At 44.8% G+C, this 72,089-nt stretch overlaps 2 non-coding genes across 2 annotated transcripts; one reads left to right on the forward strand and one right to left on the reverse strand.

Moving 5' to 3' along the window:
- Window positions 1-14,217: 14,217 nt before the first annotated feature.
- Trnas-cga (transfer RNA serine (anticodon CGA)) lies at window positions 14,218-14,292 on the reverse strand. The gene has a single exon. It is a non-coding gene; the product is annotated as a tRNA-Ser (tRNA).
- A 287-nt stretch (window positions 14,293-14,579) lies between these two features.
- Window positions 14,580-14,654, forward strand: Trnas-cga (transfer RNA serine (anticodon CGA)). The gene has a single exon. It is a non-coding gene; the product is annotated as a tRNA-Ser (tRNA).
- Window positions 14,655-72,089: the final 57,435 nt, after the last annotated feature.

A 72,089-nucleotide genomic window follows, 5' to 3' on the forward strand; every position in this document is an offset into this window, starting at 1 on the left:
CGCTATGAGGGAGTAATGAAACCTTAAGAGAGCTGTATGATGAAACTATTTTATCATGATTGGGATTCCAAACATTAGTATTGTAGGGTGGTCATGTCATTTTGGTTTTTGTGTGTTATCGATGTGCATTTCAGAGAGAGAAAGCAAGTAACGTTACTGTTAAACAATCTTTGGTCTTGTCGTGGCACAGTCTTTTTCTCTGTGCAGTCTGATACGTTTTCAGTTGAAATGTGGCAGGTGATGGATATATTTAATAGTGCTGTGTTGACTTGTAATTGTATCTGTTAGCTGAAGAAAGGTTGATTGTAAAGGATAACAAGGATTAATGAAGTGTATATACTAGAAAGTGAAGAGAGTATAAATTTTGGACAATGTTATTATTTTTGGAGAGAAGAAGTTTGATGTAAGACCGTAGCACAGCGCACCTAATACGTAGAAATGATTATTAGGAGCTAGTTAACTTGGTTCACTTCCTCAGCGCTGAAAGAAAGACCACCCAACTTCCTTGAATCATACATTATTATTTCAATTGATTAAGCTGTTTGATTTTCATAGAAATTCTCTGTTAACATTGTACCCTTTTTAAATCATTGTTGACTTTGTTTAGCATAGTATAGTCAGATCTATGTTGTGTGTGAAGATCACACGGAGTTTGATTTTGTCTTTTTGAACACATACTTCTTTCTAAAATCGTTGTCTTGGAATATCATTTAATAGGAATAATTATTCTCCCCACCCCACTTTTTATCATTACGCGTTACCACAAGTGTACGGAACAGTTGAAGATTTTATTTAGAAATAGAAATCTGGCTTAGCCGCTGCCTGCTTGCTGTATGCTGTTGTGCATTCGAGAAATCTGCAACAATGTTTCCAGAATGAGATTTTAACTCTGCAGCGGAGTGTGCGCTGATATAAAACTTCCTGGCAGATTAAAACTGTGTGCCCGACCGAGACTCGAACTCGGGACCTTTGCCTTTCGCAGGCAAGTGCTCTACCATCTGAGCTACCGAAGCACGACTCACGCCCGCTCCTCACAGCTGTACTTCTGCCAGTATCTCGTCTCCTACCTTCCAAACTTTACAGAAGCTCTCCTGCGAACCTTGCAGAACTAGCACTCCTGAAAGAAAGGACATTGTGGAGACATGGCTTAGCCACAGCCTAGGGGAATGTTGTCAAGACGTGAGATAATTGGAAATTTTGATTAGGGCTAGATAATTACTTCAGCTGCGCATTCAGTATAAAGGCAAGTTGTATTCAGACCAGTTACAGTTCATTTCAAATGGGCTCTGTTTAGTCAAAGGTTAGCATGCGAGTTTAAGTTGGATAACAGTTTGTAAGTACATGGTTTTGCTAATACGTAGACTTTTATAGAGTGGGAGGTAAATTTGGGCTAAATTTCATATAGAAACAAGTTTAATGGGGAGGTTATAGTACGTCGTCAGTATAAATAACGCAGAATATTATGAAAATACATATATTAGACAATAGCGTAAAATTTGTCGAAAGCCTGGGTTGGATATTTTCTATATCAATATAATAATGCTCTAATCCATTCAACATGAAGGCGTTCGATATGGTGCAGTTGATAAGCCAGTTCAGAGAAAGCACACGATTTTCTTCAAACGACTATGCAGTGGTTCACACAGTGAAATGTTTAGCAGATGTTTCTTATAGCAGCTGCTATGGTACGTAACTGGAAGTTCAGTAACAAAGAAGATGTAATTCAAGGCGGCAACGTGGTAGCGTCCGTCTTTCTAGTGGCCATTAGTCTATTCCTGAAGTAAATGAAAATGTTTTTCGGAGTTGTACAGAAGATCTGGTAACATCTCGCAACGACGGCCGCTAAAGCTCACTCTTTCGCTGGTGAGCGCCAAGTAAATGGCCTACTGCACTAAAGTTCTCTCTTGCAGAATGTTGTGTCAGCCTATGACTGATCTGCATCTGTAATCAGGGTCAGAAGGCGTCTTCGTCAAAGTAACTAGTATGGTAGAAAAAATTGTAATGGGTCTGCCACTCTTCCGTATGTTCACAGCATAATTTTTTTAATTGGATGTGAAGCTGACATGCCTTTTGCGGCTGGTGGATCTTCTCATAGAGAATAGGCTTTCTTTCGGCCAGTCACATCCGATAAGCTTTGAGCTAAAGAGAACCAGAAAGTTATTAGCGTCCACCAGACGGGAGTAACGTAAAGAGTGAAAGTGTGTTCCTCAGCCTAACTTTCAAAATATGTTGAGCTATATGTACAGGATTTCGATCTAAGTGAGACGTAGTACTTACTGGAATTAAGGAAAACGTGGAAGGGAGGACCCACCAATATAACTTTCTTTTCATACCACTTGTTTATTTAACAATATACAACCATAACTTTTTTTAATTACAAAATGAACAATATGGCAAAATCTACAAGACGGCTGGACCAAACAGCGGTGTTTACTATCGCGCTGCACATAGTCTCTCTTATTAAATGCCTTTCTGCAACACATAAAAACTATATAAATATCATTGATGACAAGAGTGATACAATTACTCAAAACAGATGACGTAACTTTTAATTTGAAAGCTGTATGTCGAAAGATTCGGGGTTAAGATGCGCACCTGTGCGTAAAGATTAAACAGATTAGGAAACAATCTGACAATGATAAGGCTTACTTCAAAGCAACCAACTTCTTAATTTCAATCGACAACCAAGGTACGATTGGATCCCAACCCGTTCCTTTTGACAATCTTATTTTGACTAAAGTCCTGGTGACAGTTGGCTGTTAGTGTTATCAAAGTTATACTGATTGTCAGTTATTAAGACCACTCTGAAGGAACGTCTTAAAACATTACTTGCGAACACTTATTACAAGAGAACTCGCTCGGCGGAATCACAGGATCCAGCTAAAATAGACCAGTAATGACCCGGTCTTTCAAACACTGCAACGCACAGCTTAGTACAACTGGTTGTTCATATTATAACTAATGACTGAAAAATGTAATTACAATCAAAGAATTGAACCGGTTAACATCTAAATCTAACCACAAGGTCCCTCTTTTGTTTAACGGCAACCTGTGGCTTAGTTCAATTGTTCCGGCTGTATTTACGACCAGAAGATGATTCATTAGAACACTAATGATCGGATACAAACCAGAAAATAATAAGTAAAGGCAACATAATAGCCGGACAAATTTTTAAAAGACAACTAGTAACTTAGTACAATACTACGGCCTATATTTACGACCAAAGAGCCTACCGAGTAAAACTCTGAGGGTCGGGTACAAACCAGAAAATAATAAGAAGGGCAGGTAGACAGTGACACAAATCACCACGAGGATTACAGAATGTTACTCCCCTTTATCAGCAAGCAGTTCCATGGATCCACGGTGCGTCTCAGCAGTTGCTGAGTGGTGCCGATGAAAGCCAGGTAGAAGAGGGCAGCCAGACCACGAGCGGTCGTCCGACATGAATGTTGCCAACCAACCGACGGGACGTCTGCTTACTGCTTGTCGTCGACGCTGACCACGTTGAATTACTCCGGTATCTTCGCTCTGCGCAGGCCCTCCTTGCGCAGCTCGTGGCTTCGGCCACTCCGGACCTCGTGACCACCTCTTGTCGCCGTCTACCGCCAATCCCCAAACATCGTGCCTTCTCTCTTGGGCCAGCGAACCTCGCATTATACACTCCTGGAAATGGAAAAAAGAACACATTGACACCGGTGTGTCAGACCCACCATACTTGCTCCGGACACTGCGAGAGGGCTGTACAAGCAATGATCACACGCACGGCACAGCGGACACACCAGGAACCGCGGTGTTGGCCGTCGAATGGCGCTAGCTGCGCAGCATTTGTGCACCGCCGCCGTCAGTGTCAGCCAGTTTGCCGTGGCATACGGAAGTCCATCACAGTCTTTAACACTGGTAGCATGCCGCGACAGCGTGGACGTGAACCGTATGTGCAGTTAACGGACTTTGAGCGAGGGCGTATAGTGGGCATGCGGGAGGCCGGGTGGACGTACCGCCGAATTGCTCAACACGTGGGGCGTGAGGTCTCCACAGTACATCGATGTTGTCGCCAGTGGTCGGCGGAAGGTGCACGTGCCCGTCGACCTGGGACCGGACCGCAGCGACGCACGGATGCACGCCAAGACCGTAGGATCCTACGCAGTGCCGTAGGGGACCGCACCGCCACTTCCCAGCAAATTAGGGACACTGTTGCTCCTGGGGTATCGGCGAGGACCATTCGCAACCGTCTCCATGAAGCTGGGCTACGGTCCCGCACACCGTTTGGCCGTCTTCCGCTCACGCCCCAACATCGTGCAGCCCGCCTCCAGTGGTGTCGCGACAGGCGTGAATGGAGGGACGAATGGAGACGTGTCGTCTTCAGCGATGAGAGTCGCTTCTGCCTTGGTGCCAATGATGGTCGTATGCGTGTTTGGCGCCGTGCAGGTGAGCGCCACAATCAGGACTGCATACGACCGAGGCACACAGGGCCAACACCCGGCATCATGGTGTGGGGAGCGATCTCCTACACTGGCCGTACACCACTGGTGATCGTCGAGGGGACACTGAATAGTGCACGGTACATCCAAACCGTCATCGAACCCATCGTTCTACCATTCCTAGACCGGCAAGGGAACGTGCTTTTCCAACAGGACAATGCACGTCCGCATGTATCCCGTGCCACCCAACGTGCTCTAGAAGGTGTAAGTCAACTACCCTGGCCAGCAAGATCTCCGGATCTGTCCCCCATTGAGCATGTTTGGGACTGGATGAAGCGTCGTCTCACGCGGTCTGCACGTCCAGCACGAACGCTGGTCCAACTGAGGCGCCAGGTGGAAATGGCATGGCAAGCCGTTCCACAGGACTACATCCAGCATCTCTACGATCGTCTCCATGGGAGAATAGCAGCCTGCATTGCTGCGAAAGGTGGATATACACTGTACTAGTGCCGACATTGTGCATGCTCTGTTGCCTGTGTCTATGTGCCTGTGGTTCTGTCAGTGTGATCATGTGATGTATCTGATGATGTATCTGACCCCAGGAATGTGTCAATAAAGTTTCCCCTTCCTGGGACAATGAATTCACGGTGTTCTTATTTCAATTTCCAGGAGTGTATATCGGCAAGGACAAAATCCATAGATACCAACTCTTCCTCATAGATATTGGCAGTGGGGCTGCAAGAGGCATAGTCCTGAGCCAGTGGCGCCAGACAGAACAGTCTACTAAGTCAACGTCGCCACGGCTCAGTAAGTAACATGTATTTTACGGTGGCTCATTATCTAGTAATTGTAATTCTCAGAAGATCTCAGTGGAGTTACTGGTCTGTGTAATGAAGAGCATAATTTACTTATCTCACATAGAAGGTCCAAGGGATATGTTTGCTAAGATTATATACGTACGTGGCGCAGTTTCGCTTGTACTTCCAACTCTGCTGACGCTGCGCTCTCCTGTCGTGCTCGCTTTTCAACATCTCAAAAATATGTTAACATACACAGGAACATATGCCACTGAGCTAATTATGAAGTATGAAAATTAAAATAAATCGACCTACTGCTGAAGCACAGTCTTCGCTACTTGTTACTCTGTGCCGAGGCTCAAATACTTGTTAACTTTATCAAAATGTATCCTTACAACCATTGCTCGATGCATTGCAGTCAGTAATAACTGTTCGTAAACAAAAGAAAGCAATATCGGGAAAACCACTCCGACAGATTTTTGAATCCATGCGCCAGTTTTAGTGTGCAATACTCATCATAAAATAATATCTTCCGTGTCCCTCATCAGTGAACTCTTCGATTTGTGCCGTGACGTAGGCCTACTGTATCTCCATTCCCCACGTGTTTTTCTTACAGCTTGCAATCTCTCTTTGGAGAGTGTTCTGCATAAGCCGTGGGCTTACTGTCTCTGTGAAGAAAAATATCTCGCGGCAGCCAGGAGAAGCAGCGAGACAATGGCAACGACACAGAAGTCTGGGGAAAAATGGCCTTGCGAAATGTTTCGTGAGGTTTGACAGAGTATCTGTTTTTTCAAATCACAGACAACTGCTAATTGTTTTATTTCCGACTTACAATTTCATGCTGTCCTTAATGGGATGAATTCGCTATCGTTACAGTTCTGGATTACTTTCACCACATCTCGTGATTCTGAGTTTGCACTGTCTTAATTGAAGCTATGATTTCGTTATTTAGTATCCTCCTCAGCTACGCAGGTATGTGATGATATTCCGTATCTGCAGTCCCGTAGTAGAAGTGCGATGGTAAGTGACAGATAACCTTAGCCCGTGTTAGAAACAAAGAATGAGAGGTCAAGTAGATATAATTTTCTATATGAACGAATATGCAAAATTTTCCGTTAAAATATTTTCTTTCTTAGTGGGTGTATCCTCGAAGTTCGAGGTTTATCCAGTGAATACGTTTTGTCGAAAATTTTCTACTGATACAATTACTTTTTACTTTAACTCAGTTGTGATATAGTGGACACAAACTTTCTGTCGTAACAGTTTCCCTAAGAAGGTCTGCTTGGTATCATCGATGATTTAGTGGCATGAATCCGTCTTCTTGCTCTCGATGATACGGTTCACTCTTAGTTCCAGCCAATCCTCGTTAATCGTCTAAATTTTTGTAGAAAATTCTTTCCCGGTACTTTAAGATGTTTTTCTTCTCCGTCGTATATTGTCTGTTTGATCAGATTATCTGCAATTTTGTTCACTCGTGTTCTACAATTACCTCTGATTATACAGGGTGTTACAAAAAGGTACGGCCAAAATTTCAGGAAACATTCCTCACACAAATAAAGAAAAGATGTTATGTGGACATGTGTCCGGAAACGCTTAATTTCCATGTTAGAGCTCATTTTAGTTTCGTCAGTATGTACTTTACTTCCTCGATTCACCGCCAGTTGGCCCAATTGATGGAAGGTAATGTTGACTTCGGTGCTTGTGTTGACATGCGACTCATTGCTCTACAGTACTAGCATCAAGCACATCAGTACGTAGCATCAACAGGTCAGTGTTCATCACGAACGTGGTTTTGCAGTCAGTGCAATGTTTACAAATGCGGAGTTGGCAGATGCCCATTTGATGTATGGATTAGCACGGGGCAATAGCCGTGGCGCGGTACGTTTGTATCGAGACAGATTTCCAGAATGAAGGTGTCCCGACAGGAAGACGTTCGAAGCAATTGACCGGCGTCTTAGGGAGCACGGAACATTCCAGCCTATGACTCGCGACTGGGGAAGACCTAGAACGACGAGGACACCTGCAATGGACGAAGCAATTCTTCGTGCAGTTGACGATAACCCTAATGTTAGCGTCAGAGAAGTTGCTGCTGTGCAAGGTAACGTTGACCACGTCACTGTATGGAGAGTGCTACGGGAGAACCAGTTGTTTCCGTACCATGTAGAGCGTGTGCAGGCACTATCAGCAGGTGATTGGCCTCCACGGGTACACTTCTGCGAATGGTTCATCCAACAATGTGTCAATCCTCATTTCAGTGCAAATGTTCTCTTTACGGATGAGGCTTCATTCCAACGTGATCAAATTGTAAATTTTCACAATCAACATGTGTGGGCTGACGAGAATCCGCACGCAGTTGTGCAATCACGTCATCAACACAGATTTTCTGTGAACGTTTGGGCAGGCATTGTTGGTGATGTCTTGATTGGGCCCCATGTTCTTCCACCTACGCTCAATGGAGCACGTTATCATGATTTCATACGGGGTACTCTGCCTGTGCTGCTAGAACATGTGCCTTTACAAGTACGACACAACATGTGGTTCATGCACAATGGAGCTCCTGCACATTTCAGTCGAAGTGTTCGTACGCTTCTCAACAACAGATTCAGTGACCGATGGATTGGTAGAGGCGGACCAATTCCATGGCCTCCACTCTCTCCTGACCTCAACCCTCTTGACTTTCATTTATGGGGGCATTTGAAAGCTCTTGTCTACGCAACCCCGGTACCAAATGTAGAGACTCTTCGTGCTCGTATTGTGGACGGCTGTGATACAATACGCCATTCTCCAGGGCTGCATCAGCGCATCAGGGATTCTATGCGACGGAGGGTGGATGCATGTATCCTCGCTAACGGAGGACATTTTGAACATTTCCTGTAACAAAGTGTATGAAGTCACGCTGGTACGTTCTGTTGCTGTGTGTTTCCATTCCATGATTAATGTGATTTGAAGAGAAGTAATAAAATGAGCTCTAACATGGAAAGCAAGCGTTTCCGGTCAATGTCCACATAACATATTTTCTTTCTTTGTGTGTGAGGAGCCGGCCGGAGTGGCCAAGCGGTTAAAGGCGCTACAGTCTGGAACCGCGCGACTGCTACGGTCGCAGGTTCGAATCCTGCCTCGGGCATGGATGTGTGTGGTGTCCTTAGGTTAGTTAGGTTTAAGTAGTTCAAAGTTCTAGGGGACTGATGACCTTAGAAGTTAAGTCCCATAGTGCTCAGAGCCATTTGAACCATTTTTGTGTGTGAGGAATGTTTCCTGAAAGTTTGGCCGTACCTTTTTGTATCACCCTGTATACATTTTGACTTGCCGTTTACTATCTTTATTTTTTCTCAAACATCGACTATTCTGTAAGCTCTAGGATGACTCATTTTTCCGGCATTGTTATTCTTCAGCAAGGCAAGTACTGGCTTAGAATCCTACAGAACGATCTTACTGCTTTCGGCAGCATATTGAACAGAATTAAGACCACCCTGCTTTGCGATTAATTCCGCCATCAAAGTCGTGTTGCCCTTTGTAAGTACAATTTCTTTTATCATATTTCTTTGAAATAATCTAGATGCTTGAAAGTCACTAACAGGTGTTATATGTGACGCGAATCGGATCTGCTCCAGTTTATTGGCTTCCACTGTTAACCGGTATAATGCCCCCTGATCTACGCAGATGTACTGCCTTTATGAGAGAATTCCACAAGATCTCCAGGAATTCTAACCTACCGGTGCATAGCAGCCTGCCACTTTTAAATCGTAAGAGACTGAAATCACACCATCCAACTCTGTGCGATGCTGCTGACATAGTTGCTAAGGATTTCAATCCCCTTGAAGAATGGAAAGGTCGGTGGGAAGCAGTGACAGATGTGCGCCTGCATAACATCTTCTCAGGTGCTAAACTTCCAAGTGGATTCGACCTACCACGCAAGACTTGGACTACCTCAACAGAATCCGTACCGGCCATGGACGATGCAGGGATGCTCTCTTTAAGTGGAAGAAGCTGCCTGATCCAGCCTGACTGCGGGGCCCCATACCAGACTGTTCATCACATTGCGAGTGAATGCAGGATTACAGCCTATCGCGGTGCTGAAGAGGAGTTCCTGTTAGCATCTCCAGATGCAGTGCGCTGGATTGAAGGACTGGATATTCAGTTGTAAAGACAAGATTAAGCGTCTTGTGTGTCAATATTTACAGATGTATATGTAATATAATTTTATGATATGTCTATATTAGCCTTACGCTAAATAAATAATGTGACGCGAAAATGCTTCTTAAGTCAAATGAATTTATATGAAAGAGCGATAAGACCAAATCTAACGTACGGTTCAGAATATTGGGCCATGCACAAATTAGGCGAATGGGAAGCTCCACTTTGCACAGACAAGGATGCTACGCAGGTCTGGAGGAGCGAACCCAAAAGAGAGAGTAAGAAACGACCACATTCAAGGCTCATGTAAGGTAGGAAACATAGCGTATAAGCCTCAAGAGAATCGCCTACGCTAGAATGGGCATGTCACCTGCTGTCAAAATAACAAAAGACGCGAACAGTATTTGAGATAGAACACAAGAAAGATCCTGGACGCCCTTCGAGTACATTGATTCGGACCCTAAAAAACGACGTGAAAATGATAGGACTGCATCTTAAAATGACACCGATACGTTGAGAATGTCTTAACAAGCTTCATTCTTGGATCCATCTGAATATATACTGACGGAAAAAAATCACAACACCAGGTAGGATTTGTGCGACAGAAACGAAGGTTAGTAGGCGTGTTTCTGCAGCTGAAAGACTATGTCTATTCATACTACGCACCGGGCACATAAGAGTGGCGCTAGTAGTGTCAGTATTGCGATTGTGATAAGGTTTGCTTTAAATACATGCTGCAACTGTCGTAGGTGTTAGTTAGCTTTGAGACTGGACATTGTGAGTTGATGTTAGTCAAGGATACTTTGAGGCAACAAAGACACCACTATCAACACCTCACTGAGTTTGAACGAAGTTATGTAATAGGACTACGAGAAGCTGGACGTTTCTGCTGTGACATTGCAGAAAGACTTGGCAAGCATGTAGCCATTGTACGTGATTTGGTGGTAGCGGTGGTCACGAGAATGTACGGTCGCAAGAAGATTAGGGTCCGGCAAACAACGTGGCATTAGCAAGAGCATCACTTTCGGCGTATGGCTCTGGTGCGTCGTGAGGTATCTGCATTTGGCACCACAGTGACACAATGAAATGTTACAAATTGGTTACTTCAAGTACCGCTCTAACCAGACGCCCTGTAGCGTGCGTTCCACTGACTCCAAATCACCGCCATTTGCGACTTCAGTGATGTCAAGCGACAGCTGATGAAGGCTGGTTCTGCCTCGGTGCCAGTAATGGCCGATTGTTGGTAAGAAGGAGGTCAGTGAATGGTCTGCAACCAGCCTGTCGGCGTGCTAGAAAAATTGGACCTTCGCCTGGAGTTGTGGTCTGAGGTGCGATTTCCTGTGACAGCACGAGCCCTCTCGTTGTTAGACCACGCACACTAACTGCAAACTTGTACGTCAGTCTGGTGATTCGACCTGTCGTGCTGCCATTCATGAACAGCATACCAGCGGTTTTGTCCTACAGGATAATGCTCGCCTGCATACAGCTGTTGTAACCCAAATTGCTCTACAGAGAATCGACATGTTGCCTTGGCCTGCTCGATTACCAGATCTTGTCCCTAATCGAGCACATACGGGACATCATCGGACAAGTCCAGTGTCATCCGCAAACAGCTTTAACCGTTCCTGTATTGATCGACCACGTGCAACAGGCATGGAACACCATCCCATAAGCTGTTACCCGACGCCTATAGAACAAAATGCATGCACGTTTGTACGCTTACATTCGACATTCTGGAGTTTATACCAGTTATTAATGTACCAGAATGTCACATTTGCAATGGTTTATCTCGAGCTTACATTAACCTGTGATACTGCAATAGTAATCACTTGCATATGTTACCTAGACAAATGTATTCCCGAAATTTCATTACTGTGCATTTTTTTCTGTAGTGTTGCGATTATTTCCGTCAGCATATAATGGTCGCATTATGGAAATCAGTGAAAGTTCTTGTATTTCGAGAATATTTGTGTTCTGCTTATCGGTGCTGGGACCAAAGAAACGTCTGGTTCTAAAACGGAAATTTTGTTGAGGGCATTGCTTTTCTGATATCTGTCTCATTGTATACAGACGCACCGAGCAGCATGTCCTTGTTGATCCAAAATTTTTCGTCAGACATCTTAGTGTGAAGTCGTATGAGCCTTTCAAGAGTTTGCCTTGTGAAAATTGCGGACGTTCCATAATAAGCTTTTCAGTAGAGTGTTTCCTTCTCGAAGTGTTATGGAAGTTCGTTCGCTTTGACTAGAAGTGTGTCAGTTAATGTATGAGGGCTATTCGGAAAGTGAGAAAGTATCGGTCGTGAAATGGAAACCACTGTGAAAATCAGACGAGGCTTTTCACAGACGTTTTGGGCAGTGTCTCTAGTAAGCCCCTCGATCGCATGAAGACGCTCTTTTCAGTTGTGAGCGCACAGTGAGCGAGTAAAGGTGCCTAGAACAATGTCTCCCGCCAAGTAGGAGGGCCCGCTGAGAAGCTTCGCCTTAATGAATGCAGCCCACGTAACACAACTGCTACGCACTTCCTTCTTCACGGCGATCGTCAGCTGCACTCTGCAGGGGCAGTGAAGACGCTCCTGCAGCCTTTTCGATGGGAAATGTTCGATCACCCACAACACAGCCGTAAATGGCTCGTCCTGAGAATAATCTCTGTTCACATGAAACGCTGGATACAAAGACAACGCTTGGGCGCAGGATGCGAGCTATAGACCATCGTAGAGAATTATCGGAAAGCACAGGCGGCTCCCTTATATGACGATGGTGTTGGAAATTTGGTATAACGCTCCGACAGATCTCTAAGTCGTAGCAGCAACTACGTAGAGAAGTACCTGGAAGGTGTAGCTAAATGTGCAAAGAAAACAGTTTTGATTTTCGCTGTGGTTTCCATTTCGCGACCGATCGTTCCTTACTTTGCGAACAACCGTCGTAGATACCATCATGCCACTGCAAATTGTAATAGTTTTATGTTGGTACTTATTTAGATCTTTTAATACTCTGTTGCGCATGAGTAACATGGGGTTTCTTAACCTAAGTGGAGGCGTACCAATGCATGATGTATGTTCAGACGTGTATTTTTATCTGTGTCCCATTTAACGCCAGTATTACATTGATCGTTTGCTCGAATCTATTGACTATGTGACTGTTAGAGCCCAACTTAGCCTACAGTCAATTAAGAGGCTCAGATGTCTTGCCAAGTTTGTCTTAGGAAACCTGCAAGAGACGAGTTTTAGCTATGCGTCTGCTGTTTTTTGTATCTCTTGGAAACAAAGACATAGGACTTGCTCAGTGATACATGCAAACGTTTACTGTTAGACAGTAGCCGAAATTATTTAATGCTGTGCCCGTTTTCGTTTTCTTTTTGGCTAGGTCGTCGCTGATTGTACAAATGCTTAGCTCTTTGGAGTATTGTAGTTTCTTAATATGTATGGTAAAAACACCGCCGTGTTTTTACCATACATATTAAGAAACTACAATACTGTATCTATCGTAAATACATTAAAGACAGCCGGCCGAAGTGGCCGTGCGGTTAAAGGCGCTGCAGTCTGGAACCGCAAGACCGCTACGGTCGCAGGTTCGAATCCTGCCTCGGGCATGGATGTTTGTGATGTCCTTAGGTTAGTTAGGTTTAACTAGTTCTAAGTTCTAGGGGACTAATGACCTCAGCAGTTGAGTCCCATAGTGCTCAGAGCCATTTGAACCATTTTTTTACATTAAAGACAGTGGAAGACAATATTTACCCGCGAGGTAGACCTTTGCTTGTTCGTCTGGGACCAATCGTGTTACTTTTAACTTTCACTAACAGCTGTCTATCCGCAAACAGGGCATGTAAGATTACTATAAACGAATCAGACACCTTAATATTTCTCATCTTCTCCTACAGCAGAGATGGACTGCATCATCGTAATCATATTCTGCATCCATACATACAGCTAAGGGATATTTAGTTTTGCTGAAGCGTAACAGGACATCTGTTATCAATTTCAGTTAAAGTTGCAGATGTGGCGCAACCTTTTCTGGACTCCGTTTGCGAACTTGGAAATATCATTCCCTATTCACACTACCTTTCCAGTTTGTGTTTTACCATCCTTGCAAGTGATTTAGGGGTACATGATGAAAGGATTGTACGTCTCAGAAAGATTACTCTGGTTACCTACTGAAATAACCCTTTTTCACTTCAGTTTTTCTGTATATTTTCGCTTCTGATAAAAAATCCATTTGAGTTTTACACAGTAATTACCTGTCTTTGCAGACCACAGCGCTCAATTTAATTCTTCAATGGAAAATTCAGCATTCAAAAAGTGATCTTGTTCGTCTTCTGTGTCGTGTAATGGTGTTCCCACTGATTGAAGGTCAGTATGTTTAAGAAACCTCACGCTGATGTCTTCGGGGAGTATAGATGAATAGTAATGTTGAAACTGTTATTGCTTAGTCATCTTAACCTTTCCCACACCACTGAATACAGTGTCCGTTTATGGAGGCCTACCAACCACCATTTCCTTTCTGTTTCAATATACTCTTTGCTTTCACTTGCATATGTCTAAGATTTATGTAATTATCTTTTGTGGATATCCTTTCAGAGAATTTCAGTGCTTCACTATGCTTATTTCTCAGCAATGCACATTCCTCGTTCCACCATGCAGGCAAAGTTTTATTATTGATGTGAAAGGCTTATTCCAAGGGATCGCATTTGTTGCGCTCTTTCAATGTATGAGACTACATTATTATATTTCTCGGCCGCATTGCCAATTTCCACAATTTTTTGTAATTGTACCGCCAGAATACTTCTGTCACCCAGTAAACTTTGTTAATTTTCCATTTATTACCCGAGTAAACTACTATATTTGATGAAACTTCCTGGCAGATTAAAAATATGTGCCGGGCCGAGACTCGAACTCGGGACCTTTGCCTTTCGCGGGCAAGTGCTCTACCAACTGAGCTACCCAAGCACGACTCGCGCCCCGTCCTCACAGCTTTACTTCTGCCAATACCTCGTCTCCTACCTTCCAAACCTTACAGAAGCTGTCCTGCGAGTTTTATATCAGCGCACACTCCGCTGCGGAGTGAAAATCTCATTCTGGAAACATCCCCTACGCTGTGGCTAAGCCATGTCTGCGCAATATCCTTTCTTTCAGGAGTGCTAGTTCTGCAAGGTTCGCAGGAGAGCTTCTGTAAGGTTTGGAAGGTAGGAGACGAGGTACTGGCAGAAGTAAAGCCGTGAGGACGGGCGTGAGTCGTGCTTGGGTAGCTCAGTTGGTAGAGCACTTGCCCGCGAAAGGCAAAGGTCCCGAGTTCGAGTCTCGGCCCGGCACACAGTTTTAATCTGCCAGGAAGTTTCATATCAGCCCACACTCCGCTGCAGAGTGAAAATCTCATTCTGGATACTATATTTGATACTTGAGCCACCTGACATATCATCAAAATAGAGAGATGATGTGAAACGAATGGTTCTCGTACGACTTACAGCGTAAATTGCGAGACAGGGTTAGATGATGAAAACTATACATGATATCCACTGCAATGCAACTTTGGTCAAATCTGTTGATCCATGTAGCGTGACCAGGCTTTTTTCCCTAAGATTATCCTCAAACAGTCTTTGTGTGTGTTGTCCCGAACAAGTAGTAGGCTTTATCATCTTTCATTATCAATTTAGGTTGATTAACTGTATTTATTAAACTACGGAGTTGCCTTTTTGTAATTGGTCGTTTGACAATCTATACAGGATGTTTCTGTAAGAGCATGCCAAAATTTAATAGGTCTTAGAGGATGTTACACTGAGTAATTTGAGGTTGCGTGCCTGGGGACGAAGGAGGCAGCTTAAGGAGATAATAGGAGTAAAATCACATTATTGTGTACTTTTTTATTTACATTAGTTACAGTTAACTGCAAATACCATCACTGACACAATGAACGTACCATTTGTACTGTATCTTACAAAATGTGCAGAAACTGACGGACATCAGCCTCAATGAATGCATGACAGCGAACAAGATTGTGATGCAACCTGACAAATATCCTGGTGTGTTTCGAATCATATCAGATGTAAGGTTATGGTTATATGGTTCCTTATTCTATGACTGAACACAACTGTGTAAGCACCAGTGACGTTGTATAATATTGCGATTTTGTCACGGAAATACACGCTTTTACGCAGTTTACAATGTGATAATGTAAGGCAGCTGTCAAAATGACACCTCTCGACCTCTGAAAGTGAACTAATCCTAAACACAACAGTATAAACTATAACACTCAGAAAGTTAAATAATCCTAAACACAACAATATTAAATTTTAACTAGAAGTTTATTTACAAAATTATTCCTACAATTACATTATGATGTTGGCCAATACTATGATAAATCATCCGATTCCGGTTCAAAGTTCGGTACTATTTTTAGGATGACAATCGAGTCTACGGAAGATGGTTAGTTATGTGACAAGTTGAGCAAAAGATTACCCACGGTCGCTCGAATTTACAGTGGACTCAAGCTGGTGAACCAACAAGTTTACGCCACTGCACGTGGTGTTTACCTTAGCTATGATGAGTTGTCGTCTGCCTAGCTGCTCTCACCCTCTGAAATTCCTATAAAACTAATTAAACCTTTGCTGAATTTTCCAGCGAAACTCTCCCTATGTTTCTCGGTATGCGAGGAAGTGTGAACTCATCCCTAGTTTCAGACTATGGCAATATACACACGCATGGCTGGAGCAGCATGCATATTATAATGCCCTCTCAGATCTCACAAGAACAGTTAACTACCTGGCTGGTTCGTTTATCCACAGTTGGAGCTCAACGATGCTACAGCTAATTTCTAGCTGGAGGTCAACCGTTGTGAATGCAGTGTTCACACAAATTTCTCCTCTGCATCGTACAGAGCATTATGTGCTCCATTCTGCACTTGATCCCATTTCAGAGAAGAGTCCTCCAAAATTTCGATCTCGTCTTTCTCGTAGCCGAACTCTCTCCCCACCTTGGTTCTTTCGTTCTCCACGTCAAGGCTTTTTTCAACCAATATGGAGCATTCCTGTTATTTTGTGGAAACCCTCTCTACCAATCGCAAGGGTCCTACCATTAAACTGCATCGACATCTCGCCACTTTTCTCCTTCCCGATACATTTCCGCCAATCGGACGTTTTGTGCCTGCTCCAGACGCCTAAAAAGTTACATATGTTTATCACGTGTGTACCACTTGCAGTTCACGTGATCGAATGCTCCATTGGTTTTGTTCGTATCCATTTGGAATGCCGAAATGTAGTTTTCTAAAGCTTCTTTCTGTCCTACTTCTGGTGGTCTGTTACTCGCCCTGCAGTATGCGTCACCTGTCGAGTCGCTGACTCTCACTGCAGGGTGCGCCCCCTTAAGAGCTTTCTGCAGTGCCTCCTGGGCTGTAGCCTCTGTATCTGCCCATTCTGGCTTCCACACAAAACGTTTCCTCTCACTGCTTGTTTCGCCTTCTGCTCATTGACATGCATTATATAGGAGTGGTGTGTTAATACCGTCGATTGAGTGTCATCCCTTTTGCATTACATACTTATAGGCAAATCTGCTCATTACCGTCGAATTAAGTTATGTGTCATATTCACCTTCCGGTTACTATGTACAAAACTCTTATGTAAGGTGCGAAGTTGACCTTCATTTATTCTGCCACCTTACACACATGAAGCTACAATTCTGGCAACTAATTCCGCCTCCGTATCCACTAGGGTCTCGTAGACGACCCAAAGGAAATAATCAAGGGGTGTCAGTACAGGAGACCTCGCAAGCCATGTAACAGGACCATCACTTCCAATCCAGTGACCAGAAAATACGGCATTGAGAATATTGCACACACCCACACTGAAGTGAGGTGGTGCACCGTCATGTTGTATCCACATTCTCTCACGAACAGCCAAGGGTACGTTCTCCAACAACTAGAACTCTTTGTATGAACCTCAAGTAGAGGTGGCCATTCAGATGGCCTACTGCATCATGACTTTCTAGCAATCAGGTTTAAATGGTTCAAATGGCTCTGAGCACTATGGGACTCAACTGCTGAGGTCATTAGTCCCCTAGAACTTAGAACTAGTTAAACCTAAGTAACCTAAGGACATCACAAACATCCATGCTCGAGGCAGGATGCGAACCTGCGACCGTAGCGGTCTTGCGGTTCCAGACTGCAGCGCCTTTAACCGCACGGCCACTTCGGCCGGCTTCTAGCAATCAGGGTTGTACTCCTTCTTTCCCTGCAGGAAATAAAGAATGTACATGTCAATAAACAGCACAGTATGCGTAAACCTGTACACATGTTAGTTGAAAATAAGCTGGAAAACAGTAACTCTTGACAAAACGGTAGACAAGTTTACTTTCATACCTCCTTAAGTTGGCTTCTCCGACCTCAGGTTCAGCATTCTCTATGTCCTGTTACGTTTTTTGCCGCCCTTACGGAAACACCCTGTACGTGGGTACGATTTTATTTCGCCGTATTGAGTCGACATAATGGCTGCTGAAGCGTTCAAGGTCCAGGTCAACTGGTTTAAAGTCTATACCTCTCTTTTCAATTAGTACACTGTACCCCATATCCTACTTTCCCACCACATCATCTTATTTCATATCCTTTGAAATTAAACTTCTTTGATCGCTATAACCAAGTCTCGGTAGATGTGAATACCAATATCTGATGTACACTTGTGAATTTAGTGACGCTTCCTCTGTCAGAAGCTACTGACGGTGCGATGTATAAAAAAATCTTTTACTTTTACCTGACTTCTTTTTTCTATTGCGAGATTTCGCTTACGGGCAATTTGAGAACAAAACTTACATCAGCATGGTACACATTAGACCAGGGTGGGCAAATAGCGGCCTGTGGGCCACATGCGGCCCGCTAAAGATTTTCGTTCTGCCCGTAAAGACAGAAAAACCCGTCTTGAACAAATCTCTCCGCGCGCGATGGAAGATTTCCACTAGGCGGCCGCTTCGAGACGCATGCGCAACGTAAATTCTATTCTCGCTAACCAAGTGGCTCACGGGAGCGGCCGTAAAGGCATTTTCCTGTAAGGGTTGTTCCCATCAGTCATCGCGCCGTTTGTCGCCATGGTTTGCGCGAATAGTACGATGCGCAGTGCTTTTCTGGTTAATGTGGTTTACTTCCATGTCGTCTGTGCAACAGTAAATTTAACAGACAAAGGAAACACCTGGTAGGAATATCAGCAATGTAGGAAAAGACAGAGTATCCCGTTACGGTAAGAAGCAATCTGTGTTTTCCTACATCGTCAACAGTAAATTTATAAATTTCCACTTTTAGTCAAACCATGACCCCACCGAAAAAGTATAAAATCAGTGATGAATGCCGTGTGTGTATTGAAAAATGGAGAAACACTTTTTTATTAATGCAGGAAATAAAGCAGTGTGTTTATTGTGTCATGAAAGAAGTACAATCTGAAGAGACACTACGAAACACAACATAGCGAATTTGACTGCAAACCTTCCAAGGTAGAAAGCAAAATGAAAACTACGGAGTGTGTGAAAAAAGCTCTGAAGAAGCAACAAACATTTACAAAGCAATCAACAGTTTAAAATAGTGCTGCAGAAGCAAATTTCATAGTAGCCAGTAACCTTGCTTAACACACCAAGCTTTTTCTGGATGGCGAGTTTATTAAACATTGTATAGTAGTGTATGCAAGCGTAAGGGTGTATTGATCATAGACGCAAATTTTAAAGCATTTCACTCATAAAAAGGACTATAGTACTTCCAATTGACACAGTGACGAACTCACACAACAGCTGAAGACTGCGAGAAAAATTTCCCTTGGTTTCCTCTGACAATAGATGGGAACACAGTTCACGAATACATTGCACAATTACTCATCTTTATCCCTGGAATTAATGAAAATTTCGTTATCACAGAGGAAGCAACTGGCCTAGAATCATTGAAAGATACAACAGCTGGTCAGGACGTGCTTGTTTTGAGTTCATTGGCCGACGTTCGATAGATGATTTTTCTGACGTTTCGTCTGCAGGAATGACTAGCATTGTCACAGCTTCACACTCCAGTGCTGGCGGTGGACTGGGGTGCAGAAAAGTGGCTTGTCCTGGAACAAAACGGCAAGCATTACAAGAGAGGGAACCAGAGATGTCAGTGGGGAAAATGTAGGCACGGTTAAGCTTTTAAAGGATAATTACAAGTACAAAACACAGACAGTGAAATACTGTTTCTCATTGTGTTTTACGTCAGAAGAGCCTTCGTAAAACTGCACTGTGGTATATCCTATTGTTGCTGTGGTGAACACAAGAATAGCAAGGGCACTCTTCCATATACAGTTCAAATCTTTTCTTATGAACGCAGAGTATGAAGACGTAATTTACCACAACAGTGAGACGTGGTTGAGCTTGGGAAAAGTTTTAAAATGACTTTGGGCATTACAGAATGAAGTCCTCTTTTTCTGGACACAAAGGAGATTTCGTGATTTTGTTAAAAAAATTGTATGTAAGGAGTGGAGATATAAGATGATACAAAATTATTACGCTTTCGTGACCACTTGCTGACAAATTTCCTGTTGGCTTCTGTTTGGAGTTCTTTGACCGACGTTCGATAGATGATTTTTCTGACGTTTCGCCTGCAGGAATGACTAACATTGTCACAGCTTCACACACCAGTGGTGGCGGTGGACTCGGGTTGAGCTCGCTGCCGCAGATTACATGTACGTGCCACGCCAATATCCAAGGTATTTTCCGTGGTCATTACCTCAGCGGTCCTTCCCTTGCTGCCTGCAGCGGCCGCTCGTTGCAGGATGGGAATCCAAGATCCGTTCACCATGAGGTGTTCTTCTTTCTTGTTGAAGCTGCCGTCATATTTGTGTATTTTTATAGCTTCCCTGAATAAACGTGTGCCATAGTTGTTCTCTACAGCAAGGACTTCCGTGTCGGCGAATTGAACTATGTGGTCGGTCTCACAAAGCGAATTTGACGGATCAAAGCGATTACACGTACACACATGCAGGAAAGTGAGTGTTTCACAGAAACAGATGATAAGAGCCAATCAGAAAGCCGATTGCAAGGATCCATGTCATGGCTACAGAGAGAAACAGCTGGTCTCACACTCTACCATTTCTGAAAGAATTCCTCCTAGCGTCTTGAATAATACTGTTTTGTAGCAGACTGCTGGTTCTATGGGTTTCCCAGTGTACGGAGGTGGAACAAACCGAATTCGGATGTGCCCTACCTGCTCTTATGGACAGCTTTCAGCTCTGAACAAATTTATGACTCTCTCTGGTCCTCTTAAGTAAGCTCCCATCGTTGCAAGCCAGCTATGAAAATCTCCCAAGACTGCAGAAAATGGGAGGCTCTTCACCATAATAAAAGGAAGGGAAGGAAAGAAGTAAATTAGTTGGGCTGTCAGTGGTAGTATTGAATTTCGTCTGCAGTTATTATGCCAGGTTAAACGGTCAACTACATTAACCAGAGGGTTGTGCATATAACATTATGAAACATGTTGTGTGGCAATTTGGGAAGAAGTTGCTTCATAACAGTAATTCCTCTTAGCGAATAATATGGATGCCGATGAAATTTCGTTGAGTTTCATCGGTAGCACAAGTTCATCAAGGACATTTTGATTGGAGTTTGGGTATTATTTTTGTTTTTCTTTGCACACTTTTTGTCTGATGTGTATCATGCCATGGCTGAAAAGAGTAAACATGGTGACAAGGTACACAATACGAAAATACACATGCACACTATGCACAACCCAGTCCACATTCATTCACCTGTATGGGTGCATGGGTCTATTTATTTGTGGAAATGTAACAAGAAAGAGAAACCGCAGCTATTACGATGTTACACACATATACACTAAATGTTCTTGCAATGGTCATGAATGAAATCAGTGCCTTGATAGACTCATGTATACATGGATGGCTTGTTGTCAAGATGCACACATACTAAAATCAGTCTACAATTAGTTACTCCATCAACACTTATTACATTACAACATCTAATCACTCATTCGATTATAACCATAGCCTAATATATGTGAATAAGATAGATATTTATATAAATCCATTTACAGTATAGCACACCAGAGAAAAGGAATGATATTTATGGAAACACATGATCATGACAAACAGAACACAAGAAAAGCAAATCTCACTACACTTGCATTGTTGTATGATTTTGTAGCAGTGCAAAATTGTACATTCTCAAAGACATATAATCTCTTCCAATCTTCTTCTTCTCTTTTATCTTCAGGTGTTAAATATTTGTCTGTGACGCCCTCTTTGCCGGCTGGGATGGTCGCGCGGTTCTAGGCGCTACAGTCTGGAACCGCGCGACCGCTACGGTCGCCGGTTCGAATCCTGCCTCGGGCATGGATGTGTATGATGTCCTTGGGTTAGTTAGATGAAAGTAGTTCTAAGTTCTAGCGGACTGATGATCTCAGAAGTTAAGTCGCATAGTGCTCAGAGCCATTTGCACCATTTGAACGCCCTCTTTTTCCAAAGCCTCAATTGTTGGTGGTCAGCTATAGTGCGTTTCACAATGTTTTGACAACTTCAGATTTGAATAACACACAAATTAGTCGCGAAACAAATTTCAGTATCCTACACAAGATACAACATTTATTCAGGTTTACTTATGAAATACTACATTAGACAAATGACGGCCATTTATGGCTACACAGAACTCGAGGCTTTTCATCCAGTGTTTGAACACGTATTTCGTAAATGCAAGAGGAATTCTGGAAATACCATCGGGAATTCGACCTTTTAACTGTTGCAAGCTTCTCGGCCAGTCGGAGTTCACTCTCGCCTTCAAATTACCACAAAGGTAAAATCCTGGCACGAGGTTCGATCTGTTTTCCAAAGGCCGGTTGACTTTCGATTTGATACATTGACAGTTACACGGAAGTTTCCTACCCATTTCGTTATTATTCCACTAGTAGGAATTGGATATCATGGCTGAATTTGAAATGCTAACGAAAGGCACGTTGCACGCACTCGACAGATTCGCCATAGCGAAAATAGCACTCCATCGAGAACGCATTATGATGCTTCGATCAGTACGACATGTATGTGGGATGACACTTGACATTCCTCACTACCAATAGACGGCTCCACCGTCGCTGTATCGTGTTTTTAGCACGCGTTATTCAAATCTGAAACTGTCAAAACACTGCAAAATACCCTGTAATATTTGATATCTGCACCTCTCTCTTAGGCGGTAATTGGGCGGTAATTCATTACTATTTTAGGCATTTTTTTACATTCATTCTTATGACCTGGACTCTCTGTTTTTCTATATATTCCTTGATCTTTCAATTATGCTTTTAAGTCTTAGTTCTTGTCTGACTGTTATATTCCAAATTATTTATATCCGAAATTGTGTGGTATCCATTCGGAATTCCACTGCTATTCATTTTCGGTTTCAGCTAGCTTTTTGTTCCAAATAAGTGTTAATACCGTCACTCTCGCTGTGGCCTTCAGTCTGAAGAGTGGTTTGGTGCAGCTCTCCACACTAGGCTATCCAGTGCATAACTTTTGAAACCTACATCCACTTGAAACTGTTTACTAGAATCAATGCATACTCTCCTTCTACAAAATTTGCTATCCACACTTCCCTCATTACCAAATTAACTAATCCTTGATACCTCTTGTGATGTATCAGCACATACATTCTTTTAGACACATTGAGTAATAATTTTTTTCTCCCGAATTAGATTCATTAACTCTTCATTAGGTATCCTATTTACCCATCGAATCTTCAGAATTCTTCTGCAGCACCACATTTAAAAATCGCCAACGTTTAATTTCCACATAATGCTACACTCCAGGCACATATTTTCTAAAACGGCTTCCTAACACTTAAATCTATATTCGATGTTAATATACTACTTTTATCCAGAAAAGCCAGTCTGTACTTATATCCGCTATACTTGTGCTATTGTCAGTTGCTTTGCTACTCAAATAGTAAAACTCTTCTATTACTTTTAGTGACTCATTCCATATTTGTAACTCTCCCATCATCTGATCTTATTCGATTTCACTCGGTTACCCCTATTTTATATTTGCTGAAATTCATCTTGTAACCTCTTTCCAAGATTACCATTATTAAATGAGTTTCCTAGCATTAGGTTTACCGTTCTTTTATTTGACCTGCAAGGATATGAATTTCCCTTTATAATAAACACAAGTAGGCCGGCCGAAGTGGCCGTGCGGTTAAAGGCGCTGCTGTCTGGAACCGCAAGACCGCTACGGTCGCAGGTTCGAATCCTGCCTCGGGCATGGCTGTTTGTGATGTCCTTAGGTTAGTTAGGTTTAACTAGTTCTAAGTTCTAGGGGACTAATGACCGCAGCAGTTGAGTCCCATAGTGCTCAGAGCCATTTGAACCATTAGCCAATAAACACAAGTAAACCGCCCTTGGTTCTGTACAGTATACGTAATTGCTCATTGACCTTACAGAGGAGTTTTTGTTAACTGATAGATCCTCTTTCATATCCCACGCGTACTCTTCTACCAGCTTCTTGTGTGTAGTGCACGCCTGCCCTCCAGAAAAATCCCACGTATATCCATTCGATAGTGCAGTTTAAGAAATTTTCACTCTGGGTTATCACATGATCGATGACGCCTTTGATATAAGCTTCTTATTTGGCTGCAAACTAGAGGACCTCCGTGGTGCCTGAGCAAAACAAGCTGTGAAGTGAAACTTACTGACTACACTCCTACTGTGAACAGAACGAGATTTTTTCTACGTCATGTCAGATTATCAACGTTGATGTTTTTTTTTTTCCTCTCAATAAATTCTTCTAATGTCTTGGTATCGTACAGAATCTCGTCGCAATTAATTTCTGTCTACACAGTCGATTTTTTCTTAATTAATGCTTGACTTGCGATGCAGTGGATCTAAAGTTGGAGGAACTGTAGCAAAATGTCCAGATCAGAGAACATACTACCTCTACCCCAAATTCAAGAGACATTCGAGGTGCAATGCACGTCAGTATTATATCCTACGGGTGTGCGCGTGCTCTTCTACCAGCTTCTTGTGTGTGTGCTCGCCTGTCCACCAGAAAGATCCCACATATATCCATTCGATAGTGCAGTTCAAGAAATATTACGAAGGTTAGAAAACTTTATCGCATTTCTCCAGTGCGTCGGCCACATCAAAATCCTTGGAGTTGCGAGATTCTCAGTGAATGGGATAAGGTAATCGTAAATAGAACATGCGGTAGCGTATATCGTCTCATACAGGATGTTTTGATGCCACGTCCGAATGAAAAAGATTTGGCTTTCGAAACAGTCTTCCTCCCTGGAGATGTCTGCTGAGATATCTCCATGATGCAAAGCACGGAATTCCGAGAGAAACCGCAGTAAATATTTTCTACTTGGATTTGATAATCATAGAGGCATTTGTCCTCATGACAGTGCAGTGTTTCTACGTAAAACACGAAAGTAAGAGTTTTAAGTTCTCTATATTAATCAAGAGATGATTTAAATATTTGTGGAAAATAAGATGTTACTGTACTTGTACAGAAGAATTTGTTGCGTTCTTGATTACGGAAACAATCTAACATTATAATGAATAGAGAAACGAAAAAAATTAAGATTCTTCGTTAAACCACCGCCGTAAACAGGAATAGTTTTATCACACATATTATATTAAGGGTTTTAGAATTTTACCAGTCCCTTGTTATTTGTGCAGTTACTGAGATTTCCGCGGGCACTTCTTGACATATTACCTGGAGACGTCTGCTTCGGATTCCTCACCCACCACCAACAATGGAGGATAATAGTCTGACAAAACCAGCCACTCGTTCCGGTGGAATGTCAGATTATGTCAAGTAGACATGGGCCGAAAAATACGAAATAAGGGTTTTCAGGCGATATGCCTTTTGTGTGCAATTGTTCGTTGATTCAACGCGTGACGTGGTAAAACGCAAGACATATATCGGAAAAACTGGTAGGTCTTTTAACGTAAGATGTAAGGAACACTTGCAAGAGAAGAAAGGTACTAATGTTCATAATTCTAGTTTCGTAAAGCTTTTATTATTATCGTGGCGCAATCCAAAAGGAGCAGACGAAATAACGATTCTACATAGAGAGAAGAAAGGGAGGAAACTTGATGTCTTGGAAGAACTTAAGATATTTGGATATATGGTTTGTATCGATGACTTCATTTTAAACGAAGAATTACAATTACGAAACAAAAGCTTCTTTAACGCCTTTAAACCACTGCTCACAACTAAATGGTGCTTTGGATCATGTTTCAGCTCGCTTATACATTTCGGAAACGTTGTTTCTCTCTTTCTTTTATGGATACTTCTGTACTTACATATTGATTGTACGGCAGACGGCATTGCATTCCACATTCTGTTTTGAATATTTCATGTAAACCATATTTCCAACAGAAGGAGATTTTCACTCTGCAGCGGAGTGTGCGCTGATATGAAACTTCCTGGCAGATTAAAACTGTGTGCCCGACCGAGACTCGAACTCGGGGCCTTTGCCTTTCGCGGGCAAGTGCTCTACCATCTGAGCTACCGAAGCACGACTCACGCCCGGTCTCACAGCTTTACTTCTGCCCGTATCGCGTCTCCTACATTCCAAACTTTACAGAAGCTCTCCTGCGAACCTTGCAGAACTAGCACTCCTGAAAGAAAGGATACTGCGGAGACATGGCTTAGCCACAGCCTGGGGGATGTTTCCAGAATGAGATTTTCACTCTGCAGCGGAGTGTGCGCTGATATGAAACGTCCTGGCAGATTGAAACTGTGTGCCCGACCGAGACTCGAACTCGGGACCTTTGCCTTTCGCGGGCAAGTGCTCTACCAACTGAGCTACCCAAGCACGACTCACGCCCCGTCCTCACAGCTTTACTTCTGCCAGTACCTTGTCTCCTACCTTCCAAACTTTACAGGCTTTACATCCCCCAGGCTGTGGCTAAGCCAGGTCTCCGCAGTATCCTTTCTTTCAGGAGTGCTAGTCCTGCAAGGTTCGCAGGAGAGCTTCTGTAAAGTTTGGAAGGTACGAGACGAGGTACTGGCAGAAGTAATGCCGTGAGGACAGGGCATGAGTCGTGCATGGGTGGCTCAGTTGGTAGAGCACTTGCCCGCGAAAGGCAAAGGTCTCGAGTTCGAGTCTCGGTCGGGCAAACAGTTTTAATCTGCCAGGAAGTTTCATATTTCCACCCTTTTTGCTTGTTGTAACATCTTGATAAAATACTGATGCAGTACGTTCTTTATTTTTAGCACGTATTTGTACTAAAACATTTATTAATTTTTGCTGCTTATTGTCGTAGTCATTTTTATAAAAATTATGTTATTCCTTTTCTATCTTTTATACATCCTATTTTTTATATCACATACAATTTACCATGGACCTTGCCGTTGGTGGGGAGGCTTGCGTGCCTCAGCGATACAGATAGCCGTACCGTAGGTACAACCACAACGGAGGGGTATCTGTTGAGAGGCCAGACAAACGTGTGGTTCCTGAAGAGGGGCAGCAGCCTTTTCAGTAGTTGCAAGGGCAACAGTCTGGATGATTGACTGATCTGGCCTTGTAACAATAACCAAAACGGCCTTGCTGTGCTGGTACTGCGAACGGCTGAAAGCAAGGGGAAACTACGGCCGTAATTTTTCCCGAGGGCATGCAACTTTACTGTATGATTAAATGATGATGGCGTCCTCTTGGGTAAAATATTCCGGAGGTAAAATAGTCCCCCATTCGGATCTCCGGGCGGGGACTACTCAAGAGGATGTCGTTATCAGGAGAAAGAAAACTGGCGTTCTACGGATCGGAGCGTGGAATGTCAGGTCCCTTAATCGGGCAGGTAGGTTAGAAAATTTGAAAAGGGAAATGGATAGGTTAAAGTTAGATATAGTGGGAATTAGTGAAGTTCGGTGGCGGGAGGAACAAGACTTTTGGTCAGGTGACTACAGGGTTATAAACACAAAGTCAAATAGGGGTAATGCAGGAGTAGGTTTAATAATGAATAGGAAAATAGCAACGCGGGTAAGCTACTACAAACAGCTTAGTGAACGCATTATTGTGGCCAAGATAGATACGAAGCCCACACCTACTACAGTAGTACAAGTTTATATGCCAACTAGCTCTGCAGATGACGAAGAAATTGAAGAAATGTATGATGAAATAAAAGCAATTATTCAGATAGTGAAGGGAGACGAAAATTTAATAGTCATGGGTGACTGGAATTCGAGTGTAGGAAAAGGGAGAGAAGGAAACGTAGTAGGTGAATATGGATTGGGGCTAAGAAATGAAAGAGGAAGCCGCCTGGTAGAATTTTGCACAGAGCACAACTTAATCATAGCTAACACTTGGTTTAAGAATCATGATAGAAGGTTGTATACATGGAAGAACCCTGGAGATACTAAAAGGTATCAGATAGATTATATAATGGTAAGACAGAGATTTAGGAACCAGGTTTTAAATTGTAAGACATTTCCAGGGGCAGATGTGGACTCTGACCACAATCTATTGGTTATGACCTGTAGATTAAAACTGAAGAAACTGCAAAAAGGTGGGAATTTAAGGAGATGGGACCTGGATAAACTGAAAGAACCAGAGGTTGTACAGAGTTTCAGGGAGAGCATAAGGGAACAATTGACAGGAATGGGGGAAAGAAATACAGTAGAAGAAGAATGGGTAGCTTTGAGGGATGAAGTAGTGAAGGCAGCAGAGGATAAAGTAGGTAAAAAGACGAGGGCTAGTAGAAATCCTTGGGTAACAGAAGAAATATTGAGTTTAATTGATGAAAGGAGAAAATATAAAAATGCAGTAAATGAAGCAGGCAAAAAGGAATACAAACGTCTCAAAAATGAGATTGACAGGAAGTGCAAAATGGCTAAGCAGGGATGGCTAGAGGACAAATGTAAGGATGTAGAGGCTTATCTCACTAGGGGTAAGATAGATACTGCCTACAGGAAAATTAAAGAGACCTTTGGAGATAAGAGAACCACTTCTATGAACATCAAGAGCTCAGATGGAAACCCAGTTCTAAGCAAAGAAGGGAAAGCAGAAAGGTGGAAGGAGTATATAGAGGGTCTATACAAGGGCGATGTACTTGAGGACAATATTATGGAAATGGAAGAGGATGTAGATGAAGATCAAATGGGAGATACTATACTGCGTGAAGAATTTGACAGAGCACTGAAAGACCTGAGTCGAAACAAGGCCCCCGGAGTAGACAACATTCCATTGGAACTACTGACGGCCTTGGGAGAGCCAGTCATGACAAAACTCTACCATCTGGTGAGCAAGATGTATGAAACAGGCGAAATACCCTCAGACTTCAAGAAGAATATAATAATTCCAATCCCAAAGAAAGCAGGTGTTGACAGATGTGAGAATTGCCGAACAATCAGTTTAATAAGCCACAGCTGCAAAATACTAACACGAATTCTTTACAGACGAATGGAAAAACTGGTAGAAGCCGACCTCGGGGAAGATCAGTTTGGATTCCGTAGAAATACTGGAACACGTGAGGCAATACTGACCTTACGACTTATCTTAGAAGAAAGATTAAGGAAAGGCAAACCTACGTTTCTAGCATTTGTAGACTTAGAGAAAGCTTTTGACAATGTTGACTGGAATACTCTCTTTCAAATTCTAAAGGTGGCAGGGGTAAAATACAGGGAGCGAACGGCTATTTACAATTTGTACAGAAACCAGATGGCAGTTATAAGAGTCGAGGGACACGAAAGGGAAGTAGTGGTTGGGAAGGGAGTAAGACAGGGTTGTAGCCTCTCCCCGATGTTATTCAATCTGTATATTGAGCAAGCAGTGAAGGAAACAAAAGAAAAATTCGGAGTAGGTATTAAAATCCATGGAGAAGAAATAAAAACTTTGAGGTTCGCCGATGACATTGTAATTCTGTCAGAGACAGCAAAGGACTTGGAAGAGCAGTTGAACGGAATGGATGGTGTCTTGAAGGGAGCATATAAGATGAACATCAACAAAAGCAAAACGAGGATAATGGAATGTAGTCGAAGTAAGTCGGGTGATGTTGAGGGTATTAGATTAGGAAATGAGACACTTAAAGTAGTAAAGGAGTTTTGCTATTTTGGGAGCAAAATAACCGATGATGGTCGAAGTAGAGAGGATATAAAATGTAGACTGGCAATGGCAAGGAAAGCGTTTCTGAAGAAGAGAAATTTGTTAACATCGAGTATAGATTTAAGTGTCAGGAAGTCTTTTCTGAAAGTATTTGTATGGAGTGTAGCCATGTATGGAAGTGAAACATGGACGATAAATAGTTTGGACAAGAAGAGAATAGAAGCTTTCGAAATGTGGTGCTACAGAAGAATGCTGAAGATTAGATGGGTAGATCACATAACTAATGAGGAGGTACTGAATCGGATTGGGGAGAAGAGGAGTTTGTGGCACAACTTGGCCAGAAGAAGGGATCGGTTGGTAGGACATGTTCTGAGGCATCAAGGGATCACCAATTTAGTATTGGAGGGCAGCGTGGAGGGTAAAAATCGTAGGGGGAGACCAAGAGATGCATACACTAAGCAGATTCAGAAGGATGTAGGTTGCAGTAGGTACTGGGAGATGAAGAAGCTTACACAGGATAGAGTAGCATGGAGAGCTGCATCAAACCAGTCTCAGGACTGAAGACCACAACAACAACAACAACACAATTTACTTTATTTAAAACATCTTAATTTGTATCATACTGATGTATTACTGCGTATTTCATATGGTTGTGCGTTTATCACGCTACTAGAGCCCTGCGCACTACACCACGTTTACGTGGCATCGCAATTGGTTTCCACACGTTCAGTCCAATGTCTGCTCTCTAACAAACTGTAACTGTGTGATAATTTTTACTATATCCATGGAGGACTTTATTCCATATTTTCTACTGTTCGACCTGAGCTCCTTAGCTCATCATGTACCTTTACAATTTTAACGTCATGTAATTTATGTAAGTACCTGTTTTACTCCAGGTTCTCATTTTCATTGTTGTCAGGTATTAAGTATTTTAGACGTTTACTCCTCTACTCTTGATGTCTCTGATGTGCGGCAACCATGTCGACCAGACGGTTGATATGGCTGCCACACACTACAGACGTCAGGAGCCGAATATTAGGGCGACTTTGCGCACTATACCCTCTACTCAACCTGTCTACTTTTCAGCCTGTACATAGCCGATATGCCTAATACTAAATCTGAAAAGTTTGGATATGCAGATGACTGGGCCATAGCTACACAACATCGAGATATGGAGCATACTGAGACTGTCCTAACAAGCGACTTGTCCTTGCTGGGAACGTACTTTCGTGAATGGAGACTACAATCTAGTCCAACTAAAACTGAGGCTCTGTGTTGCCACCTGAATAATAAATTGGCTAACAGACGCCTTAAGATATATTTTGATAACAATATTCTGCCTTATAATAAAAATCCAAAATACCTGGGAGTGACATTAGATAGAACCCTGTGCTACAAACAACACCTCATCAACACTGCTGCAGCCGGCCGCGGTGGTCTAGCGGTTCTGGCGCTGCAGTCCGGAACCGCGGGACTGCTACGGTCGCAGGTTCGAATCCTGCCTCGGGCATGGGTGGGTGTGATGTCCTTAGGTTAGTTAGGTTTAAGTAGTTCTAAGTTCTAGGGGACTTATGACCTAAGATGTTGAGTCCCATAGTGCTCACAGCCATTTGAACCATTTTTTTTTGAACACTGCTACAAAAATCCGTACTAGGAACAATATCATTCAGAAACTATGTGGTACCAGCTGGGGCTCCTCCGCCTCTACCTTGCGATGCTCTGCTTTGGGACTTGTCTACTCTGCGGCAGAGTACTGTTCCCTTGTGTGGCTAAAGAGCGCTCAACCAAGATGGTGGACACAGTACTGAACCAAACTATGAGGATTATTTCAGGTACAATAAAATCAACCCCCATTCACTGACTACCTGTACTGAGCCTCATACCGCCACCTCCCTTACGAAGAGAACATGCTCTTCTCAGAGAATTTAAAAAAAATACAAGACAACCCGCAACTTCCGATTCACGCTTTGAGCAATGGCAGTGACAGAGATAGATTGCGCTCTAGACATCCACCTCTTATAAGGGCCAAAGACCTGGAGGAAAATGGTTTCTGTCTTGAAGAACGCTGGAAAGTGGAATGGGAAGAATCAGCACCACCACAGGTAAACACCTTACTGAAACCGTCGAACAGACCTCCAGGCTTTGGCTTACCACGTAAAACCTGGACCATCCTCAACAGGATCAGGACGGGCCACGGTCGATGTGCCGACTCTCTACACAAATGGGGAAGAGCACCATCCCCAAAGTGCGACTGCGGCGCTGAGAAGCAGACGATCCGGCACATCATTGCAGAGTGCCCTCTGAGAGCCTATTCAGGTCAAACAACGGACTTCCTGGATGCGACTCGAAGTGCAGTTCAATATATTAAAAACCTAAATGTTAATTTGTAATTATATATTTGTTGTTCATGACATAACTGTATTTAATTCTTTATGTCTTGTTTTTAGTGCCAAAGTTACAAAGTTATTGTAGCAGCTTATTTCACTATAAACGTGATTTGTACTTGCCATACGCTAAATAAATAAATAACCTGTCGCCACTGCCACTGCCACTGGCACTGCCTCCACGCCATGGCATAACACTGTTTCTGACACTGATCAGGCCACTGTCAGAATACGCAGCAGTAGCTTGGGAAAACACGGCTGACACCAACATTGGAATGCTGCAGAAGGTGCAGAACCGGGTGCTGAAGCTCGCTATGCGCCTTCCCACATGAGACAGCACGCAACTGCTGCACCAGGATCTGCGAGCAGGAGGATAAGGGCGCAATGAGGGCGGTTTTGATACCAAATTCACATGTAAATTAATTAAATTGATCAATTACCCACACTCCTGGACGACGTCATGTGTTTTCCCCAGCCGGCACGTTGGTCTCCTCCCCCTCCCCCTCCGCAGCCGTCCCCCTCCCCCCTCCCCCAGCCGGCCGGTGTGGCCGTGCGGTTCTAGGCGCTTCAGGACGGAACCGCGTGACCGCTACGGTCGCAGGTTCGAATCCTGCCTCGGGCATGGATGTGTATGATGTCCTCAGGTTAGTTAGGTTTAATTAGTTCTAAATTCTAGGCGACTGATGACCTCAGAAGTTACATCGCATAGAGCTCAGAGCCATTTGAACCGTTTGAACCCCCTCCCCCACCTCCCTATTGGCGGGAATTTCAAATTTTGGCGGGAATTTCTTTGTCCCAGTACTGTGCTGACATCCCACCCTCACATCCTCCAAAGAAATTGGCGGGAAATTCAAATTTGCTTCGAAATTTTTTTTGTCCACTCACGTGATCAGAATTGGTGGGAGAGGTTAAGTCCATTCTGAGCTGTTGTGGAAGCATCATGATGTGTTCGATCAGTGTCATGAATGTGAAGGAAAGAGCGGCCTTCATTAGCTGTATTACATGTATGCGTTCAAGGGATGACTGTAGCCACAGTTCACTACACACTGTCGATGGAAGACTGTGATAATGGAAGAGTATAGTAGAAAGAAGCAGAACTCTCAGATCTGCAGATTGTGACAACGCCGAGCGATGGAGTCAAGATGCATGTCGAAACCGACACACGCTCATGCCCATACGCAGACTGCTGAGATATTCCACGTGAAGCATTCGCTCTTCCAAAATGGAAGAGGCGGCCAGTTGATGCTAATTCGCTTCAGTGGAAGCATGTTCGTGTATGTGATGTATACCACTGAAGAGCTTCAGTTGCTCATCCCCATCCACTTCCCCCTCCACGAAACCATCCTCTCATCCCATCATCACTCGCTCGCCATCCTCGTTGCTGTCCGGACTGTGTTCTGTTGAAAAACTGTCTGGCCGGGAGGAGTTTAATAGCCATGCTGCCTGTAAGCATACAGCCGAGGACGACACCCATAGCCTCCTACATGCAGAATGCGAAGGAGTTGCATTAGATGAGTGCCTAAAGAAGAAGAGGAATACTACCAAGCAGATAATGGTTATGCAGCAGAATGGTATCAAGATGCATTCTGCAAGTCAGGCAGACCGATGCTGTTGTTGTAACTTCTTGCCATTTTTTAAATTCACTGTCAGTTTTTCACCTCACAAGTGACTTCTGCCTCCGATCTAGAGGACCAAGCAACTGGTCTAGTTCACAGTTATGCCACCAGAAGAGCCTGAATAGACAGTAGCCAATAGGACTGTAGCACCTAATAACATCGGGCATATAAGGCAGGCCCAGCGGTTCTGCAACCTCAATTGCAGTCAGCATGAAGTGCCAGCCGAGATCATCCAGCGCTGCCCAGCCACAGCAGCAACAGAACAGAAAGAAGCCACAAAAAAGTAATTACCCTTTGCTTAATGTCTGTGCTTACTGTCCTGCGAGGAAGATGAAGTCTTTGTGCAACTATTGTCGCTTGTAACGGTTTTCCTTCTTTGCTCATCAGTGGTTGCGACGTCCTCCAGCCTGTCAGGTTCTGCAGCAGCAGTGACGTGTCGCAGGCCATCAGGGGCCGCAGGAGTGGCAGCACCCTGGGATCCTGTCGCATGCCTGGTCAGCTTGTTGGAGCAGGACAATGAGCTGTTACTGTCGGTTGAAGACACCCAGCCAGCCCCTGCCTCGCTGAAGTGCACCAGGGGTCCTAATCAGCGCGATACATCACGGAATACTCCAGACATACTGCATAGGCAAAGAGAGGAAGTAATGAATGAGAAGATACCAGTTAAGCGCTGTGCACCACTACTGTTCACTCCAGTGTATAATTTAACCGCTAGCGGTTCGAATCATTTACATATTGGAATAGAAGCATCCACAGACAGAGCTGGCATGTTGTGATGAAGATCAAGAATGCAGTTACAAGTGTTAAAGAGCTGTTTACGGAGGTGGAATGGGATGAACAGTATCATGCAAAAGCCTACATCAAGCACCAGTTGACCGCTAAATATCATCCAAGCCGTCCTCCTTCGGTCATTTACTGTGCTGCTCTAACTCTGTCCATTACAACAGTGTATGATGACTCTGTATTCCATGTGAAATCGGGTGACATATCATTTTATCGCTCTCCCATTATACACTTGTTTGATCTACAGACGATGCTATCTACTGTGTTGGAAAGACTGAACAGATGGCTGCCTTGTGTTAAATCTGTGTATAGGGAAATTGCAGAGTATCTCTGTATGAACAGTGTGCATGTAGTTGACTTCGAACAGTGGGTCAATGTGATGCCAAAGGACACTAACGTACTGCGAATAAGTTTGTAAGAAATACGTGTTGAATTCTGTGCTTACAAGAAGGCTTTATTTTCTATATTCTATACTGGTGTTAAGATAAAGAAAGAACTTGTTGATGTAGTGCACACCATGTATGATTACTGAATAAAAATGTCTATAATCATGTATATGTTTTATTTCTTACCTCTCCTTACATTGCAAGTACCGAAGATATTGCTACTAGTATTTTTTCATTACAAACATGCAGCAGCAGAATATTATACCATTTAACTAAATTCTCTGTAAAAGCCCATTGCATGCCAGTAACTGACAGAGTCTGTGTTCATTATTTTCTGTAATAACCCAAGGCACGCCAATAGCTGACATAGTAGGTACCATGACAGGGTGAGTGAATCATCGAGACATTGTTGTAAGCGACTGGATCTATGACGGGGTGCAAGAAGACCGGAAGAAGGATGGCATACTCCTTACTGATAACATACATGCAGTAATTGTAGGTCCATTCAACTGCGGCGAGACAAATGTTCTCATATCGCTGCTAACACATCCAGATGGAGCCCATTTTTGGCATGTATATGTATTTTAAAAAACACTGTTTCACCCCAAGTACCAATTATTACAGGAGATAGTGTAGGAAGTAGATGGCGTGATATACACGACACTCAGTGACAGCAGTGATATCCCTGCACCGAAAAAGTAAAGCCAAACACAGCGTTCATATTTGACGACGTTTCTATGGAAAACCAAGATCAAGTTCAACGATATTTCTGTTTTGGTCTCCCTATCTCTGTTTGTGTATTTTATCTGTGTCAGACATATTCCAGAATCCCAAAAGAGTTGGTGAGTGATAATGCAAACCTAATTATAGCATTCAGAGATGACAATATGAATTAAAAACACAATTACCATGCTCATATAAGAACTGATATGTCGTTCATGTTCAGATTGCTGCAATCACTCATAGTATGGGTTTGTCGTTATTGATAAAACAAGACAACTGAGTGATGGCTGGTATAGATGGAACTTCCACGAGTTTATATATATATAGCCATGGAAAGAGGTGAGTACATCAGTATACGCGTCACCATGGATAAATTTGCCTGCATGCTGAGAGTTTAGTCTGATAGGTTGGATGTCCATAGCCGAAACATTCGCTTGTACATGGGCTTGAAAATTCAAACTCTCAAGCGTAAAGCTGGAGGGGAACACAGGGAACTAAATATGCATTGTCATTCTCTTCTGAGACTGAACAATACACTGAATGACCAGGTTAATGAAATCGAAAAGAAAGTAAACGACTTAACTAAAGGGGAAATAACTATTACTGAGAAGGGAACATTGTATTATGAACGGGTTAATGCAATTGAAAAGAAAGTAGGTGACTTAACTGAAGGGCAAATAGCTGTTACTGAGAAGGAGGAGCACCATAAGAAGAAAAGCGGATATATAAAAACCTCACACTGCACAGACGTCCGATTAGTATACACCGAGATGTTGACTAATCATGAAGTCATCGAGGCACGGAAGGCCGTTCGCGAGAAGTTTCGATTGCTGAGGTTAGGGCATTTGAAACGGGAGCAGACACTGCGAGAAACGTTTAAACCAGTTACTGAATCTTTCGATGAACTCTCAGCTAAATTTCACAACGACGACGATAACGCTATTGCCGATTTCATTAACCGCCACAGTGACACTAGGATAGACAAATCATTGGGTGTCAGTGGTGAAAAACCATCATGTTGGGCACACAGCCCACAACTTTAAATGAAAAAAAAACAGTACAGGTTGGCGATAAACAGTTTCAAAGAACACTCGGTTTACTGAATCTTATTTTCCTAAGGCCCAAAAAATGTTCAGATGTGTGTGAAATCTTATGGAACTCAACTGATAAGGTCATCAGTCCCTAAGCTTACACACTACTTAACCTAAATTATCCTAAGGACTAAGACATATCCATGCCCGAGGGAGGACTCGAGCCTCCACCAGGACCAACCGCACAGTGCATGACTGCAGCGCCATAGACCGCTCGGCTAATCACGCGCGGCTCCTGAGACCCAAAAAAACTGTAAATTATTCTCCTAAAGATCTGGAAATGTATCCTGAAATATTGATTTTAACTGATCTGCATAAGAATGCAAAAAATCGAAGTAATGTGAAATATAAATCCATTATAAGACCTATTTTGGATGGTGAAAAGAATAGAAGTGGCGATGGTATTGACGTTCAGCATAAAAGAATGAACAATCGACTCCTGCAGTATACGCATTACGACGACCCCAATGAACTAATAGACCGGCCACGACTGCTCATGGCATCAGGTGCCGCTGGTAATACAACTCATTCGAAAGAAGTTGTTTCAATAATTTCTGAGCTTAGAGAGAGAGGCATCATCGAATAAGTATGGAGACCGTAGTTCGAGAACTACACAAACCAGCTATAAGGGGGTGTAGTTTGTGTTGTTGCCCCGGATGATGATTACACGAATATTTTGTCAGGATTTGTAGGCGATGGGTCCTTGAGGAACGGCAATACGCGAACAAAATGGTTCAAATGGCTCTGAGCACTATGGGACTCAACTGCTGAGGTCATTAGTGCCCTAGAACTTAGAACTAGTTAAACCTAACTAACCTAAGGACATCACAAACATCCATGCCCGAGGCAGGATTCGAACCTGCGACCGTAGCGGTCTTGCGGTTCCAGACTGCAGCGCCTTTAACCGCACGGCAATACGCGAACACCGAGAAGTAATTTTAAAGAGTTTCATTAACAAAGGCGGGTTATAAAACACGCACTCTACGCGCACCCATCATAACTGTGTCTGACATCCTAACACCGGCTAATTACGGTCGTATCGAAAGGTTCCATGGTGAGCTAAGCAAAGAGGCATATTCGCTCCCGAGGCCGCGCTAGTTAATACGGCGCGCTGCGGACGGCGGCCAGTGGCGTACTCTGCCTCGCACAGCGGCCGGATACGTGTGTACTGACCAAGCAAATTGTCAGCATTCCAGAAAGGCCGGCTGGCGAGCGCGTGTTACATTCCCCTAGATCCTTACACAGCACACAAAACATACTCTCGAGGATATGTTATGACTAAACGTTTGGACGACCTGTGGCAGGCTGATCTTGACGACATGAGGGAATATTCTGGTGTGAATAACGGATTCAAATATATTTTATTGGTCATTGATATATATTCTAAATATGCCTGGGCTTTACCCGTGAAATCGGAAACAGGGAAGGAAGTTGCGCATGTGTTTGATGGATTGCTGCAGACGGGGACGAATCGAAGCCTAGACAACCTTCAAACAGATCACGGCGGTGAGTTTTACAATAAATATTTCAAGGCCGTGATGGAGAGGTACGGAATACATCGCTACTCGACGTTCACTCACCTGAAGGCGAGTATCGTGGAACGTCTGAACGGAACAGTGAAAACCCAGATTTTGATGCATTTCAGTTTTCGTGTCTCACACAGATGGATCGATATCCTCCCGCAAATAATTGCACAGCATAATCTAACGAAATATCGCACAATAAAAATCAGACCAATCGATGTTCGCCTAATAGACATCTAGATATAGTATACAGTTGGACCAGCGTTCGTGCTGGACGTGCAGACCGCGTGAGACGACGCTTCATCCAGTCCCAAACATGCTCAATGGGGGACAGATCCGGAGATCTTGCTGGCCAGGGTAGTTGACTTACACCTTCTAGAGCACGTTGGGTGGCACGGGATACATGCGGACGTGCATTGTCCTGTTGGAACAGCAAGTTCCCTTGCCGGTCTAGGAATGGTAGAACGATGGGTTCGATGACGGTTTGGATGTACCGTGCACTATTCAGTGTCCCCTCGACGATCACCAGTGGTGTACGGCCAGAGTAGGAGATCGCTCCCCAAACCATGATGCCGGGTATTGGCCCTGTGTGCCTCGGTCGTATGCAGTCCTGATTGTGGCGCTCACCTGCACGGCGCCAAACACGCATACGACCATCATTGGCACCAAGGCAGAAGCGACTCTCATCGCTGAAGACGACACGTCTCCATTCGTCCCTCCATTCACGCCTGTCGCGACACCACTGGAGGCGGGCTGCACGATGTTGGGGCGTGAGCGGAAGACGGCCTAACGGTGTGCGGGACCGTAGCCCAGCTTCATGGAGACGGTTGCGAATGGTCCTCGCCGATACCCCAGGAGCAACAGTGTCCCTAATTTGCTGGGAAGTGGCGGTGCGGTCCCCTACGGCACTGCGTAGGATCCTACGGTCTTGGCGTGCATCCGTGCGTCGCTGCGGTCCGGTTCCAGGTCGACGGGCACGTGCACCTTCCGCCGACCACTGGCGACAACATCGATGTACTGTGGAGACCTCACGCCCCACGTGTTGAGCAATTCGGCGGTACGTCCACCCGGCCTCCCGCATGCCCACTATACGCCCTCGCTCAAAGTCCGTCAACTGCACATACGGTTCACGTCCACGCTGTCGCGGCATGCTACCAGTGTTAAAGACTGCGATGGAGCTCCGTATGCCACGGCAAACTGGCTGACACTGACGGCGGCGGTGCACAAATGCTGCGCAGCTAGCGCCATTCGACGGCCAACACCGCGGTTCCTGGTGTGTCCGCTGTGCCGTGCGTGTGATCATTGCTTGTACAGCCCTCTCGCAGTGTCCGGAGCAAGTATGGTGGGTCTGACACACCGGTGTCAATGTGTTCTTTTTTCCATTTCCAGGAGTGTAGTATACGGTCATTAAAATGGTAGATCCGAGCAAACAGCAACTTAAGGTAGGTGATTTAGTACGTATTTAAAAACACAAGACAACATTTGAGAAGTCATACATGTCAAACTGGTCAACCGAGATATGCATAGTTTCCAAAGTTCAGACAACGAATCCTAGATGAGCCGTGGCGCCATTGAATTGGTAGACTGTCTGCCGCTACTGGCTCAGGTGTAGTATCGACTATCACTCTTGCGGCCCCATTGCCAATATCTATGAGGAAGAGTTGGTATCTGTGATGTGTCTCTTAAATAGTATTCCGGAATTGTGAATTGAAACCTTAGAAAATAAACGACAGATATTGTGGCTGCTAGTTAAGTTTGAGTCGCATGCTGACGCATTAAGGATCTCCTATCACGTAGTACTTATCGCACTCTACCTGTCAGCTCGCGGTAGCTTAAGTGCACTGCTATCCGAAACCTTACAGCGGAGTAAGATGATCGGGCAACTGAAGCAGTCGGTCGTGGACGGTAAGTTATCAGACCGCATGCGCAAAGAGCTAGAGTGTAGATATTATTGGTGCGTGCAGGTTTAATTTTGTTTTCAATTATTTGGACGATGTGGTCATATTTAGTGCCTCCATTGAGGAGCATTTAGAGCACATTCGGAAGGTACTATCCACGATCAGGGATGCGGGACTGACTGTGAAACCCTCAAAGATAGCCTTGACTAAGCGTCAGGTGTCATTTTTGGGCCACTTGGTGTCCGGGGTGGGAATTATCATTGATCAGGATCGCACTAGGGCGTTGAGGAATTTTCCGCAGCCACGAAATAAGAGGGAGGTTGCCCGACCTGTAGGTATGGCTAATTACTTCCGCAGATTTGTCTCAAACTTTGCGCAACTTACAGCTCCGTCAAATGTGTTACGCAGAAATAATGAGAAATTCGTTTGGGCTGAAAGGCAGCAGGCAGCCTTTGAAGGAATTAAAACTGCTATTGCAAACCCACTGGTTTTAGCCGTACCTGACTTTAAGAAAAGATTTGTGATCCTGACTGATGTTTGCACTACTGATGTGGCGGCAATTCTTTTATAGGAAGATCAAGATTTGCTTCCCGACTTCTGGAGGGACCTGAGCTCAGTTACTCGGTATATGAGTGCGAAGCGTTAGCTGTGTTATTTGCCTTGGAAAAATTTCGGTTCTATCTCTAACATCGTGAATTTGACCTAGAGACGGGCAATCAGGCCCTTAGTTGGATCCTAGCTCGTCCTAGGAAGTCAGGGCCTATCGCGAGATGGATGGTCCGAATTTCGACTTTCCATTTTAAGGTTCGGCACGTTAGGGGGATCTTACAATCAAGTTGCTGGTGCCCTTAGCTGGATGTTCCAACAGCGCGAGCTTGATGAGGAACCGCCGGACAGTCACCTAGTATTGGGTACCCCAACTGTTCAATAATTTGAAAACTAAACAAGAACAAGACCCATTGTGGGGGCGAGGGGGGGGGGGGGGCGGCTCAGGAAGCAAATACTAGATGGACAGGAATCCAGTGACTATTTTCTGAAGAAAGGCGTTAATCGCAGGGGCAGGTCTGGCGAAGCTAGAATTTGTTTCCCGCCTTAGTTATTCCGGTCTGCCGGTACTTCCATGACTCTCCAGGAGGAGGGCATTTAGGTCTTTATAAAACCTTAGAGAAGGTCAAGGAGCAACTGACACTTTATAAAGACATTAGAGGTTTCGTCAAAGTATACAAGCAACTCCCCGTCAGGGGATTTCTGCAGTCGGAACCGGAAGAGCATCCGTTGGACAAATTGTTTGTTGATTATGTGGGCCCGCTTCCCAGGACGAGAAAGGCAATTCGTATATTCTCGTAGTGGTGGACGCCTTCTCCAAGTTCGTTTGGTTGATCCTAGCCGGGTTGCGACCGCTGTTACCACTATCTCTCATCTTACTAAGATATTTAGGTGGTTCGGGCCACCACGGGCGTTGGTTATGGATAATGCTCCTGGCTTTCTGCACCAGCATGTGCATGATGGGCACTACATTTGTCCTTTCCAAAAGTTGTTCCATAATGTATCAACGTCAACAGAGCTTTTACTACCAAGTCTAATGTTCGACCCGCTGAAAAACGGACCACAAAGCAGAGACGGATCAGTCATCCTACAAGACGAAAGTGGATTGTGCCCTTCTACACCTTTCCAGATTATGCGTTAAATGAAATGCCCAGTGGATACTTTCCAGATACGTTGCATATCCAGGCAGCGTTCTCTATTTCCCACAGGGTCTTAACGCTTATGGGAGACGTCAGTACCAATCCCATGGTTTTTAAAAATGATACTGGTTCTTCCATGTCCATTGTTGATTGCGAGACTTACCGTTGCGTGAACTCACATCCTTTTCAGGCATTTTCCAAACAACTCCAAAGCTACAGCAGCAAAGCCGTTGAAGTCAAAGGCCAGTCTGAAATTCGCAATCAGTACCAGGCAGCTGACTTCACAGCATACATCCTTGTAGTTATGACAATGGGGTTACAAACATTTCGGTATTGACCTTTTTAGCTCCTCAGGTTTCGATGTCCAGAACTCTGCCAACAGTATCCAGCCATCAATGGCCAGCTCATAGTTACAAGACTTGTGGAACAAATACCAATGCGTTTTTCCACGACCATCTACCGGCATCACAAAGTTTGAAGCTCATGTCGCCTGCTCCCAATAGTTATGCCTGGCTTGTTTAAAGTGTGCGACGTTCTTTTTGCACTCTGGGATTAGCTTCAGAAAGAGCTCCAATGGTTGCAAGATGAAGGCATCTTGACTGCAGACCCTAACCATCAATGAGCAACCCCGATCGTCATCGTCGAAAAATCAGATGGGTCGCTCAGTGTTTGAGCAGACTTCAAGACCACAATTAATACTCAGAGCGTCATCGACGCTTACCCTATACCAGATTCGAAAATGCTATGGCCGAGGGCAAGATCTTTGCGAAGACTGATTTGCAGGATGCATACCTTCATGTCCCCTTAATGAGGCGTCAAAGAGCATTTTAGTAACCAACACTCCTGTTGGTCTTTTACGCTGTTTCAAGCTTACTTCTGGCATTGACAGCGTTCCACCTATTTTTCAACAGCGCTTAGAAAATCTGACACAGGATGTGCACAGAATGGTCAACTATCTAGACAACATTATTGTTACAATAAAAATGCTCAGAACTTAGTGACCAACCTTTATGCCTTATTCACTGTGCACAACAGATATCTGGGACATTTATGAAGTGCTTCAGGTATATGGACCACGCCACATTACATCCAAACTGTCCAGAAACTTCTAGCCTATAAGGATACTAAACAACGCCAATCTGTGTTGGGACGACTCAGTTACTGTAGGAAATTCATCCATCTCGCAGCCACAGCGGAACCCATTTATCGGTTACTGCAGAAAAATGTCATATGGAATTGGACTTAGACGTGTGACAAAGCATTCTGTGATCTAAAACAAGTTGGCCTTAGTGCAGTACGCCTTTTGGCCTGTGGCCCATTCAAGTCGTTGATCGTGGCAGCTGACACATCATACTATGGCTTGGACATGGTCTTGTCTTATGAAATCGACAGACTTAACAGCTACAACCAGATTGAGAAGGAAATTATAGCTATGTTTTTGTCCTGAAGAAGTTCCAAGATTACGTGTACGGCAGACAGTTTACATTCATAACTGATCGTGAACTCTTTTGTCATTGTTAAAGGCTGACTGGGATATTCCAAAAAGGATGATGTGCGACGTTTTTGTCCCGATAATCCTACGACATCAAGTATAATTCAATGACTCAACAAGCGAACACCAATACCCTTACTGACCACCACTGGTACACGACCCAGAATTCGACTTGGCACCAGTGGTCTGTTTCCAAACGGATACTGAAGGAGAAAAAGCAGTAGCCACTTTTCTCTTCGATGCACAAGCCATAACCCGCCGATCCTCTGAGGACCTGCTCATCCGACAGTACTCCGCCTTAGTGGACCACAGTTGGCTACCTGATTGCAAACAACTGGGCCATCCAAAAACACAAGCATTTTGATTACGTCGCAACAAATTATCCTCTCTTAAAGGGGTCCTATTACTACAGGGGGACGACGTCTGACTTGCATAGTAATCTCATATTCTCTCACGCAATCATATTGTCACTCCTCCATGAGGGACAATTTTGGATCGTTCTGACCAAGCAGCTGGCTAGGCAACATGTATGTTGGCGTGGAATTGACATCGTCATTACCAACATGGCTGCAGCATCCATACAAGCAGTGCCAGCTAGGCGATATTTGCCTGGTCAGATACGTCTTCATCTTGATCGCAACTCCATTTAGATTTTGCAGCCGCTTTTTTGGGATATTCCTGGATCATTCTTATCATTGCAGGCAGTGGGTTCCCATACATGTCACACATGTTGTTAACATCCTCTGCTCACACGACTCGGGTGCTGGTTCCTATTTTTTCAATAGAAGGGCTTTCAGAGACCATACTCGCCGATAACGACCCGAAGTTCACATCATCTGAATTTCCCACTTCCTGTTCTGACAATGGCAGCACCTTGCGCATACAGCACCCTTCCATCCAGCTTCTAGCGGGCTGGAAGTGTGGCGAAATAAGTGCTGTATTATGTGAGAGATGCAGAGGGGAGCGAGTGCGCCGGGACTTATCCCAGTCCACTGTTACGAGCGCCACGTCGTCATAACGCGCCAGTGCGTAGCATACAAAGATTGCGCCCTAATCGAAGAATTAAATTAAAAATTAAAGTAACTTTTCCAAACTTTGTACATATATGCTTCAGTATATTAATGTGTAAACTGTTAAATCTCAGGATCATCTGATGATTATGTTTCACTAAATACATTTTTTTAAGTAACAAAACAAGTGGAACTATATAATAAAACTAGAAAGCCAAACGTTGTTCAGAATGTGCCTATGTATGTCGCAATCAACTGATACAAGTCTCAACTTGATTGGAGCAATATTTTAGTCAAAATCGGCCTTTTTACGAAAAAATTGAATGCACTAAATATTAAACTCAGATATATTAAAATTCGTATGGCGCTTCAGTTTTATATAGAAACATTAACTATGTGACCCCATTAAGCTGTCTCTAATAATTTTCAAGTAATTTACTGTAACTTTCGAACAAAAATGTCCTCATTTGTAGTAGATGAAGTGTCGTTTATATTAATGACAGAAATTGTGATCACAGCACTTGATTATACCCATTAAATAGTAAATCTATTCCAAGTTTGAAGACGAAACTTCCTGGCAGATTAAAACTGTGTGCCCGACCGAGACTCGATTTCCGGACCTTTGCCTTTCGCGGGCAAGTGCTCTACCATCTGAGCTACCGAAGCACGACTCACGCCCGGTCCTCACAGCTTTACTTCTGCCAGTATCTCGTCTCCTACCTTCCAAACTTTACAGAAGCTCTCCTGCGAACCTTGCAGAACTAGCACTCCTTAAAGAAAGGATACTGCGGAGACATGGCTTCGCCACAGCCTGGGGGATGTTTCCAGAATTCTGGAAGTTTGAAGACCTTAACGTAAATAACAATCAATACAAGGTCTCTTAAAGATGTAATTCAGAAGACATGTTCTACTGTCAGTTCCGTTCTAAAACTTCTAGCCGACAAAGTTTAAATGCAGTCAAGCTAAAACTTTTTCTGTAGTTAAAGCCAACTTAACTCCATTCATACAAAAATTACGAAGATAGCAAACTGATTCAAGACCGTGTTTTAAAATAATATGTATCCGGGAAAGCGGCCATTTAGATGCTACTGCCTGGGCGTAGAGCGGATGACGGCAGGTGTCCCGTTCGGCCGTCCGCTGTGCCCGTATATACAATAAATACGGCCAGAGAGGCAGTAGACACTTCACGTCGCACCGTGTCATCACTCTGTCCGCGTCAGTCACACGCTGGCATACGCTGTGTCTCGGATGACGTCGCAGCCAGGCTGCTACCAAAAGCATGTTTTTGGAACAAACAGGAAGTGAACTCGCGAGGACTGTACACCGCCCTGGATCGGTTAGATTTTAAAAGACGCACTTCGCACTCAGCTATCAATCGGTCCGCGTCAGTCAAACGCCGGCTTACGCGCAGCCTCGGATGACGTCACAGCCAGGCTACTGTTAAACGCACAGTTCCGGTATAACCTTTCTAAATCGCTTAGATTTCAAGGAAGTAAAAGTTTGTGTGCCACTTGTAATGTTAACAAAACCACGTGGCAAGTGGCAAGTGGTGAGATTATTTATCACTTTTGTGGCGAGCAATTAACTTTGATGATTAGAAGTCAGGGCGAAAGACCAGGTCGCCTCTGAACTACTCATAGTGCTTTTTGTGATACAGACGTCATTATCAGGAATATTACTATGATTGTGTGTGTGAACTTTTACTGAATATATTATCAGTTAGAATTGAAAACTCTTATTTACAGACATAGTTCCTGATCCTGCTGAGTAAATAGATAGTGATGATGATGATGAGTCCCATACTTCTTTACAGAGCGTAGGGGAGCTACACGGGAGACCCGCGCCGCCTTACTAGGCAAGGTCCTAGTGGAGGTGGTTTGCCATTGCCTTCCTCCGACCGTAATGGGGATGAATGATGATGATGAAGACAACACAACAACACCCAGTCATCTCGAGGCAGAAAAAATCACTGACCCCGCCGGGAATCGAGAACGTTACCGCGAGACCACGAGCGGCGGACAAATAGAAACATTTATTTCAGTGAGCACAAGAAGAATGTGGACTCACAGACTGGGAACTACGGTCATGATGTTGTCCATCGCTTTCTGTTTGACAGCAAAAATAGTTTTCAGGCTCTTGTAAAAGACGGCGAATATTCTTGTATTTATACACTCCTGGAAATGGAAAAAAGAACACATTGACACCGATGTGTCAGACCCACCATACTTGCTCCGGACACTGCGAGAGGGCTGTACAAGCAATGATCACACGCACGGCACAGCGGACACACCAGGAACCGCGGTGTTGGCCGTCGAATGGCGCTAGCTGCGCAGCATTTGTGCACCGCCGCCGTCAGTGTCAGCCAGTATGCCGTGGCATACGGAGCTCCATCGCAGTCTTTAACACTGGTAGCATGCCGCGACAGCGTGGACGTGAACCGTATGTGCAGTTGACGGACTTTGAGCGAGGGCGTATAGTGGGCATGCGGGAGGCCGGGTGGACGTACCGCCGAATTGCTCAACACGTGGGGCGTGAGGTCTCCACAGTACATCGATGTTGTCGCCAGTGGTCGGCGGAAGGTGCACGTGCCCGTCGACCTGGGACCGGACCGCAGCGACGGTCTGCACGCCCAGCACGAACGCTGGTCCAACTGAGGCGCCAGGTGGAAATGGCATGGCAAGCCGTTCCACAGGACTACATCCAGCGTCTCTACGATCGTCTCCATGGGAGAATAGCAGCCTGCATTGCTGCGAAAGGTGGATATACACTGTACTAGTGCTGACATTGTGCATGCTCTGTTGCCTGTGTCTATGTGCCTGTGGTTCTGTCAGTGTGATCATGTGATGTATCTGACCCCAGGAATGTGTCAATAAAGTTTCCCCTTCCTGGGACAATGAATTCACGGTGTTCTTATTTCAATTTCTAGGAGTGTATTTTACTTATTCAGCAAACCGCCCCACAGAAGAAAAGTTTTTTCGCACCTTCAAGTCGCAGCTGGCAAAGTTAAGCCAGCACTTTGCTGTAAATGAAGCGCTGACACTCTGCTAGCCTCCTGCCCCTCCACCCAAAACGATGGAACTAGCCCAGCCAAGAAATGCATTTTAGGCCACACCATTCACAATTCGCCATCCTTCAGCTGGGCAGACCACACTCCCCTTTTCGGCAGTTACAGCACCATCAATACTGTATGCAGGATGAGATCTGGGTGCTGGTCTTTTCCATGGGCTGCAAACACTGGGTGCTGGCTGTTAGCACACACCTGTTGGATCAGCCATGTTAGAGGTGCAGACACATCAACCAGTTGCGCCCCCATAGAGCACTAGATCCCCCCCCTTCTGGTAATCTTTTACAGTCTTTTGTTCCAGAGTTGGACATCCCTCCTCCTGTTACTATCGACAACATCATCCAGCCACCACGTCAGAAAGTCGTGCAGCCTCCAGATTTCAGTGAGGTCAGCCCTCCTCAGATCCAGGTGCCCACCTCCTAGGGACTTTTCACTAAAGCCATTCAGGTTCACTGGCTCTTGGCTCTGCAGCAGCTGGTAACAAGAGGGTGAGCACCTCCTACCGCTTCGAGATGTGCCGCACACCCTCTCGTCCAATTGGAGGTGGGGGGGGGGGGGGGGGGAGGTGAGCGGTATGTTGTGTATGGGCATTTGGCATGAAGACGAGACGTATAGCGTGGGAAAGTATCCTTGAGTTTAGGCTGTTACTATATCCTATCCCTATCTCAGGCATGAAAATGACGATGCTGTCGACCTGGTCAGGCCTTCAGTTCGCTTTACTGGATAATAAGGACTTTCCTGTGGAAACAGTAGTGCTTATGTACGAAGGTGGATCGGAAAGTTAAAGTACATAAATTATTTCACAAGAGATTTAATGTGTCTGGCAAAAAAAATATAGTTACTGATTTTGCTGTGTAGGGTCTGTTCGTCCTATCTACCAGCAACCTCTTCCACACTAGCGTCGTGTGAGTGTCGTACACAGCGAAGCCACAGAGGCCACATCTGCAGACGACGTCATGAGCCAACCGAGCTGACAGGTGACAGCGTGAGCACCGCCACCACCGCTGTAGATCCTACCATACCTTGGTGCCGCCAGGGTATTTAGGTCAGCGTCGAGCTGTGTCAGGACAGTTCATTCCTTGAAGCCCTCTGGGCCAGGCTCCGACCAAAGTAGTGGTCCATTAGAGTTCTCTCTAAGGAAATCATCAGAATTTCCTACGCCGTGCTACTGCCAGTCGCGGTCGCAATGTGGAGCCACCACTGGCAACCTCAGGCATCACCAGGAAGTGTCCTTTACGCTAGATACTGCAGAGAACTTCGGTATTGTTTGTCATCATTAGCTCTTGGGGTGTGTTACGGTACTGTGGTGCGCGATTCCAGTGTACGAGGGTGGTTTTGACACTTTTGGGGCAATTTTCATTTCCTTCACTGTTGGTAAGCTTGATCATTCCAAGGATCGTATAAGGAATTTCAACAATATACAGCGTACACTTCATTGCTGACAGCCATCTGAATTGGTCAGTGTGTCGACTGCGACTGAAAATGGAGAAAGCCGAGTTTCATACTGTGATGAAACATTTTCGTTTGAACGCTAAGACCGCCGCACAAGTTCAAAACACAGTTGGATGAAGTTCACGCGGACTCTGCAACACCATTGAAGACAATTTTCTTTAGGATTAATGAAACTTAAACGTGGTCTGACTAACACCGAAGACGAAATGTCCTCCGGCCATCCAGTTGAGGTCGCCACAGAGGAAACCATTAACAAATTCCATGATACGGCAATGCAAGACCGCCGAATAAAAATTCATGATATTTCTGAGACTGTAGGCATCTCAACTGAGTGAGTGCATGATATCCTGCACGGAGAACTGGATATGTGGAAGCCGTCTGCGAGATGAGTCTGCGATTGCTCACAGTCGAGCAAAGCGCATCTGGCACAATATTCCAACACAATGTCTCGCGATGTATGATTGCAATCCACAAGATTTTTTGCGCCGATTTGTGACTTTTGATGAAACCTGGATCCATCATTACACACTAGAGTCAAAACGGCAGTCAAAACAGTGGGCAAAGGCTGGTGCAAGTGCACCGAAGAAGGCAATGACCATTTTGTCAGCTAGTGAGGTGATGCCACTGTTTTTTGGGGATTTCCTAGGAATACACCACATGGATTAATGGATTACGTGGAAAGTGGCAGAACAGTAACTGGACCCTATTATGCTTCATTGTTGTATCGTTTGAAACTGGCGGTAGTTGAAAAAAGACCAAGGCTCTCACGCAAAAAAGTGCTGCTCCAGCAGGATAATGCACCATCCCACACGTCAGCGATAACAATGGCCGAAGTGCATGAATTGGGCTCTGTATTGGTTCCTCATTCATGCTATTCATCAGACGTAGCCCCATGTGACAAACTGAAACTTTGGCTTGCTGGGAAGAAATTTTCATCAACTGAGGAAATGATAGTTGCAGTCAATGAGTATTTTGCAGAGGTTGACAGAACCTACTTTTCCTCAGGTATGAAAAACCTGGAGGATTGCTGGACCATGTATATATCCCTCAGAGGAGACTATGTCACGCGTGTACCTGCATACACACAACATATTTTTGCCAAGTAATACTTAAAACATGCTAACCGCGTCTCTTACATGCTCTCGTAGAGTTCTCAGTGTTGTTTTGTTTGCACAGGCAAGACGCGTGAGCCGCTCTGGCGTCAAGCTGCCGGTACCTAATTCTGTGGCGCGGGCGAGCCTGCAAGACCAAGACCTGGAGGGTTCGACGTCGTCGCTGACGTCACTTGATGCTACTGCCGCCGCCTCTGCATCCATCTCAGCGTCCAGACTAGGGAACTGGCAACTGCCGAGGCGTCTCCAGGTGGCCACCGATACGAGGATACTGCGTGAGGTTGCTAGATTCCGTATGCCATACAGTTATACCATTTCTAACTATGAAACGTATCTGTTCCGATTAAAAAATATGCAAGTGGACGATAGATTAAAATACACTACTGGCCATTAAAATTGCTACACCATGAAGATGACGTGCTACAGACGCGAAATTTAACCGACAGGAAGAAGATGCTTTGATATGCAAATGATTAGCTTTTCAGAGCATTCACACAAGATTGGCGACACCTACAACGTGCTGACACGAGCAAAATTTCCAACCGATTTCTCATACGCAAACAGCAGTTGACCGGCGTTGCCTGGTGAAACGTTGTTGTGATGCCTCGTGTAAGGAGGAGAAATACGTACCATCACGTTTCTGACTTTGATAAAGGTCGGATTGTAGCCTATAGCGATTGCAGTTTAACGTATCGCGACATTGCTGCTCGCGTTGGTCGAGATCCAATGACTGTTAGCAGAATATGGAATCGGTGGGTTCAGGACGGTAATACGAAACCCCGTGCTGGATCCCAACGGCCTCGTATCACTAGCAGTCGAGATGACAAGCATCTTATCCGCAGGGCTGTAACGCATCGTGCAGCCACGTCTCGATCCCTGAGTCAACAGATGGGACCTTTACAAGACAACAATCATCTGCACGAACAGTTCGACGACGTGTGTAGCAGCATGGACTATCAGCTCGGAGACCATGGCTGCGGTTACCCTTGACGCTGCATCACAGACAGGAGCGCCTGCGATTGTGTACTCAACGACGAACCTGGGTGCACGAATGGCAAAACGTCATTTTTTCGGATGAATCCAGGTTGTGTTTACAGCATCATGATGGTCGCATCCATGTTTGGCGACATCGCGGTGAACGCACATTGGGAGCGAATCACCTGGCGTGATGGTATGGGGTGCCGTTGGTTACACGTCTCGGTCACCTCTTGTTCACATTAATGGCACTTTGAACAGTGGACGTTAGATTTCAGATGTGTTACCACCCGTGGCTCTACCCTTCATTCGATTCCTGCGAAACTCTACATTTCAGCAGGATAAAGCACGACCGCATATTGCAGGTCCTGTACGGGCCTTTCTGGATACAGAAAATGTTCGACTGCTGCCCTGGCCAGCACATTCTCCAGATCTCTCACCAACTGAAAACGTCTGGTCAATGGTGGCAGAGCAACTGGCCCGTCACAATACGCCAGTCACTACTCTTGATGAACTGTGGTATCGTGTTGAAGCTGCATGGGCAGCTGTACCTGTACACGCCATCCAAGCTCTGTTTGACTCAATGCCCAGGAGTATCAAGGCCGTTATTACGGCCAGAGGTGGTTGTTCTGGGTACTGATTTCCCAGGATCTATGCACCCAAATTGCGTGAAAATGTAATCACATGTCAGTTCTAGTATAATATATTTGTCCAATGAATACCCGTTTATCATCTGCATTTCTTCTTGATGTAGCAATTTTAATGGCCAGTAGTGTAGTTACTTCAGTTTAGAAAGATCTTATTACCTCTAACTGTAGGCCCTCTTCCTGCTTAAAAGAATGAGCAAGGGATAATTATATTTTATATTTAACCTAGTAAGGAAGGAGGTAGAACGGGACGTCCAATTTTTTAATGAAATTTTCAATTCATCCTTCCACAAGTAGTGCTTTCATAGATGCAATATACTTAACTCTGCTCACACGTGGCAGAGAAACCCAAATTCCCATAGTGACAGAAAAAATCAGTAGAAATTCGGAATATATTTCATACAATACTCACGCGCTGAAAGTGCACATATTTATTGCAGGTTAATAATGACTAAGCTTAGACTCCACCATCGACCACGCGGCAGTGTGACTGCACAAAGCCACCGACTTTCAAGTTCCAGAAACTCATGAACGATCTAAAATTAAATCTCGTGCCTCTCATAATTCCGTTTAATAAAGTTACGCTTTACACTGAGAACGAATCCGCTACACTACCGTTCTGGGAAGCCAAAGTCTCTTTTTCTGCCCTATGCATCGAGCCCACAATATGTCATCAAAAGTATCCGTACACCCCCAAAAACATAAGTTTTTCATATTGGGTTATTTGTGCTGCCACCTACTGCCAGGTACTCCATATCAGCCACCTCAATAGTCATTAGACATTGTGAGAAAGCAGAATGGGGCTCTCCGCAGAACTCACAGACTTCGAACGTGGACAGGTGATTGGGTGTCACTTGTATCATTCGTCTGTACGCGAGATTTCCACACTCCTAAACATCCCTAGGTCCACTGTTTCCGATGTTATAGTGAAGTGGAAACGTGGAGGGACACGTACAGCACAAAAGCGTACAGGCCGACCTCGTCTGTTGACTGACAGAGACCGCCGACTGTTGAAGAGGGTCGTAATATGTAATATGTATACATCCATCCAGACCATCACACAGTAATTCCAAATAGCATCAGGATCCATTGCAAGTACTATGACAGTTAGGCGGGAGGTGAGAAAACTTGGATTTCATGGTCGAGCGGCTGCTCATACGCCACACATCACGCCGGTGAATGCCAAACGACGCCTCACTTGGTGTAAGAAGCATAAACATTGGACGATTGAACAGTGGAGAAACGTTGCGTGGAGTGACGAATCACGGTACACAATGTGGCGATCCGATGGCAGGGTGTGGGTATAGCGAATGCCCGGTGAACGTCATTTGGCAGCGTGTGTAGTGCCAACAGTAAAATTCGGAGGCGGTGGTGTTATGATGTGGTCGTGTTTTTCATGGAGGGGCTTCGCATCCCTTGTTGTTTTGCGTGACACTATCACAGAAAAGGCCTACATTGATGTTTTAAGCACCTTCTTGCTTCCCACTGTTGAAGAGCGATTCGGGGACGGCGATTGCATCTTTCAACACGATCGAGCACCGGTTCATAATGCACGGCCTATGGCGGAGTGGTTACACGACAATAACATCACTGTAATGGACTGGCCTGCAAAGAGTCCTGACGTGAATTCTATAGAACACCTTTGAGATGTTTTGGAACACCAAATTCGTGCCAGGCCTCACCGACCGACATCGATACCTCTCCTCAGTGCAGGACTCCGTGAAGAATGGGCTGCCATTCCCCACGAAACCCTCAAGGACCTGATTGAACGTATGCCTGCGAGAGTGGAAGCTGTCATTGACGCGAAGGGTGGGCCAACACCGTACTGAATTCAAGAATTACCTATGTAGGGCGCCACGAACTTGTAAGTCATTTTCAGCTAGGTGTCAGGATACGTTTGATCACATAGTGTAGCTCACTTATACACAAAGCATTCTTACTAAAAAACTGAAGAATGATATTATATAATCACACTGAATTACTCTCACGATAACGAGCGTGATAATTCCTGGCTACCAAAATAATTGAAATAAAAGTGGTTAAATTCGCACACTAAATAATCCAAATAACTCCATCCGTGAGCTGCCCACATATCAGTCCGTACCCTCAAGGCTACAGCAGAACAGTAACCCTTTCAGCTCCCAGTCTGCCGCTTCCGCTACCCATTTGTGATGGTGGGTCAATGAAGATGCAGACGTCTCACCTGCCAACCCAACTCTTTCGTGTGCTCTGATGTCCAAACTGGACCTCTCTGCCGTTCTACTTCCCCTAAAGCTTTTGGCAAACCTTGAGGGGCAGATGAAACTACATTAGCAGACGGCTACTCTCACGAAAACTCACGTTCACTCTTCTCATTCACGCTCAAGAGGATTAAATTAAGTAACAGGGACGTAAGAGTGATTCAGGTGTCCTACTACTTGTAACATAACAAAGAAAAGAAAAGACATGTCCATATAAACGATACATACATTCTATAATCAAAAGTATCTGGACACTTCTCTGAAATGTGATGCAGAATTGTTCACGAGTTGCCACGAGTGAGGGTCACGCTAGTAGAGAAGGAGACGGGGAAGGTATCAACGCCAGAAGATAGTGAGAAATTGCAGAACGACCAGCAGAGAATTAATGATTGGTGCAGGCTCTGGCAGTTGACCCAGAACGTAAATAAATGTAACATACTGCGCACACACAGGAAAAGAAATGCACTACTGCACCGCTACACTATTGATAACAAACAGCTAGAGACAGTCTGCCGTAAAATATCTAGGTGTAACTTGATACGTCCCCTTAGAAAAATTGATGAATGATTGTGCTGGTAAACCCCTTACGTTATTTGACTTTCAAACAGCTGAGCAAAATTGTACGTACTCAGACATTTCTCTCTTTACTTATTCTGATCATCACTAAACTGACATACATATGAAACGACCCCCTTAGAAAAATTTATGAATGATTGTGCTGGTAAACCCCTTACGTTATTTGATTTTCAAACAGCTGAGCAAAACTGAACGTACTCAGACATTTCTCTCTTTACTTATTCTGATCATCACTAAACTGACACACAATATTTTTAGCGCAACGCAATCTGACTTTCAATAATCCCTATAAAAGAATGGCCCTGACTAACAATAACTTATAACTTTCATGAATCACTTACCTCACAAAAATCTTCGTTACTCGAACTACTGCAATACAGCGAGCGCCAATACTGCCAGCTAAATAAACGATTCCAACTACTGAAGTCACTGTTATACTGATAGCCATAGTTAGCAAATGAAAGATTTTGATGGAGAACAAACAATGTATTTACCTTAATAGTGTTCAAAAGTCATAATATATATCAGTTCATGACATCCAGTCTTACAAATTTACTGTCTCTGATGGACACACGTCCAGATCATCCGCTCTCAAAACTCCGCCATCTCATTCCCCACATCCACCACTGCTGGCGACTCACCTCCAACTGCGCAGCGCTACGCGCTGTTAACAGCCAACTGCGCAACACTACAATAGCAAATTCCAACAATGCAAACCAGCCACAGACTGTACACAGCACAGTCAGTGATTTTCATACAGAGCGCTACGTGGCGTTACCAACATAAAAACCTAAACAGCCTACTTACAAACTATACAGAGCGACCTTAAGTGGAATGACCACATAAAAGAGATAGTGGGGAAAGCAGACACCAGACTCAGTTTCATCGGAAGAATCTGAAGGAAATGTAAGTCATCCACGAAAGAAGTGGCTTATAAGGCGCTTGTTCGCCCGATCTGGGATCGCCATCTGGTAGAACTGATGGAGGAGATAGAGGAGATCCAACGAAGAGCGGCGCCTTTCGGCACGGTATCGTTTAGCTGGCGAAAGAGCGTTACAGAGATGCTAAACAATATCCTCTGTCAGACGTTACAAGAGAGGCGTTGCGCATCACGTAGAGAGTTGCGAGTTGCTATTGAAGTTTCGAGACAGCACTTTTCAGGAGCAGTCAGACAATATATTACTTCCCCCCCCCCCCCCCCCCCACGTACATCTCGCGTATTGACCACGAGGAGAAAATTCGAGAAATTAGATCCAATACAGAGGCTTACCGACAATCACTCTTCCCACGCACTATTCGAGGGTGAACAGGGCTGGAGGGGATAGTGGTACCGAAAGTACCCTCCGTCACACACCATTAGCTGGCTTGCGGATTATGATGTAGATGTAGAATGTTATGTTGATAGTATGAATAGTATGATGAATGTGTCGATCAGGAGAGTTCTTTGACTTTGAATATGGAAAACACACTTGATTTTACCTGAGTAACCGATCAACCAGGGAAATTTCAAACATTATGAGTCTGCACATATCGAATGTTGGTGATGTTATTGTGCTGCGGAAACGAGAAGAAACAACCACCGTTAAGCGAGGACCAGGTAGAGCCCGTGTACTGACGGACAGGAACTGTCCAAGTGCCAGTAGATCTCGCGCAATGAGGCTCCCTTAACAATTTAATTATGTACATACATATAGTTCTACTATCCTGGGAATAGAGACTCTCCAAGATTTTGGCCTGTTACCGAGAATCGATACTGGCAAGGTATTGGTCCCCAGGGATTCCAAGCCCGTATCATAATCTCTACAGTAGACAGCAGCACAGACATATAAAAATAAGCGATCAGAAGACTTCACTTTATGTACGTAGAGAGAGGAGATTTAATAAAACATTTTTATTTGCTTAATAAACATGACTGCAAATTACATTTTACATTTGCGTGCAGTAGCTTTCGTCTGTTATGCTTTTGATGGAAGACGAATGCAGTCTATCTTCAAATGGTTGAAAGATATTTCCCATGTAATAAAGTTATAATTTGACAAGTTCCGGATTTTTTACTTTACTTGTGCTCTGAAACCTTGCTTCTTCCCGAATTTCATGATTCTAGGTCAACGAAAACCACACTATAGGTGTTGATGAGTGAATTTGCGAGTTTCAAAATAAGTGAATAAACAGCCGAATCTTTTCATCGTATTGATTTAGAAACTTAATTTTTTTATAGCGCCAAGGGGGTGTAACCCTTAATATGTGACATAAACCTGAAGTTGATACACCAACCGGTTCCAGAGAAAAAGGTGAGTTAACAGACGAACAGAGAGACAAATGGATAAAAAGTGACTGTAAGTAGGCTGTTTCATGATAAAAAATATTTTTTTCGTGTGGTATGATTACAAATTAAGTTTTCAGATTTTTTTCCTTACTTTTAGTGTGAAACGTTGCTTCTTGCCCAATTTCATGATTCTAGGTCAACGGGAAATACGCTGTAGGTTCTGATCAGTGAGTTTGTGAGTGCAAAATAAGTGACATAAATGGCGGCATTTTTGACTGAATTGACTTAGAAGCTTAAAATTTTTCCACCGCCAAGGGACCATAGACTTTATATGTGACATAAATTTGACCTTAATACGTATAGCCTTTCCTGGGAAGAAGGGTTCTTAACTGTTGGACACACAGGCAGGCGGACAACAAAGCGATTCTGGATAAAATCAGAGGAGTAAATCACTCGTGAGTTTTAAAATGTTACCAGCTATCCAGCTAGCAGAATGACTATGCGTCGGGACTTAAAAAGAATGAGATACGGTGGTTAGGAGCTTCTCATAAGCCATGGATTCTTGTAGCCAGTGGTAAGCAACGCTTGAGACGGTGTAAACAGCGAAGCTACTGGACAGTGAATAACAGGGAACGGGTGATTTGGAGTGATGAATCACGCCCAATCCGATCGAAGGGTTTCGGTTAGCCGAATTGCTGGTGAACGTTATCTGTCACCATGTGTTGTACCGTCAGTGGAGTACGGAGGAAGTGATGTTACGGTAAAGGGGAGGTTTTCGTCGTTGAGATGTGATCCCCTCATTGTGCTTAAGAAAACACTAAATGCCGAAAGATATGGACACATTTTACAACACTGTGTACTGCGTACAGTAGTGGAATAGTTCGGAGACGGCGATCGTTTCTATGGGCGTGACATACTATCCCATGTAATCTGAGGGCCGACCGTGGTTAATAAAAAATGGCGACGATCCAGGCACAGAAAGCATTTTGTGTGCTAGAATTTGCCCGTGCCAGTCGGTAGTGAGTCTGTAAAGATATTTTCCATCGTAAGTTTGACAAGACACTACCTGTTCACAATAGCATGTAAAAGTGGTATAGCCGGCCGCGGTCGCCTTGCGGTTCTAGGCGCTTCAGTCCGGAACCGCGCTACCACTACGGTCGCAGGTTCGAATCCTGCGTCGGGCATGGATTTGTGTGATGTCCTTAGGTTAGTTAGGTTTAAGTAGTTCTAAGTTCTCGGGGACTGATGACCTCAGATGTTAAGTCCCATAGCGCTCAGAGCAATTTTTGAAAAGTGGTATACTATAAGCGACGTGAAGAAGCTAAGCGCTGCGCAAAAAAAGGAAACCAATTATTGAAACGGAAGATGCTGCTGAAGCTAAAATATCTTGTAGGACAACAATAACAAATGTATGAAAATTAAAAACGATGGAAGTCGAAAAGATACGAGAGCCGGTAAATCGGCGAAATTTTCTGACCTAGGGCGCCGCCACCTGTAAATACGGCCGCAATTTTACCTATACGCTTAATTTTTAATATTCCTCGATGTCTCCACTTTTTACATGTTTTCCTTTCATATTTTTTTAAAGAAACCTTTCTTCATCCGAGCCAGTTTACTTCTGATAGCTTCCTTATTTCGACCATCCTGTGTAATCCTTGAGAAGTTCAAAAATGGTTCAAATGGCTCTGAGCACTATGGGACATAACATCGGAGGTCATCAGTCCCCTTGAACTTAGAACTACTTAAACCTAACTAACCTAAGGACATCACACACATCCATGCCCGAGGCAGGATTCGAACCTGCGACCTTAGCGGTCGCGCAGTTTCAGACTGAAGCGCCTAAAACCGCTCGGTCACACTGGCCGGTAGGGGAAGTTCTTCAATTTCTTCCATTACAGCGTTATTCCCAATCTTAATGACAATCAAGTCGTTAGTTTGCTTTCTACTATTCTTTATCATCTTCATCTTTACTTTGTTTATCCTTCCGCCATATTGTGTGCTGTGGTGTTGTCCATTACTTTCATCAGGTTTTATAAAGATTTCCTTACATCCGGTCAGAAGGGCTATTTTATCTGCTAATTTAGCATCTATATCCGTTCCCGTTCCACTTAAGTTGATCTTCCGAAATTTTAAATTCTTCCGTTGCTTCTTCGTCGTTTATGTTGAACAACAGTGGTCGTTAGCTGCATCCCTACCCTACAGCCTTTATAACACTTTTCACTTTTATCATTGTCACACTGATTTTGCAAATATTATAGAGTATTCATTAGTATCTGCACATTCGACAAGACTTTTAGAGTTGTGAACATGTTACTCCACTTTCAATGGTCGCAGGCTTTCTCTGTGCGGACAGTCACGATTTTTCTTCAAGCAGCATTGCATTACTAACAAGGGAAACTCTCCATCGTACCCGCCTCAGATTTAGTGGCAAGATGACCCAATGGAAAGCCCGTCAAAGCTGAACACAGATCAAGCATGAAAACAGGAAGAAGGTGTACTGAACTACGAAAAAAGAAGCAAAATAGAAACGGTGAACGGTCCAAGATTAACAAGTGCAACACTGCGCGAGTGCCGGCCGGTGTGGCTTAGCGGTTCTAGGCGCTTCAGTCTGGAACCGCGCGACCGCTACGGTCGCAGGTTCGAATGCAGCCTCGGGCATGGGTGTGTGTGATGTCCTCAGGTTAGTTAGGTTTAAGTAGTTCTAAGTTCTAGGGGACTGATGACCTCAGATATTAAGTGCCATAGTGCTCAGAGCCATTTGAACCATTTTTGAACTGCGCGAGTAATAACAGACGCGTCGTCGTGGTTAAATGGTCTGTCGGCCTTTGGCTGTCGTGAGGCGCGCACGTCTTCTTTGCGGGTCGCTTGTCTGCTGCTTGCGAGCGAGCTCGCGTTTGTTTACTTACACGTCCAGGTTTGTCTCAGAACCTGACTTATCGACCATCATGGCTTTTTATTACCACCAAGACACAATTAAATTAACTTTTCCATTGGATAACGAACGAGCGAAGGCGTATGAAGTAGAGCGTTTTATACGGGATGGAAGGCATCTCCCGCCACAAGATGTTCTCGGAACCCATTTTTTGATCGTCAGTACTACTGTGTACATAAAGCTGGCGAATGACGAGCTGTGCGCCGACGTTTTGGGATGCCACACTAATGCTTTCAAGGGCCGATACTCTGAAGGATATACAGAGACCGTCGTCGTTGATAACGCTGGTTTTGGCCTCCGAGCGTTGAGGACTTTCGAACTCTCGTTTGAAGTATCATCGGACGTTGTTGTGGCCGCCTGTAAGCCTTACGGCAACGTCTCCAGTCACGTGGCTGAAACGTGGAAGACATTCGAAACATACCGTGTCCTCAGTGGTGTCCGTCAGATAAAAATTGAACTACGGAAACACGTGCCTTCCTACTGGGCTGTTGTCATGTACAATGGCCAGCCGCGCACCTGTTACGGTTGTGGCCGGGAAGACCATGTCCGTTCTGAATGTCGCCCACGTAGACTAGTTTAGATGCCGATCGGAGACGTCGCTCTTCGTGAGGCGCCCACTATGTTACTCTGTCTTACGCGTCTGCGGCGGTGCTGCCTGCTGCGCCACCTCTTAACGACGCGATAGACGCTTCGCGTACCTCTCCTATACTCCTGCCGGAGGCAATACAAATGAACGATGACCGTCAGCAGGCACAAGCTGTCTGTCCCGACCGCGTGGTTTTTATCATGGAGCTGTACCTACCTCCGCTTTTCTGCCATCTGGCCACATGTCGGACGATAGCCGCCAGCCATCCGACATGGAACAGCATGTTAGGGAGGAAACGGAAGAGACAACGCCATACCCCTTCTGATGACTGCGTCCATCGGAAGTCTGCACAGGATGATAGTACGCTGTCCTCTGACGCCCTGAAATCTGACGACACGACGTTCTTCCCCGCCTCCATCTCCAGTCAGCGTACACCACCGGACACCGATCTCTCCCCGCCTGCGTCTGATCCGGTTGCCTCCCTATATGTATCTCATTCTACCTGTGGGCGCACCTCTGATAGTATTCCACTGAACTAGCCCGGTGAAACGTCTGTCTCCTGGACAGACGACGTCGATGCTGAGGATGGACATTCTGGAGACGTCACAGTGGTGTGCCCTTCCAGGGGGGGGGGGGGGGGGGCGTAGCGGTGAGTTCCCTGAGCTTCCCCCCTGTTTGAATCGCCCGTCCTCGTGGTGGTGGCAACTTCCAGACTTATCGCAGAGCCACGGTCAATGTCGACAACATTCGCCTACGCCACAAACTGGCTTTACTCCATGACATGCTGCATGCCGTGGACGTTGACATAGCTCTCCTTCAGGAGGTGCACGTTGCAACTTTCTGTGCTCCACCTACTGGTAGTGGCGTAGCGCTCCTCTTACGTGACAGTATCCTCGCTGATGTAGTTGCCTATCTTCATGATAATACAGTATGGCTCTCACGTTTAGTGGCCTGAGGATGGTCAATGACTAATGCGCGATCTGGTTCGAGTCGCCGCCTTGAACGTTCCACCTTCTCAGAGACAGTCACGCCTATCTTCCAGGGTCGCCAGGATGCATAGATTATGGGAGGAAATTTCAGCTGCACCCAGGCACCCAACGACTATCACGTCAATTTCCGTGCGCTGCACTAGCGACAATTCTGCAGCACCTCAGCCTAGTGGATTCTTAGGAGCATGTTCATGGCGATCGTCTGTGGTTTACACATTTCACTAGCCATTCTTCCAGCCGACGCGATCGTGTTTACATCTCCCACGATATTGTGAGTGGGATACACGCCCGTTCCGTTCTGTGGCCACGGCACATATATCTGCGCCACCAATCTCTGCCGCCAAAGGGTGTGGCGCGGCTGTGGACCATCGAAACTGAACACGCTCCACCTTACATCACCCGACTGACGGCAGCTCATCACGTGGACAGCTCGTCATCGATGCTGTGATGCCTATCAGTCTGCCCTGTCTTGATGGGTGTTCCGTGCAAAGCCTGCCTTCCGCAAGGCCTTGATTGGTTACAGAAAGGAGGTCGCGGCATGGTGGCGACGGATTCAGGAACACTATTTTACCATTCTCCGAGAATGTACTATGATGCTGTCTTAGCCAGAGCGCCAGGTGATGGTGAATCGTGCCAAGGCACAGCTCACATCCCTCTCTCACCGCCACCTTGAAGGAGCGGAGCCATGGTCAGGGCTCAAACACATAATGGGTTAGCGCAAGAGCATCCATCTATGTATCATGTCATAGCGGGACGACGCCACCATCGGAGGAATTTGATAATGGTCTTAGGACCGATGATAGGCAGCGTTTTGATACCCAACGGGACATCGGGTCTGCCCTCCATGCACATTATGTTATGCTGTACTCTGAACAACGTCACCACCCTACCAACATTATAGAGGTCTCCAGACTCTCGTTTGGTTCGGTTCCCGTGGATGCGACGATGGATCTGCTTGTCAGCCTCACGGAGCGCAAAGTCTATGACGCTATCCAGGCGGGTTCTGCGAACAGATCGGCTGGCCCTGACGGCCTCCCACTGCAGTTTTATCAGACATTTCGTCCCCTTCTGGCGCCAGCGTGGATGGAAATTTGTCATGACCTTATGTCACCTTTCGTGCCGATTCCAGACGGCTTCCTCGATGGTTTCCCAGTTCTCATCCACAAGCCTCGGGGTACCTCACGGATATGCGGTTACCGCCCCTTCATGTTACACAACAGCGACACGAAGATCTTCATCCGGCTGTTGGCTGCGCAGCTTAAATGGACAGCTTGGTACGTGGTTTCTCCCTATCAAACTTCTTTGGCAGATGCCCTCTGCAGCTATGGAGACACAACTGCTCTTGCTCATGCATGTCGGATGTCTGGACTTTTAACAGCTCTTGACTTCAGCTAGGCATTCGATCGGGTCGATCACAACTACCTGGAAGGGGTGCTCCGCAATGTGGGTGGGCTACCCTGATACTGCCGCCGACGTAGTAATGCGTCTCCTTCGTTGAGCTACGTCTCGTGTATCTAGAATGACCTTCCTCCTCCCATCTCGATACGTCGATCAGTGCTTTAAGGCTGCCCGCTCTCTACAGTATTGTATGCTTTCGCCATGGAACCGTTGCTCTGCGGCCTTCGTCAACGCCTCTCTGGGATGTCTCTCGGTGACGATGTGTTCAATTGCATAGCTTTTGCAGACGATCCCGTCATCGTTCTTCGTAGCGGTGCCGAGGTCAGGGAGTCGCTGGCATGGGTTACCACCTGCGGCAAAGATTCTGGTAGCTGCCTTAACGTCCGCAAATCGAGCGTCATGGTTATCGGTGCGGGTGCTTCCTGCGGACAGTGCTGCTCCTTTGAATGTAGCTGATACTATTCGATGTTTAGGACTCGATTTCGCAATGATCTGCGACGGACATTTACCCCCAACTGCCGACGTTTACTTTCCCAAATACGAGCTGAGCTATTAGATCACCGTTTACGATCACTCTATCTTCTGCAACGGACCCAATACGTAAATATGTATTTGGCATCACATATCCCCCACGTGGCACAGACAGTTCCCATTCCGCTATCCATGACCCGGCGCATGCTAGCGGCGTTCGGTTCATTTGTTTGCCACGGCTTGCTGTTCAAGATAAGGCACGAGACTCTCACCCTCCCGCGGTGCAGGGGCGGTTTAGGTCTGTTCATATGCCTCACAGAGCGGTAGCCCTTTTAATTGGCTCTCACATGACGTTATGTCGCCGTAGTTCTACGTGCCTTACCAGCCTACTGCTGGAGACCTTGCACCACACTGTCTCTCAGCATCTATCCAGCTTTCGGAAGTACCGCCGCCCTTCTTTTACTTCCACCACTTTTTCCTCGAACTGAGCTACGTCCTTACTGTGGTACTACCAGCGCATTTTACATCCATGAAGTCGATCCATGGTTTCCTTCAGCAGCACAGGTGACTAAATGTGATTGAGGGAAGCAACGCCACGACGACTGGCGTGCCGTTTGGCGATCGGTGCGCGCTCGTCTTGACACTGACGTCCAGTCAGCATGGTATCTTGCTGGCAATGGGAAGCAAGTACCGGGTGATCAAAAAGTCAGTATGAATTTGAAAACTGAATAAATCACGGAATAATGTAGATAGAGAGGTACAAATTGACACACATGCTTGGAATGACATGGGGTTTTATTAGAACCAAAAAAATACAAAAGTTAAAAAATGTCCGACAGATGGCGCTTCTTCTGATCGGAACAGCAATAATTAGCATAACAAAGTAAGACAAAGCAAAGATGGTGTTCTTTACAGGAAATGCTCAATATGTCCACCATCATTCCTCAACAATAGCTGTAGTCGAGGAATAATGTTGTGAACAGCACTGTAAAGCATGTCTGGAGTTATGGTGAGGCATTGGCGTCGGATATTGTCTTTCAGCATCCCTAGCGATGTCGGCGATCACAATACATTTGCGACTTCAGGTAACGCCAAAGCCAATAATCGCACGGACTGAGGTCTGGGATCCTGGGAGACCAAGCAAGACGAAAGTGGCGGCTGAGCACACGATCATCACCAAACGACGCGCGCAAGAGATCTTTCCCGCGTCTAGCAATATGGGGTGGAGCGCCATCCTGCATAAACGTCGTACGTTCCAGCAGGTGTTTATGAGCTAGGCTGGGGATGATGCGATTCTGTAACATATCGGCGTACCTCTCACCCGTCACGGTAGCGGTTACAAAACCAGAATCACGCATTTCCTCGAAGAAAAAAGGCCCGATAACGGTAGATGTGGTAAATCTAACCCATACCGTGACTTTCTCGTCGTGCAATGGAGTTTCCACGACAGTTCTAGGATTTTCGGTAGCCCAAATTCTGCTGTTGTTGGCGTTGACAGACCCTCGGAGCGTGAAATGAGCTTCGTCGGTCCACAACACGTTACTCAACCAATCGTCATCTTCCGCCATCTTTTAAAACGCCCACACCGCAAATGCCCTCCGCTTCACTAAATCGCCATGTAACAGTTCATGATGCCGATGGATTTTGTACGGATAGCATCGGAAGGTACGCCTCAGTGCCAACCAAACTGTAATGTATGGAATGCCGGTGCGACGTGCGACTGCACGAGCGCTGACTTCCCCGTGCATAGACGAACAGTCTCCATTTCTTCCTGAACTGTCTCAGCAGCATTGCGCCTTGTGCTCGGTCGGCCACTACGGGGTCTATCGTCTAAACAACCCGTGGCTTCGAACTTCGGAATCATTCCCGCCACAGCTGCATTTGTCAACGGACATTTACCCGTTCGAATCCCCTTCCTATGGCGATAGGATCGTAACGCTGAACTAGCACATTTCCCTTTCTGATAATACAGCTTCACTAAAAGCGTCTTTTCAGGTAACGTCAACATGCTGCGATTGCTGACGCATCTGATTCTCTCTCTTTTTTCTTCTTTATTGTGATTTTAATACCAGTATAACAGGTAGGCTGGCAGCAGCACAATACGCCGCTCTTCAGCCATAGATAGTACAATGATAAAACAGAGAAGACACATGGGTTGGAACAAAAAAACAGTAGACACATGAACATCAAAAAACATGAAGCCGTTCACACTCGATGACAATCCACACTACAAACTGTTGACACGAAGCACAAACACTGAAGATGTCGATGGCACTGGTGAACGATGGAGTGTGACAGTGAACACTGAACACTAAACACGACGGCACACACGACACACTGATGGTGGTGATCTCCGGCGCGCGAATCTCCACTAAACGTGTGCGAGTCCGGGGACCTGCCAAGAGGGGAAGAAGGGTGAGTTGGAGGAGAGGGGAGAACAAGGATGCCAATGGCTGAGGAGATGGGGGGAGGAGGAGAGGGACAGGGGAGGGGAAGCCCGGGAGAGGAGTGGGGAGAAATGGAGGAGGGAGGGAAGAGGAAGAGAAGGGTGGGAGGGTGCCCAAAGGAGCAAACACAGGAAGAGGGAGGGAGGATCAAAGGTGGTAGGAGGGGAGGAGGGCATCATCAGGGAGTGGGAGCTGGCGGAAGCCACCTTGGGAGAGGGTAAGGAGGGTGGAGAGATGGAGACCAGGTGGGACGTGGGAATACATGCGCGGCAGTGGGCGGGGGCGGGAGAGGATGGGCGAGACAAGCAGGTGAGGAGGATCGAGTTCGCGGGAGGTGTACAGGATCCGTATCCTTTCAAGGAAAAGGAGGAGGTGGGGGAACAGAATGAGATCGTACAGGATCCGCATGGGGGAGGGGAGACGGATGCGATAGGCGAGGCAGAGAGCATGGCGTTCAAGGATTTGAAGGGATTTATAAAAGGTAGGGGGGGGGGGGTGGAGATCCAGGCCGGATGGGCGTAACAAAGGATAGGGTGGATGAGGGATTTATAGGTGTGGAGTATGGTGGAGGTGTCCAGACCCCACGTACGGCCGGAAAGGAGCTTGAGGAGACAGAGTCGGGAGCGTGCCTTGGCTTGGATTGTCCGGAGATGGGGGGTCCAGGAGAGTCGACGGTCGAGGGTGACGCCAGGGTACTTAAGGATGGGGGTGATGGCGATAGGACGGCCATAGATGGTGAGATAGAAATAAAGGAGGCGGAAGGAAGGGGTGGTTTTGCCTACAATAATCGCCTGGGTTTTGGAGGGATTGACCTTGAGCAACCACTGGTTGCACCAAGCGGTGAACCGGTCAAGATGGGATTGGAGAAGGTGTTGGGAGCGCTGCAGGGTGGGGGCAAGGGCAAGGAAGGCGGTGTCATCGGCAAACTGGAGAAGGTGGACGGGGGGTGACGGCGGCGGCATGTCCGCCGTATATAAAAGGTACAGAAGGGGAGAGAGGACGGAGCCTTGGGGCACACCGGCCGAGGGAAAAAAGGTGCAGGAATCCGTGTTATGGATGGTGGCGTAGGAAGGACGGTGGGAGAGAAAGGAGCCGATCAGACGGACGTAGTTAATGGGAAGGGCGAAGGTTTGGAGCTTGAAGAGGAGACCGGAATGCCATACGCAGTCATAAGCACGTTCGAGGTCCAGGGAGAGGAAGATTGCGGAGCGACGGGAATTAAGCTGCTCAGAAAGGAGATGGATTCTCTCTCTCATTGCAGCTCCTTTTATACACGATTGTCATGCGCAGTCACTGAAGTTTTGCTGTCTAGCGCCATCTGTCGGACATTTTGTGAACTTTGTTTTTTTGTTCTAATAAAACCCCATGTCATTCCAAGCATGTGTGTCAATTTTTACCTCTCTATCTACATTATTCCGTTGTTTATTAAGTTTTCAAATTTATACTGACTTTTTGATCACCCGGTAGGCCGGTCACGTCTTCACAGGGTTCACCTCGCAAACGCTCCGTTGTGTGCCGCCTGCTATGTTATGGACACAGACGAGCACCGTCTGGTGTGCGGATCTGCAAGAGGTTTCTGGTTCTTGGTGCTACAGTTATTGTCTCTAATTACCCTTACGACTCATCAGATACCTATTCAACTGCTCCTCTTTCTGGACGCGGGATACTTTCCGCAAGTGAAGACGAACTCTGTGAAATGGATTTAAGGACATGCAGCTCACTACTTGCATGCTGATGGCGACAAAAGTATCCTTGATTTTTGGCACTTCCTTAATGAACGCCATTGGGCAGTTGTTAACAATCCAAAATACAAACAATTTTTCTCCAACTTGTGTAGTCCTGTCTTCCTCAGTTGCGTGTAATATTACGGTATATTGATAATTTTTACTTATGGACCGTCTGATGATGCCTTGCAGAAAATAAAGGCGAAACGCGTATGGCACTAAAATTGTGTTTTATTCAGTTGCTGTCAGACGGTCCATAAGTAAAAATTATCAATATACCGTAATTTTTCTCCAATTTCCTATGCAGTGTCTTCCTTAACCCACCCCAGAGCTGGGGTGTTCCTGTCATGAAGAGTTGTTACCCGCCTCTTCCACACTTAGAACCGATATGTTCTCTGGTCATCATAATGTTCTTCTCGGAAAAACTATACGTTGATAGTCTCAATGAGTCTGACGTCTTGCTGCGCTTTCCTCCTCGTGACGCAGGTTTTGCTTTTCTCGGTGGCATAAATGTTAAAAATAAAAAAGAAAGAAAATAAATGAATAAACGATGTTCGTTGTACCTCTACTCCATATCCTTACGCTTTCCTTGGTTCCTGGAGGGTGGGAACGGGACCTCAGACCTCGTGTTGCGCTGGGAAGATTCTTTTAAAAAAAAGAAAAATAAAATAAAAAAGGGATGGAGTGATGGTAAAAATCACGGTGTTGGACTATGAGACGGAGGAGTCGTGTTCAAAACTCTCTCGTGCCATTTAATTTTACTTTTTTTCAAAAAATGGTTCAAATGGCTCTGAGCACTATGGGACTTAACTTCTGAGGTCATCAGTCTCCTTGAACGTAGAACTACTTAAACCTAACTAACCTAAGGACATCACATACATTCATGCCCGAGGCAGGATTCGAACCTGCGACCGTAACGGTCGCGCGGTTCCAGACTGAAGCGCCAAGAACCGCTCGGCCACACACGGCCGGCTACTCTTTTTTCACAACTTTATGAACGTTCTGTTCTGTCATTGAAATGTTCGTTCTCTTTCTGTAGTCTTGGCAATTGCCATATTATACAAACGTCGCAAGTAAAAGTGATGGACAGTGAGAGCAGGCGAGATACGACATAGACGTCTCACAGGAATGAAACCAACAAATAAACGGGTGTGAACTATGTTACAACAAAGGAATTCAAGAGTCAAGACTTTCAAAACAAATCGCAACTTCAAAAACATTAAAAACGTATGTTTTGACAGAGCACAGAGAAACTGTACGTTTGTGAAACTGCTGCGTTCATTTGTTGCAGCTTTTGTGACAAACTACTACGTTTTCATCATGTCGTTGCGAATGATCACATTCACATTATACGAACATCTAAATCGGGCAAGGTACTTACTAGGAGTACAAATTAGGTGCGTCGGTAAGAGATTCTTAGGATATGTACTAATGCCGTGTAGGACACACCAGACGCGTTTTCCGGTGGAGGATTCGATTAACTTGTCGCCTTGTCATCAAACGTTTGCGGTTCCCATTCGAAAGCTACTTCCTTTCGGCTGCTAACAGACTTGTTGTGCAAAACCAATTGTCATTATAGGTCCCTTCCTTACACCTCGCTGTTGCAAACGGACGCTACACCACCACACAGACACAAATTTGAATACAGCGAACAGCGAAAGGAAAAAAAAAAAAGAAAATTGGCACGAGGGCGATTTAAACACGGTTCAGCTGCTCGGCAGTCTAACACCGTGTCCATGTAAGCACGACGACGTTGCTCTTTCAGTCTGCTCTATATTGCACTTCTTGTCCTTGGACCGTTCACTGTTTCTATTCAGATTTTGACGAGCTGTCCAATGGGTCCTCTTACTACAAAATCTGAGGGGTGTGCGACGGGGAGTTTCCCTTGGTGGTGCAGTGTTCTCTTGCACATTGTCCCTTCCTGAAACCAAACTGGTCTTCGTCCACTGCGACTGCAATTTTTCTTTTTATTCTTTTGCGTTATTTTCCTCAGCAGTTTACAAGCGCGACATGTCAGGCTAATCATCCGATAATTTAATGTTTGTCTTCGGGTGCCTGTATTGGTAATGTGTTTATAATGCTCTCCAGGAAATCTCACAATAAGTTACCTGTTTCATAGACTTTTGGCACCAGATCCAAATAATCTTTTACGTTCTACATCATCCACAGATTTCAGTAACTCCCAAGGTGTATGATCGTCTCCTGTTGATCTGTACGAGCTATATCATTCGGTGCTCTTCGAATCTCCGCTTTACTGGATCACTTGTTTCTTCCATATCAACTGCTTCCTCCTCTTCTGTCACATTACTTGGCAGTTCCTTTCCATCGTACAGGTAACGACGTAATCCCACCATCTACCTGAGAGTTCTCTTGCTTTTAACATATGTGTTCCTTCTGCATCTATACTACATTTTATCTTCCTGTACGCCATATCTGTTTTCCTGCAATGTTATCTTTCTCGACATTTCCTCACGTTTGTCTCAACCATTACGATTTAGTCCGTTTGCATTTTCTATTAATTTCGTTCCTAAGCACTCTATACTGCTACGGTCCCATCTCGTTATCGTTGTTGTAGCTTTCAGTCCGAAGGCTGGTGTGATACAACTCTGCACGTTAGCATATTTTATGCGAGCCTCTGCATAACTACTGAAACCTACATTCATCTGAATCTGCTTACTATATTCAAGCCTTGCTATATCTTACAGTTTTTACTACCTCCCCCTCTCCGCTCCTCGCCCCTCCACCCTCCACCCCCCCCCCCAAAAAAAAACACACATACACACTTCCTTCCATTACTAAATTGACGATTCCTTGATGCCTCATGACTAGGGTCCTGATTTTAATGACAAGTCATATTTTTTTCTGAACTTTAGGGCGAATTTTAGAACAATTTATACACAAATCTGGACATTTTAGTGTCGAAAAATGTATTTTGATTGTGCATATAAAGTCATATTTCAACAAATTTTAGTAATAGGTCATATTGCGGCTACCTTTTAATATAATAGGTCATATTTCCGTCAACTTTTGCCAAAAATGCATATACCGTTTTTCTCGTTATCTTACGGGACACACGAATAAGAAAATGAATGTGTTGCTCACGAGACAATATTTAATGTACTATTATGAAAGATAAACAGACAAATTAGTACACAGCTTTATTTCTCAGGACTGTAGCAGAAAATCGATGTACCACAACGGTCGTTTCGCGAACATAAAACATTGTTGCGCAGAGTCGACAATATGCTCTCGGAGCCAACAAAGGCGGCTTCTGCCGTAATAATCATAGCAGTCGCACAGGTGTTCCAAGTAACTAGTTTGAATACAGCCTTTGCCTTGTTCAACATGCCTCAAGCAAAGTGCTCCGACAGCTTGAAGTTGCGAGGATATGTTCGAGAATTTGGAGAGAAGTTCTTTAGTACTGATGGGAAAATATTATTTTGTAAACTGTGTGAAGTTAAAGTTAGTGCAGAAAAGCGCTTTAATGTGCAACACTGTAATACCGCTAAACCCAGCAGCTGTGTGAAACGAAGTGCTGAAAATAACAGCAGGCAAACGCTGTTATTTGAACAGACAGGTCAATCGTCAACCGTGCAATCATTCTGCAAGGATTTGTGTGAAATGATGGTGTCCTGCAACATCCCATTGGAAAAGCTGAAGAATCCACGCTTCAGACGTTTCTTGGAGAAGTACACAACACATCCAGTTCCAGAACTGTTTATCCGTATGCTACAATTATGTGCTCAACAAAATACGAATTACTATTGCTGAGCAAAAGATCTGGCTGTCGACAGATGAAACTACAGATATTAGTAGGCGATATATTGCAAATGTTGTTGGTGTTCTAAAAGTTGATGGCCCTGGAGATATGTTCCTACTAACGTTTGAGGCTCTCGATAGAGTAAACAATTCGACGATTGCTATTTTGTTTGACAACTCTCTGAAGCTACTGTGGCCAGATGGTGTGAAAAGAGACAACGTTTTGCTGCTTGTAACAGATGGTGCTGCATATATGGCTAAAGCAGCCAAAGGGCTTCAGATTCTCTACCCCAGTATGGTGTACGCCACTTGCCTTGCACATACATTGCACAGAGTTGCCAAAGAGGCGCGATCAAATTACCCTGACGTGGATTAATTTCCTGTGGCAAGAAAATCTATGTAAAGGCTCCGCTACCGGTGCGCACATTCAAGGAACAAGCACCTTCAACGCCCCCCCCCCCCCCCACCTAAACCAGTTCTTACACGATGGGATTCTTGGCTTAATGCTGCTGAGTATTACTGCACCAACTACACACAAATAAAGGCAATCTTCTGTGACCTTGATAGCGATGAATCAAGTGCTATCAAAGCTGTGAAAGAAGTTTTTACAGATACACTGTCTCGAAACTTGGCATACATCAACACCAATTTTTCAGTGATATCAAAAGCCATCAAACGACTGAAAGCTGTTGGCACTCAGCTATGTGAGGCCCTGAGTATTGTGCAACATCTGCAGAGTGAGTTGGGTCGAGCTCGTGGTCATGTGGCTGACAAAGTGAAAACCAGATTGCAAAGTGTTCTCTAACGGAATCCTGGATATTCTACACTGTGAAAAATTAGTGACGGTCTTTCAGGAAATGCCGCAACATTTGAAGATACTGAAACAAAGCTGAACTCCAGTGACCTGGCTGCCTTCAGATATGCTCCAGTGACGTCTTGTGAAGTGGAGAGGAGCTTTTCCAGGTACAAAACTATCCTCAGCGACAACCGTAGATCTTTGACAATGGAAAACCTGAAAATGCACCTTGTGATCCAGTGCAACTTTGCAGATACTGAAGATTGACATACGGTATTAAACAATGTGAAACGCTGTAAGTACTATTTAGAAATAAAAACATAGTTTTACTGTTTCGATAGATGATCTTTTCACTGTACTTTATGTTTAGAAAATAAAACATTCAGACATTCAAAAAATAGGTGCAAATTAGCCACAAACCCTACAGAAAGGAAGAACTATACTTACAATATTTTGAGAAGTGAATTTTGTATTACTTTATGGCGGATAAAAAATTAAATAAACAAACAAGAATGCTTCAAATAAACTTCTCTTAAGTTATATTTTATTTTTTAAGATCATATTTATGTAAGTCTTCGGTCGTAAAAGCTTGCATATTTCACTATTTTTTAGGTAATTAAAATCCAGGCCCTACTCATGACGTGTCTTATCAACCAATCCCGTCTTTTAGACAACTTGTGTCACATATT

Source organism: Schistocerca nitens, chromosome 1 (assembly GCF_023898315.1).
Source record: "Schistocerca nitens isolate TAMUIC-IGC-003100 chromosome 1, iqSchNite1.1, whole genome shotgun sequence".
NCBI classification, from domain to species: Eukaryota; Metazoa; Arthropoda; class Insecta; order Orthoptera; family Acrididae; genus Schistocerca; species Schistocerca nitens.